At 40.8% G+C, this 72089-nt stretch overlaps 2 protein-coding genes across 4 annotated transcripts; one reads left to right on the plus strand and one right to left on the minus strand.

Moving 5' to 3' along the window:
• Positions 1-3250: 3250 nt before the first annotated feature.
• dnajc14 (DnaJ (Hsp40) homolog, subfamily C, member 14) lies at positions 3251-31531 on the plus strand. 3 transcript variants are annotated; one of them, XM_051925211.1, is made up of 7 exons: positions 3251-3403; positions 8710-10377; positions 17962-18068; positions 18303-18422; positions 26251-26411; positions 26532-26634; positions 31107-31531. In XM_051925211.1, the coding sequence occupies exons 2-7, from the start codon at positions 8755-8757 to the stop codon at positions 31240-31242; spliced, it is 2250 nt and encodes a 749-aa protein (XP_051781171.1). In that variant the 5' UTR covers positions 3251-3403; positions 8710-8754; the 3' UTR covers positions 31243-31531. The 3 variants fall into 3 exon arrangements, with proteins under 3 accessions (XP_051781171.1, XP_028653876.1, XP_028653877.1); XM_028798043.2 differs by having other exon boundaries at positions 3252-3403; positions 29915-31248; XM_028798044.2 differs by having other exon boundaries at positions 3291-3432; positions 29915-31248.
• Positions 31532-37713: 6182 nt separating this feature from the next.
• ormdl2 (ORMDL sphingolipid biosynthesis regulator 2) lies at positions 37714-46134 on the minus strand. The gene is made up of 4 exons (XM_028798046.2): positions 45975-46134; positions 45324-45501; positions 40491-40642; positions 37714-38968 (listed from the first exon to the last, which is right to left on the minus strand). The coding sequence occupies exons 2-4, from the start codon at positions 45495-45497 to the stop codon at positions 38833-38835; spliced, it is 462 nt and encodes a 153-aa protein (XP_028653879.1). The 5' UTR covers positions 45498-45501; positions 45975-46134; the 3' UTR covers positions 37714-38832.
• Positions 46135-72089: the final 25955 nt, after the last annotated feature.

A 72089-nucleotide genomic window follows, 5' to 3' on the forward strand; every position in this document is an offset into this window, starting at 1 on the left:
AAATAAGACTATTGATTTACTGTATGCAAACGTTAAAGACGCATACAGCGCCACCCCGCTGCCTGCGCTTGGGAAAGCAGATCATAACCTGGTTCTGCTTTAGCCTCACTACAAACCAAGAGTGAGGGTCCTACCTACAACCATACGCTCATTCAGGAAGTGGTCCCCGGAGGCAGAAAAAGCTCTGAGAGAATGCTTTGGAACTACAGACTGGATTATCCTGCAGGGATCACATAATGAGAACATTGAGGAGGTTGTTGACTGCACTACTGAATACATCAACTTCTGTATGGACATTGTAGTTCCAGTAAGAACTGTACGCTGCTATGCTAACAACAAGCCATGGATTACAAGTGACATCAAGGGCCTTTTGAACCAGAAGAAAAGGGCTTTTAAAGGCGGTGATCAGCATGAGCTCAAGCGCGTGCAGAAGGAACTCCGAGTCCAGCTCAGGGTGGCGAAGGAGCAGTACAGAAGAAAGTTGGAGCAGATGTTGCACAATAACAGCATGAAGGAAGTGTGGGATGGAAAGATCATCACTGGCTGCAGCTCGAAGCGGGGTGCCACCATCGAGAGAGACGTGAAGAGAGCAAACCAAATGAACAACTTCTTGAACAGGTTTGACCACCCTAACCCACTCTCACTCTCACCTCGGAGTATGCACCCTCCACACATCCTTCTGCTGATACCAGCATAGGAGAGACATCCCCACCCACAATTACAACAGCGCAGGTGAGCAGAGAGCTAAGGAGACTTCGTGCCAGAAAAGCAGCGGGTCCAGATGGAGTATCGCCACGACTGCTGAAGGTCTGTGCATCGGAGCTGGGGGGTCCTCTACAGCGCATCTTCAACCTGAGCCTGGAACAAGGGAGAGTCCCGAGGCTTTGGAAAACATCTTGCATCACCCCAATCCCAAAGGTATCATGTCCTAGTGAGCTGAATAACTTCCGGCCTGTTGCTCTGACATCACATGTGATGAAGACCACGGAGAGGCTGCTGCTTCACCACCTGAGGCCACAGGTTCAACACGCCCTCAACCCTCTGCAGTTTGCATATCAGGAGAAGGTGGGAGCGAAGGATGCCATCATCTATATGCTACACTGATCCCTCTCCCACTTGGACAGAGGCAGTGGTGCTGTAAGAATTATGTTTCTCGACTTCTCTAGCGCCTTCAACACAATCCAACCTCTGCTCCTTAGGGACAAGCTGACAGAGATGGGAGTAGATTCATACCTGGTGGCATGGATCGTGGACTATCTGAAAGACAGACCTCAGTATGTGCGTCTTGGGAACTGCACGTCTGACATTGTGGTCAGCAACACAGGAGCGCCACAGGGGACTGTACTTTCTCCGGTCCTGTTCAGCCTATATACATCGGACTTCCAATACAACGCGGAGTCCCGCCATGTGCAAAAGTTCGTGGACGACACTGCGATCGTGGGCTGCATCAGGAGTGGGCAGGAGGAGGAGTATAGGGACCTAATCAAGGACTTTGTTAAATGGTGCGACTCAAACCACCTACACCTGAACACCAGCAAAACCAAGGAGCTGGTGGTGGATTTTAGGAGGCCCAGACCCCTCATGGACCCCGTAATTATCAGAGGTGACTGTGTGCAGATGGTGCAGACCTATAAATACCTGGGAGTGCAGCTGGATGATAAATTAGACTGGACTGCCAATACTGATGCTCTGTGTAAGAAAGGACAGAGCTGGTTATACTTCCTTAGAAGGCTGTCGTCCTTCAACGTCTGCAATAAGATGCTGCAGATGTTCTATCAGACGGTTGTGGTGAGCGCCCTCTTCTACGTGGTGGTGTGCTGGGGAGGCAGCATTAAGAAGAAAGACGCCTCACGCCTGGACAAACTGGTGAGGAAGGCAGGCTCTATTGTTGGCATTGAGCTGGACAGTTTGACATCTGTGGCACAGCGACGGGTACTTAGCAGGCTCCTATCAATTATGGAGAATCCACTGCATCCACTAAACAGTGTCATCTCCAGACAGAAGAGCAGCTTCAGCGACAGACTGCTGTCACTGTCCTGCTCCATTGACAAGACTGAGGAGATCGTTCCTCCCCCAAACTATGCGACTCTTCAATTCCACCCGGGGGGGGGGGGGGGGGGGGGTTAAACGTTAACATCATACAAAGTTATTGTCTGTTTTTACCTGTGTTATTATCAATCTTTAATATCGTTTTTTTTTGTATCAGTATGCTGCTGCTGGAGTATGTGAATTTTCCCTTGGGATTAATAAAGTTATTATGCCATATAGTCATGCAAGAAATTAAAATATGACAGAAAGATATGGTAGCAAAGGCACTTCTCAAATTCATAGCACCCCAGTAGCTGATGTGGTCTACATGTGTGTTGTCGGTCTGTTGAACTCCACTGAGACAGCACTCATTACAACGTTGAAATTAATTAAGCTTCAATTACCTTGTTCTACTGAGCTCCTGAATGGGTAACAGCAATTTTAGCCTTTTTATTCTCTCTCAGCATCAAGTCTTTTGCTCTCTCTCGGAAACCCCAGCTGTGGTTTAAAATACACAGACTGGAGACGTCGTGAGTGTTTCAGGAAGCAGCCCAGTGCGCGTAGCCTTTGCAGTGCAGGATTTCGATGTTATTCACGCTACACTATCGTTTAAGAATTACGTCTGGACCCACTAGACTAGTGGTTTATAGTGAACAGTGTAAATTTTATGGGAGTCCAGTCCGGTAATTTAAAAGATGCACTTAATGTGTCCAATTTGTGTACGTTTAAATAGACGACGCCTTCATTTGATACATAATTTCGTTAAGAATTGAGAATCTCATGGCAACGAAAAACGGTAGAGATTAACATGTGATTGTTAATTTTAACGCTCTTTGCAACACGGCCAAGAGAAGCGTGGTATCTCATGTACCTACCTAATCAACACACAGGAGCCTAGTGCCCTTCGGGTGTTGAGGGTGAAACTCTCGCTTGGTGCGCCTGCGGAGCGTTGTTTAACTTTCCTAGTGGAATAAATCAATAGCGCTACATAATTTACGACAACATTGTATTGTATGCGTTTTAAAATCAACGGCTTTTTATAGACTCGGTAATATATACAATTCATCGGATACAACTACCAAACTGGTTAACAGCGTGCAGTATAAAAACGCCACCTACAGTGACAAATCAAAGCGCGTCCATAAACATTTAAACGCGCTCATGACGCCAGCACGTTTATTCTCGCGAGATTGTTGTCGCCCCGGAAGTGGAAGGGAATAAACAACAACAGAGGCGGGGTGGGTTTGTCTTGGAGAGGGCGGAAGGAAGGACAGAACCACAGACGGTGGCAGTTGCATTTTTTGTCTCGGGTGCTCAGCGCATGTGACGTGTCCTCTGGGCCTGACATCGGACCGTGGCGTCTGATAGCCAGGGTGTAAGTTCGCTTACTTCCTACCGCCGATGGTGTGTACTGCGCCGGAGCAGCCTCCCGCCGATTCCTTGATGTAGTACCTTCTTAATATTTCAGTTGTGCCCTCGTGTAAGACCCTCGTGTAAATTTGTATTTTCAGGTGTTACATCTTCTTGTCGTCACCCTTGTGTATTCCAATGTGTAACTCATCTGTCCCTATGCCGTATACTATGATGGTCTTGCCATGTGCTTATGCATTGATGTCCCTTCATGAAGTACGCCCTAAGTCCGTCAAACTGCTTGTGAAATCTCATTTAACTTGCATATCGTGTTCGTATGGCAGAAGCAACGATATAACGACCGTGTTCCTATTTTACATTAGTTCTCCTTTCGTGCAACACACCATGAGGGACTTGCCAGCTTTTGCTTTGTGTACTTGTAAAACACCGGGGAATGACCTCGAGAAAAAAACTTAAAGGTCTGTTGTCCAGTTCGTTCACACAGTTTAATATACAGTTTAAACCTTTACACGTTTTTGTGGGCCGAGAGCACTTTCTCATTAATTCGTCAAGTTCCTTGTTCATAGTCCTTTACTTCAGTGCTTAACGGTGTAATTGGAAACTGATTAAATATATGTCCGGTGTTGTTCTTGTCATGAAGAATAAATCTGTATGGAGATAGTACTTTTTTAGTGCAGTTCTTCACGTTCTATAATAATTCTAACTTAAGGTACTTACTTCGCATAAGGAAGACAGGTGTTTCGAGGTGAGGTGTTTATACTGTGTAATAGTAGCGATGTATTGCATTGTACATGCAAGTAAGAATTTCATTCTAATCTGCATATGTGACAATATTGACCCTATGTGAAATAATTACTCAACAAACATCTGTCTTCTGAAAGTACCTGATTCTCCAGCTGTGCATAATGCAACTTTGTGAAATATTGTTTTTTTTTTTCTTCTTATAAAATACCTCCTATTATACTGTTATTTTTCTAGCACGTCTATTTAAACTCTGGCAGTTATTCTGCCTTACGTCAACTCTTATCAACTTAAGGATTTTTCTATTTCATCCTCCTTTTTTATTTCCAGGTTTTGTCTGTTATCAGGTGTTGTGTTATTATTTTGGTCACTCTCTTCTCGTCCTTTTTATTTTATTTTTATTTATTTATTGTTTTAAACATTTTCTCATTCTCTGTCCACTCAGACAAAAATATTTCTCTGCTACTTATGTTTTTTTACACAAGGCTGCCTGCAAGTCCTTGCCCATTCAGTCAGTTTGGAAATGTGATCCATCACAGTCTAGTCATTTTAATTGAGACCTGGGGCCTCATGTATAAACGGTGCATACACACAGAAATGTTGTGTACGAACGTTTCCATGCTCAAATCGTGATGTATAAAACCTAAACTTGGCGTAAAGCCACGCACATTTCCACGGTACCTCATACCCTGGCGTACGCAATTTCTCCGCTCGGTTGTGCAGACTGGCGGCACTCAGCGTCAAAGTAGTGCTACTGTTCCTGTGTGGTCACCCTTTCTTTCTTAGATCCACATTCCTGACGCGGCTTTATAAATACACTGAAACTAACTGCATATTGTTTATTAGTTTAATGCATCTGATTGTAATTAACCTGCAGCAATATAATGGTCCAGGGAATAGCCATAGTACTCCAAATACCATAACTGCTTTAGCGTTGTTACTCTCACTGCATCTTCTTCTTCTTTCAGCTGCTCCCATTAAGGGTTGCCACAGCAGATCATCTTTTTCCATATTACTCTCACTGCACCACTCGGAGTATTTATATCACTGTATCTGAGTGGTGAATCACAGCAGCAGCTGATCGGAAAGAGAATTATCGGTATACAGCATGAAGCAGACGCTGCCTCAGCCACGGCAAAACGCTTCAGCGACTTTCCTCTACGGACTTCGCAGTTTAGAAAAAGTTTCATCCCAAAAACTTTAAATGCACTCATTGTTATTTATTGTAGCGGGATCTGCCACTCTCCTATACACAGACACAGCAGTCAGACAGGGTTGTGACCAGGTTAGTGGCCAAGTAATACTGTTCCCTGCATTTACAATTTCCTTGCATCTTGCTTTGGCAGAGAGACCAGCAGAGCTGTGAGCCTGCTGTTGCCCCGGCAACATATAAACAGTCTTCCATAGACACAGTGATTGCACTTCGGGACGCTCTTCAGCATGTCGTCTAGTTAGGGGAGGTCCAAGAGAGTTTAGAAACTTCACATTTTCTTGAATGAGTGCCACATTAATAGGAATGTTTCTTGAACGAGCAAAAACAAAACAGTACGAGGAAAGTTCGAAGGAAGATTTTTTTTTTTTTTTTTTTTTTTTTTTTTTTTTTTTTTTTTACTACAATGTTTCTGTTTGGGGATTGTTGTGCACAACAGAGCTGCGACCACAGAACTAACTGCTCTGTGGATGATTCATTCAAGCATTTCAAGGTCACTTCATTGTAATGAAAGTATCTGCTGAATGTACTTCGTAGTAACAAGATTTCTATAGACTCATGTCATATGGGGACACTGTCGGGACCATAAAATACTTTGTTGTAAAGAAAATTTGGTTGTAAAGATATTTGTTGTAACGGAATTTTACCTGTATTTATTACTACTATCCTAAAGCAGGGGCCTCCATTATGGTCCTGGAGGGCCACAGTAGCTGCAAGTTTTTGTTTCAAACAGTTTCATAATTAAGAAGATAGTCGTAGCAGATGCTAAAATTTGTTTTTTAATGATCGTTTTTAGTTTCTTCATTCTTCCAACACAAATCTTTATCACATTGTAGATTATTCATTTTCTGAGAATATTGTGTTCATAAGAATTACTTATGATCACTTTGAAATCACTTCAGCTTTTTTTGTTCAGCGCCTTCTGATCTAACAGTACAAGAACACCCCCACCTACAATGTGCTGTTTGATGTGTCTTGATGTCCAGTTATTCAAGATGTCAAGCTTTTTGGGCTCCATCTCCACCCGATTTATGGCCCTCAACAACTGAAGAACTTTCATTTTTGGACCATATTTTGTGTAGAAAATTACTCCCTTATGATGAAGAGTAGCAAAAATGATCAGAAGGACTTGAAGTTGTGCATGCCACCTCAGTCATCTCAGGAGTTTACCCCCCGATGGGATACGAGGGGTCATAGTTACTTCTTTTCACAAATAGGGATTGGTAATATAGGCATTTGGTGTGACATTACCAGTGAAACGTTTTAGAACATCTCGGGTTTTCTTCAAGTGTAATCGATTGAAGTGCAATTAATGACCTAAAAGGGTGTGAAAGGTAAGCAGTAAATTGCCAGAGGTTAAACTTAATGGGCCTTCTTCAGGGAACAGCTAATAGGTTGCAACCTACATATGTTCTACAACAGTTAAAGTAAATTAAGCCTTGCAAGTTGAAGTAAACTATTTGCACAGGTGTCCCAACTTCTGTTGGTTACTTAAAAATCCTCTCTCTGTCATAAAGCAGAGTTGGAACAGAGTATGTTACAACACACTCTGATTGATGACTTGGAAAATATTCCAGTGATACTGGCGAGAAAACCGCAGTTAAATGAAATGAGACAGAGCATTGTTGCTTTTAGAACTGTTAGCCTTTCATTTAGTGAAATTTTAAATTTATATAGTAATAAATAAATCAACATGTCACGGAGTGTCCTTCATAATCCAAAGGCATATGGAAAGTGGAAGAAACTCTGATAGGAAGAGACCTGGCAGACTCAGTCACAACCCAATCAGAAGATACGTTTCTGAGGGTCACCAGCTTACGTGATAGGCTCCTCACAGCACAAAAGCTTCAAGCACAGCTTAACAGCAGTTGAAAAAAGCAAATCTCAGTTTCTACTGTGATGAGGAGACTTTGTGCTGCAGTTTTGACAGAGTGAGTGGCAGTATGAAAGCCATTCCTTAAAGGACAAAATAAGAAATCAAGGCTTGCCTGGGCCACGAAATACCAGCTGTAGACTACTGCAGCCTGGAAGAAAGTCTTATGGACTGATGAATCAAAATTTGAAATCTTCAGTTCATCACACTGGGTGTTTGTATGCCATTGAGTTGGTGAAAGGAAGGTTCCTCAGTGTATGACACCAACTGTAAAACATGGAGGAGGAAGTGAAATGGTCTGGGGTTCTTTTATTGGAGGCAAAGTTAGTGACTTGCACTGAGTGACTAGCATTATATTTTGCAGCATTGTGCAATACCTTCTAGTCTGTGTCTAGTAGGTCAGGTACAGCAAGACAATGACTCAAAACATACCTCCAGGCTTTGTCAGAACTAGGCATTAAACTGTGTCCATTTCTTTGAAAAGTGAGCTGTTCTAAAACATTTGACCAGTAGTGCATGAATTTCTACCTGATGTAGGTAAATCATTTACGTTTCTCATGAACACCCCAAATTAGTGTGACCTATGCTAATTCAGACTTTTTATCCATATGTTTTGTGGCCCAGAACAGATTTGTACTATTTTGGTCCTTCCTTTCTCTGATTTATTTCAAAACATTTTGTTAATACAGATTCTTCATGAAGCCTATACACTGTGCTATATGGTGTGGTGGGGTAGGCTGGGCATCATGGGATGGGTGTATGTATTTTTTTTGTTTTGGTGTTTTCATGGTTAAGTTTAATTTAGCATAACTTGACAAAAAAAAACTAACAGCAGTTAACAATGCAGAAGGCTTGCAGTTTCTCTAAAGCAGCTGACTGAAAGGATGCAAATAATTTTCTTAGCCTTTACCTATTTAAAAATAATTATTACTTCAACCTCTAATTTTATCATTATGTCTTCATTCTTTGATTTCCTTTTCTAGTTAAAAGGTGACATCCTTCCTCCCCATTTGCACTTGTCTTAAAGTAATATATCCATATCCGTGTTCAGTGTTCATACTACAAGATAAACCAGTAAGTAAAATCTTGTTTTTTCTTGAAGGAAGTGGTATTATTTCTTCAAGAAAGAGTTCTAGGGCCACACTTCTATTATGGCTCCATTTTGTTTGTCTAATAAAGTAATGCAAACTGCATTAGTATTTTAGGATTGCAAATGTTTGTAAAAATGAATTAATAGTTTTGGTTGTTAATACTTGTGATTAAAAAAAAAAAAACAAAAAAACGACCTGTACATGTTTTCCCATTTCAGTGGCAGTCAAGAAAAGGTCTATGTAAAATTATTTTCTAATTACTATAAGCTCTAGGACTTTGGCAGCAACAACTTTTTAAATAATTGGCCACAAAATAGCCTTTCATATTCATGTAAAGGGATAATTGGAGTGAAAGAGTTGGTCAAAATATAAATGTTTATGTATATTTTTTTTAGGTCAACATGTTCAAAACATGAAGTCAGAATGTTCCTGGGTTTGTGATGGATAAGAAGGAATGCAGTGGAAGTATAAAGCACAAAGCACCCACACTGCTGCAGACTGGGACCATAGATGGTATTTGGTGCAGCTCCCATGCTCCCCATGCAAGGGAGCCACAAGACACTGGATGGACCCATCCACTAAGAGGAGAGGAGGAGCAACCCTTAGATGCAGGTCATGAGAAGTGGGATTGTGATGAGAACCCCTGCCCTGGCAAGGATGAAGAACCTGAAGGATTAGATTCTGAACAAGTGCGACACACCAAGACCAGGGAAAGCCCAATTCAAAATGGATTTTCTGTAGCTGGTACCAGTTCGGGAAAGAAATGCCTTGATAATTTCCTGTCTGCTGACTCATATGAGGATGTTTCTGTTTTAAAAACCAAACCTGGGGATACAGAATTGCAGGATCCTACATGGGTATTCAGCAGCTCATTTGATTGCATGACCCAAAAAGAAGAAGGATTTCTTAAAAACTCTGGTCCTATAGAAGGCCGTCAGGGTTGTACTTGCCCAGAAGATGACACTATTAATGCAAGGGGTAGTGGAGACTTTCCTGAACATGAGGAAGGTGAACAAGGTGATCTAGATGATGAACAGGGCTGGAGTGGGAGCATTAGTAGTGGATTTAAGGAAGGAAGTATTAACTGGAGGAAGGGAGGTGTGAGTAAAAAGGCAAGAAGCCAAGCTAGCACCCACAAAGAACCTGATTTGTCACAGAGACAATGTGGTGAGGCCCCCTCTTCCCGAATTCCTACAGCTTTCAATGGTGCTGGAAAACAAAAACATGCCAGGCGCCGGAACACCCATCCACTTCATCAACAGCAGAAAGTTAAAGGTGCTACTTCTTGGTCTCTGTTGGTATGCTGGGACCTGCTACAGGAAGCTGTGGGACCCTGGTGCTTGGCTTGTTTTCGCATGGTGGTGGACCTGATTGTATTTGTGACTCATCGTTGTGGGGAATATGTTGAGGTTGGAGGAACATTAGCCTATTCTTGTTGCTCAGAATTAATGGCTCAGGGCACTGATTTGGGTTCCCTCCAGGGCAGAGTGTGGAACTCAGCCAGGTGGGTGCAGTGTAGAGCACAGAAGAGTTTGGAAAAGCTGCACAAGTCATGTAGATGGCTTGTTAGCATCACATACCGTTTGTTCAAGATGCTGCTAGCCCTAGTTTTTCTTGTCCTAATGCTTTCGATTGGATGTCTGAGGCTTTTCTGGCGCTGGTTAAGTTCTGGTTTCAGAAGACTGATGGAAAAGTGCTTTGGCCCTCTTGATCAGCAGCAAAATAAACATAATTTTATAGCACAGGCTGTGGACATTTTCCAGAATTTGTGGAACATGCTTCGGGAAACAAGGACTTGGGTCATGCTTGTAAAAGCATGGCAAAAGCTATGGGCTTGGGTTCAAATTAGGACTGCAAAACTGTGGGGTCCTTCCACCTTGGGGTGTCCTGAATCTCCTTCCAGTGGTGCAGCAAGCAGGTATGAACCAGGCCAGGAATTGGAGCGGCTACTAGCAATGGCCTCCATGCCTGAGGAGGAAGTGGATCCATTCAAAGTGCTGGGAGTGGAGTCGAATGCTTCAGACAGTGAACTCAAAAAAGCTTACCGGCAACTTGCTGTGTTGGTAAGTATTCAGGGGAGGATTCCACTATTAAGTTGTCTTATTTTGGTGTTTCCTGTTATATGTTCTGAGGAAGCCGAGAGAAGACTTAGTTAATGATGTATAAAATCTCACATTAAAAACTGGAGTTTAGTAGCTTGTCAGCATTTCATCCATACTTGTGTTTGTGGTTTAGGTTATAATGCAGTAGTCAAATGCACTTGTTTTACTAGTTGGGCAGGGACAGTTAACGGTCCTGATAGCAGTTCCTATGATGAACACAAAGACCCACAACCCACACTTATTTGCTTAATCAATTGCTTTATTTCTGATCTTTTAAATTATGTAAATCACGCACTTCTTTGCAAATGCTGTGAAAGTTTATATACCAGATGGTCAAATTTGACACTGAAGGATCTCATGACTGCTGTAAACACACAGAGGTGCATTCCCATTATAGGTTTCCAAAGTCATTATTGTCATGTGTTCTGAGTATAGTGAAACTCTTACTTGCATGCTCTAATCAACATGCAATGAGTCTCCACTCTACAGTGTCATAATAGTTTATATGACAACCATACTTCTGTCTTCCCTGCTGTAAAGTGTGTTTCATCTTCCAGCTAGGAAGCCAGAAATATGAAAAGATCTATACAATTTATAAATGAGGCGAAAAGTCTACATTAAATAACCCATTTTCAAAAAAATGTTGGGATGCTGTGTAAGACGTAATTAAAAAGAGAATGCAATAATATGCACATCATTTAACGCCATATTTTAGTTGAAAACAGAACAAAGACGACATTTGAAATGTTGACAGTAAGAAATGTTGTTGTTCTATGAAAATATATGCTCATTTTGAATTTCATGCCAGCGAACATGTTTCAAAAGACTTGGGACATGGCACGTTTGCCACTGTGTTGCATTTTAACAATACTCTGTAAACATTTGGGAGACCAATTTATGTAGTTTTGAAAGTGAAGTGGTGTCCCCCATTTTTGCCTGATAAAGGATTTCATTCTCTCAATAGTTCAGGGTTTCTGCATTTGATATGTTGTCTTTGTACTATTTTTAATTAAAAGTATAATATATATATATATAATGATTTGAAAATCATTGTATTCTGTTTTATGTACATTTTATACTGCATAACATTCATTTACCCTGTTGTGGTTATGCTGATAGACTATTTTTTAACAAATAACCTGAACATACTTGCTTCAATAAAGCAAATGATACAATTTATTCGTGACAGAAGCAATTATCAATATATGTGTATACAGATGAATGACAATAACAAGACCATAAAACATAACTGTATGCTAGTTTAAACTTTATTTGCTCCCATAGAAAAGGCATATAACTTATGAATTCTGATCTTTCAATTCATATGGTCAAAATGGCAGGTTGATAGTGGCTACACCATGGCTTTCATTTACTCATAGCTAGTCTATATTAGTTTATCACCCCCACACTGCCTGCCTGTGTGTGTGAGAGAGAGAGAGAGAGAGATGCTGCTCTGCACTTTACCACTAGATTTAAAAAGACAAACTATTGGTATCACTGTAACTGAAAAGTAATAACCTTTGTAAAGAATACGTTCTTAGCTATTACATTGCAGATACACTGATACCAATAAAAAATACATCAGCTGGCTTTATCCTAACTACTAAGTTTCAATTAATAGTTCTCAAAATCAACATAGGTGTACTTATGGTTTGTTGTGGCGATTCTTTTTCCTTTACAGTCAGTTTTCTCCAGCACTGTGAATGAAGTTTAAGCATGCTTTTCTTTCTTTTGCTCTTGAGCTCTTTTCATTCTTTGTCTCACTTTCTGGTTGTGGGTGGTGCTGCAGTTTTCTCTTGGAATTTTTACATACAGTGTCCTCTTCTGCTCGTGTTAAGTTTATGTCAGCTGGGCAAGTGGTGATCAGTCAACTCCTTTCTTTAGTAAGATGAACGCATAACTGTTGCATACTGTTCCTGCCTTACTCATGCTACTTGCTAAACCTTAAAAAGGTTTAGACTTGTGGCATCCTAGTTTAATTATAATACAGACAAGTCTTCCACTCTTCCAGTCCACCACCAGGTGGCCTTTCAGAGTGAAAGGGATCGCTCCAGCCTTTGTTACAGCCACACCATTGGTAGAGGGGTCCCAGCTAAAGCAGAAGTTACAGCCGGAACAAAAGGATTGAGCATGTGAAGAGAGTATAGATCTGTTGCCTGTAATGGTTTTTAAAGGAAAGAGTAGACATTTTGCCATTTGTTTCTTGGGTGCATATAACCCCAACCTTATGATTGACATTTTCTGCAAAGTTTTTTTCCATTAAGGTTGCAAGTTATGTCTCTTTTAGCCTGGAGCCAATGATTTTGTGATCCATCATTTTATCAGATGAGGCCCAGAGGCTGCTTCCTAAAGAGGCACTATGAAGAGAAGTGGCACTTGAGCTAGAGTTAAGTGTTTTAGGTAGTACACTTTTTTTAGCAAAGTCTAATGTACCTAAGCATGCCTGAAATAACTACGTTGATTGATATCATGGATTTCTAGTCAAAAAAGTATAGCAGAAATCAAAGATGGGCATAGATAAGATCTTGTTGAAAATAGATGAAGATGTTCTTTGGTACTAAGTTCAAAGTTTATTGTCATGTGCACAGTAAGGAAACACATTTCCCTAGACAATGAAATTCTTTCTTTGCTGTCCACACCAAATGCCAATGGTTAACAAACCAACGTATAAAGATAAACATAGATAATAAGTAACAGAGGTAGCATAAAGTATAAAAAAAACAGAATAGAAGTATAAAGTGTAATGTGCAGGTTAGCGTGTGATGGACAAGTCAAATACAGTTGCGTGAGGTAGACAGAATGAGGTGAACCATGGTTATAAACTCCAGTCCGTTATTTAGGAGTCTAATGGCCTTGGGAAAGAAAGAGTTCTTTAGCCTGAAAGCCCTGCATTTCATACTCCACACTTCTACCCCCAGGCAGGAAGTATAGAACAGTTCGTGTTGGGGGTGGGTGGGGTCCCTGAGGATCGAGGCAGTTCTCCTTCGGACTCTGCAGTTGTAGATGCTCTGCAGAGAGGGCAGTGGGGTCCCGGTGATCTTCTCTGCAGGCGTAAAAGACACACATAAACATGATAGTGTGTAAAGAAGGTCACCACAGAGAGACCGTAACCTTTTATTTATTTTTGATTCTCGCATTCACTTCCCTATGTGACTGTTTCTCATAATGCCAAGCTGCTGCATTTCTTTGTCTGCTAATTTGTTCCTTCACTATCTTATCAGAAGTACTGTAAAGTGTGTTTAATCTCTGTCTGTGCACAGTCGGCTCTTCTTAAGAATCCTGCAAGAGGCATTTTTCACTTGTACACTTGTTTCTTTTAGATATTGCACTTAACTTCAATGTTTAGGAATCAATTTAGGTGTGACAGCTGACACCTTCAGAGAACCATTGCTTGCTAATATATCTTAAGTATGCTGCTGTGCTACTTTTTAGCCACACTCTTGAGAATGCAACTGTTTGCAAGCCTTTGCATCACACTCTTCTGGAGAGCTCTAGTTATGTCTACAATTGATGCTTCTTATATGGGTCGTTTGACACACGTGAACTTTATGCCAGTTACATGTGCATAACATTCTGTCATCCTGAGCATCATGGATACCAAGGAAACAGTGACACCCCTCTTCTGTGATAAATGATTAAATAGAAGCTAAAGTCAGTTACTCACCTACTTAATTTCCATCCACTACTGTTAGTGATAGGTTTCATATTAATTTTCCCAAAGGGGAATTCAGATGCTGCAACTCTAACATATAACACACATTGAGAGTGCAAAGGAGTACAAAAAGTGCAAACTATAAAAGGAGAACAGATTTAATATATCAGACAAGATTTTCGTACATACCAAACAACATGTGCTAGCTTCCTTGTGGAAAATCCCAGGCATTCTAAGACAAGCTAAGAGATGTCATTCCTCCAGCATGTACCTGGTGGATGTATCCTGTACCCATACTAATGGTGCCATCTGTAATGACTCCTCTTATGAATATATATAGTAACATTAATCATATATAAATGATACATTTATTTATGCAGCACATTTTGTACAATTTTGCAGGTATTTAAAATAAATAAATAAATAAAAACTGTAAGCAAATTAAGAATTTTATTAACAAAACATAAAAAAAATTAAACAAAAAAGATACTAAAAGTAAACAACACAAAGCAATAGAAAAACATACATTTTAAAAAATCGATTAAAAGCAGAGTAAACAAGCAAGTTTTAAACTGTCATTTAAAAATATTAGCAGAGCCAACTTCTTTAATATTTTTAGCAATGCTGTTCCACAGTTTTGCTACATAGTGGCAAAGAACTGCTACTAGAGACACCTTGTGCTTAATTTCAGGAATATGACCTCAGAGACCAATCTAAATCGGCCAATTTTTCACTGAAACAGACTCTCTCGGTAAATTGGGCGATCACTAAAAATGATGTTTTCAGACCCCACTTTTCTAGGCTTTACAGTAATTTTGTTACAGTGCTGCTTTACACAAGGTATTACAATAATTGAGCCAGTGGGTGCCTTTTTTATATAAGAGAGTGTGAGCCGATGACAGAATGTCTAGCTGATACACTGAAGAAAAAAAAACACCTGGATAAATATAGTAAATGTATACTTTAACAGTAAAAAATCTGTACTGCAATTAATGATTAAAACCTGTAAATGCAGGCATATCTACATTTAAGTAGTATTTAATTGCCAATAACAATTAATTTTATATATAAATTTATATAATATAAAATAAATTAATTATATATACATATACACACTAGGGGACTTACCCCCTACTCGCTTCGCTCACGAACCACTTCGCATCTCTGCCGTTTGTGTTGTGAAGTGGGGGAGCTGAACGCACCCAAAAGGGAAGCGGTCGCTCCTCTGAAACCCCATCTTAAATGGTGATACAATGGGAAACAAATAGAATAGCTGCTGGATTGCTGCTGCTGCATCTCGTGTGGTGCTTCAAACATTTAAAAGCCTGTACAGCAGCTGTCTTTGTCATCTACTCTTTGTCTTTTATTTCCGGCCCTGGGCATGGTTAAATCTCTTGGCACAAAGTCTCGTCTCGCTGGATGCGAGTTCTTGATATTTAGTTTATAATTTAAAAACAGAATAAGAATCTGAAAATCTAACAACATCACATTAAAGTTCGATAAATTCTGAAAAGAGTGATACCAAACATATTTATGTAGGTTTTAAAATAAGCCAATTTTAAAGCGTGACAAAAAATGTGACATAAAATCATTGCACTTTTAAGCTTAGGATTTTATTATTATATAGAGCAGATGTATATTTTTTTGCCCAATAGGTTATTTATTTATTTAACAGTAAAGCAAGACTAGCCATTCTAATAAATATTTATACTGGCAATAAAAACGTACAAACACATGATAAATACGATAAATGTTTGCAGAATTATTTCTGTCTCTGCTGTATTAGTTGCCACAACATTCAGTTGGAAGTGCTCACGTCTATTTACAAAGCTACAGTTATGTGTAAAAGTATATCCCATGGAAATTGTTGACTTTTTCAACATATCTGAGTTGACAAGTAGTAGATCTTCATGCAAACCGCACATACAGATGAAGATGATATGCTACATTGAAAACACAATGAAAATTTGCCTCTTCTGTCATTTAGTCAGCAAAAATATAAATAAATGGTCTGCTGGGGAAGAAGTAAGTATCCTCTTGGCCTCAGAAGCTACTATTGCATTTGGCATAACTACTTATTAGTCTCTGACATTAACTCACTGAAATATTTCACCACTCCTCTGTGCAAAATTCCTTAATTTGCCTGATTCTTGTGGGTTTTCTTGCTTGTACCAAATGTTTCATATCCCCACCCCACAACATTTCAGTGGGATTCAAATCAGGCCATTGACTAGTCCAGTCCATAATCATCCATTTATTCTATTTGGTAGCATGCTTTCTAGTCCAACTTAAACTTTTGGACAGATGACCTCACTTTCTCCTCAAGCACACCTTGATCAGATGCAGAATTAATTGTTGACTTGATGACTGCAAGCTGCCAAGTCTCTCAGGCAGCAAAGCAACCTCTAACCATAGCTTTACTACTACCCTACTCCACAGCTAGTATGAGGTTCTTCCCCTGAAATGCTGTTTTCTGTTTGCACCAAACATGTGTACTGTTACTGTACCCATCTATCTTTGATTCATTTGCCCAGAACACATTGTTCCAGGGGTGGCACAGTAAGGCAGTGATAGCACTGCAGCCTCACAGTAAAGAGACCTGGGTTCACGTCCCAGATCTTCTCTGTGTGGAGTTTGCATGTTTTCTCCCTGTATCGGCTTGTGTTTCCTCCGGGTACTCTGATTTCCTTCCTCAGTCCAAAGACATGCAAGTTAGGTGAATTGGCGATACTAAATTGGCCCTAGTATGTATTTGGGGGCTGTGTGTGTGTTCATTGGTCTGTCACCCTGTACAGGATTTATTTCTGCCTTGCGCCCTGTGCTAGCTGGATTTGGCTATAGCACCCCTACAATGGTGGTTTGGAAAATGACTGACATTGTTCCAGAAGGACTGGTCTTTCCCTGTATGTTCAGTGGCAAGCTATAGTTTTGCTCTAATGTTGTTTTTGGATAGCAAAGACATTTTCCTAGCACACCTTACTTGCAGGTCAGATTTATGCAGTCATTTTTTTTATTGTAGATGCATGCACTTTGACACCAATTTTGAGGTTCATGGAGAATTCTTTTAGTATGCAACAGTTCATTCTTAGACCTGAATTTGCTGGACCCACCGAGTCAGCAGTGGAATGGTTGATTTCAAATGATTTGGTGACCTTTTGAAATCTCTTGCCAGACTCCTAGGCATCCATAGCTTCTTTCTGAGGGCTTTTAGAGAACTCTTTTCATCTTGGCATAATGACACCACACACATCAATAGAGAAGAAGAATATCTTTATTGTCATTGCAACAAATACAACAAAATTACGTGCAGTCCCTGCAGTGTCAGAATATAAATAAATATAATTAAGAAAGGATAAGAAGAAATAAGGTAGAACACAAACATTCAACATAACACCTTAATTGCACATGAACACTGTTGCACAAGATGTCATCTATTGCACTGCTGCATTGGACCTGATTAGGTGGCAATTCAGTGCCCTAATAGCAAAACGGTAAAAAATAAGACTGGGTCCACCTGCATACTCTCGAAGTAGGTTCTAATCCTTGGCATCAAACTTAGAACACCAAATCCTGATTTTATGGATTTGAAGTGGTGATAAATTTAAGGGTTTATGTACATTTCCAAATCTGCATTTTTTTAAATTCAGCGTATCAGAATGAATGCACCATGTCAGTTGTATGCATCATTTGTTTATATATATTTCTTTTATCTGTAGGTAATGTTGGCATAAAAGTCTGTGTGCCTGTTCATATATGTTGAAAAAGTAAATTTCCACTTTTTCACATGAATGTATGTGTAATGCCTAACTAAGATCCAAAGAATAAAGGTATTAACTAAGACATTCTTTAAGGTGCTCAGTACTCATCATCTGATTTGCCATTTTTTCCCTCAGGTCCACCCTGACAAGAACAAGCATCCCCGTGCAGAAGAGGCCTTCAAAGTTCTGAGAGCAGCCTGGGATATTGTGAGCAATCCAGAAAGCAGGAGAGAGTATGAGATGTGAGTGTAATGAGTGGGGTCAGAAAACCTCATCAAAATATGACTATAGCTTGGGGTCAAATAGGAATGAGACTTGCCTTTCAGTTTATGAATTTGAAGATCCCATTCCAGTGAGCTGTTAGCAGCTCTCTTCCAAAACGTGAATTCCTTTCTATTTTCATTAGCATACAGCAATGCAGGAATTGCTACATTTTTGTATAATCAAGTTCTAATAAGGGTGTGTTCCTCTGCCAGGAAACGAATGGCTGAAAGTGAGATCACCAAGTCTATGAACGAGTTTCTTGCAAAGCTTCAAGATGATCTGAGAGAGGCCATGAACACTATGATGTGCAGCAAGTGTGAAGGCAAGCACAAGTAAGAACTGGGCTCAGTGGTGATCAGTCTTGCGTCTAATAGATATCCCCCACTTATGTTTTGGTTCCTCTTCCCCAGATATATACTGTGTGTTTGATAGTACTCACTATGTCAAGTTCAGGCAGCTCTATTGGCTTTAAAAATTAACAAAAATTACTTTAGCAGAACAATGCAAGTTATCATTCATTCAGTAGTGTTTACCTATGATTATGAATTATGAAATTCTGCAAATTGGATAAAAAATTTTATCTTGACTCCTTGATTATTTGTGGCAGGGTAATTCTTTTCCATTTCTACTTTTTCCTGCTCACTATGATTCCAAAGCCTTTTCTCCATGGCTATTCAGTGCTTTCCATATCATTTAGATAGATAGATAGATAGATAGATACTTTATTAATCCCAAGGGGAAATTCACATACTCCAGCAGCAGCACACTGATACAAAAAAAAAAATAATATTAAATTAAAGATTGATAACAATGCAGGTAAAAAAAGACAATAACTTTGTATAATATTAACATTTACCCCCCCGGGTGGAATTGAAGAGTCGCATAGTGTGGGGGAGGAACGATCTTCTCAGTCTGTCAGTGGAGCAGGACAGTGACAGCAGTCTGTCGCTGAAGCTGCACCTCTGTGTGGAGATGACACTGTTTAGTGGATGCAGTGGATTCTCCATAATTGATAGGAGCCTGCTGAGCGCCCTTCGCTCTGCCACAGATGTCAAGCTGTCCAGCTCCATGCCAACAATAGAGCCTGCCTTCCTCACCAGTTTGTCCAGTTATGAGGCATCCTTCTTCTTAATGCTGCCTTCCCAGCACACCACCGTGTAGAAGAGGGCGCTCTCCACAACCGTCTGATAGAACATCTGCAGCATCTTATTGCAGATGTTGAAGGATGCCAGCCTTCTAAGGAAGCTGTCCTTCCTTACACAGAGCATCAGTATTGGCAGTCCAGTCTAATTTATCATCCAGCTGCACTCCCAGGTATTTATAGGTCTGCACCATCTGCACACAGTCACCTCTGATAATCACGGCGTCCATGAGGGGCATGGGCCTCCTAAAATCCACCACCAGCTCCTTGGTTTTGCTGGTGTTCAGGTGTAGGTGGTTTGAGTTGCACTATTTAACAAAGTCCTTGATTAGGTCCCTATACTCCTCCTCCTGCCCACTCCTGATGCAGCCCACGATCGCAGTGTCGTCAGCGAACTTTTGCACGTGGCAGGACTCCGAGTTGTATTGGAAGTCCGATGTATATAGGCTGAACAGGACCGGAGAAAGTACAGTCCCCTGTGGCGCTCCTGTGTTGCTGACCACAATGTCAGACGTGCAGTTCCCAAGACGCACATACTGAGGTCTGTCTTTAAGATAGTCCACAATCCATGTCACCAGGTATGAATCTACTCCCATCTGTCAGCTTGTCCCTAAGTAGCAAAGGTTGGATTGTGTTGAAGGCACTAGAGAAGTCTAGAAACATAATTCTTACAGCACCACTGCCTCTGTCCAAGTGGGAGAGGGATCGGTGTAGCATGTAGATGATGGCATCCTCTGCTCCCACCTTCTCCTGATATGGAAACTTCAGAGGGTCTGAGGGCGTGTTGAACCTGTGGCCTCAGGTGGTGAAGCAGCAGCCTCTCCATGGTCTTCATCACATGTGATGTCAGAGCAACAGGCCGGAAGTCATTCAGCTCACTAGGACGTGATACCTTTGGGAGTGGGGTGATGCAAGATGTTTTCCAAAGCCTCAGGACTCTCCCCTGTTCCAGGCTCAGGTTGAAGATGCGCTGTAGAGGACCCCCCAGCTCCGATGCACAGACCTTCAGCAGTCGTGGCGATACTCCATCTGGACCCGCTGCTTTGCTGGCACGAAGTCTCCTCAGCTCTCTGCTCACCTGCGCTGTTGTAATTGTGGGTGGGGATGTCTCTTCTATGCTGGTATCAGCAGAAGGATGTGTGTAGGGTGCAGTACTCCGAGGTGAGAGTGAGAGTGGGTTAGGGTGGTCAAACCTGTTAAAGAAGTTGTTCATTTGGTTTGCTCTCTTCACGTCTCTCTCGATGGTGGCACCCTGTTTCGAGCTACAGCCAGTGATGATCTTCATCCCATCCCACACTTCCTTCATGCTGTTTATTCTGCAACTTCTGCTCCAGCTTTCTCCTGTACTGCTCCTTCGCCGCCCTGAGCTGGACTCTAAGTTCCTTCTGCATGCGCTTGAGCTCATGCTGATCACCGCCTTTAAAAGCCCTTTTCTTCTGGTTCAAAAGGCCCTTGATATCACTTGTAATCCATGGCTTGTTGTTAGCATAGCAGCGTACAGTTCTTACTGGAACTACAATGTCCATACAGAAGTTGATGTAGTCAGTAGTGCAGTCAACAACCTCCTCCAGATATCCCAGTCTATAGTTCCAAAGCATTCTCTCAGAGCCTTCTCTGCCTCAGGGGACCACTTCCTGAATGAGCGTGTGGTTGTAGGTAGGACCCTCACTCTTGGTTTGTAGTGAGGCTGAAGCAGAACCAGGTTATGATCTGCTTTCCCAAGCGCAGGCAGCGGGGTGGCGCTGTATGTGTCTTTAATGTTTGCATACAGTAAATCAAGTCTTATTTCCCCGGGTGTTACAGTCCACATACTGGGAGAAGGCAGGTAATGTTTTGTCCAGTGTCACATGGTTAAAGTCTCCAGCGATTAGCACAAGCGCCTCAGGGTGCTGCGTTTGTAACTTAGCAACAGCAGAATGGATGATGTCACTCGCTGTCTCCACGTCCACCCGAGGAGGGATGTAAGCGATAACAACAATGACGTGTCCAAACTCTCTGGGCAAGTAATAGGAACGCAAACTTGCGGCCAACAGTTCGATGTCCCTGCAGCAAGTGGAGACTTTGACGTTCACATGTCCAGAGTTACACCACCGTGTATTAACATAGAGAGCGAGTCCTCCTCCTTTGTGCTTCCCACAGGTACTTGCATCTCTGTCCGCTCTAACTGTGCTAAACCCAGGTAGCTCCACGTTAGCATCTGGGATGGTGGAAGTTAGCCACATTTCGCAAAAGCACAACAAACTGCATTCTCTGTAGGTTCTGACATTTTTCACCAGCGCAGCCAGTTCGTCGATCTTATTTGATAGTGAGTTCACATTTCCCAGAATCACAGAAGGCACCAAAGGCTTAAAACGCCACTTTCTCGCAAGCCGCTTCATTTTTAGCTTAGTTCCGGCTCCGCTGCCACGATACCGCCTTCTTACCTTGTCGGGTAAATAGGGAACCACACCGGCACTGGCATTTGTTCTCAGCGCTCGAAGTTGAGTACTTATTTAGTTGAAAAAATCTAGCATTGGCCACTAAAGCCTGGTATTATTCCAGATTTGATATGGTGTGGCAGCAGCATGAGGCGGCAGGCGGGAAACCACAATGAAACCGTTTGGATTTGCCAGTTTTCCATGCAGTTCTTTGGGAGTGTGGCCGAAAGTCCACATAGATAAAAAGAGAAAACATGCCTCCCCATTATTCAGAATTTGTGTTTGCCAACTCCCATTTGTATTCATATTAAAAGCCCAGTATCATTTATTCCACACATCCATTTTTTGGATCCATTTCTTCCAATGCAGGGTTGTACAGTAGGGGATTTCAAATATATTTGACACAAGGCACAAACCAATGTGTAGTCTTTTGAAGCTGGTAGACATATTTAGATTTACAAACTGAAACCAAACATGTGCCAAAAACTAATGAAGGTATTTTTTTTTATTGATTTTTTGTTTTTTAAATCAAGTAATATTCCATACACAACTCAAGTTTTACAAAAAAAAAAAAAAAAAAGGTTTGAAACAAATCAACCCCCACCCTTGAGAAAGAGAGCTAGGCCAGCAATGTAAAACTTTATGCTAGTAAAGATAAGTGAATAGATAAATTAATAGATGAATACAGGTAAATGGAGTAAAAGAGGGGAGAGAACCTGATTCCTCAATTTAAATGCTTATTCTAAAATGTTATTGATTATATGCTGCCAGGTTTTGAGAAAGTTTTGAACAAATCCTCTTAAGTGCAAATTTGATTTTTTCCAGTTTCAAATAGTATATAACATCAATTACCCACTGACTTAGAAGAGGTGAGTTAGGATTAAGTCTATGTGCCAGTAGTGTAGTAAAGGCAATTTTAATTAAAACTGAGAACTAGCCATACACCATACATCTATCCAATAATTAAATGTAGCGTTTGACATTTTCCAGAATTTACCAGAAAGAAATTGTGTTTTTTGTTCTTACTCTTTATTTATTCTGCATTCTTGTCACGTCATACCCAAGAAGAATCGAGGCTGTAATGTCTGCCAAAGCGGCTTCAATTAAATACTGAGGAAAGGGTCTGAATCCATCCATCCATCCATAGTTGTGTCAATTTGATGTTTCTGTTTCTTGCTTTTTGCTTCGTTGTTCTGATCTATTGAGTGCTGCTTGATGAGAGAACGAAATTATTTTAGCATAAGGTAGGAACAGAGTAACATGTGTAAAAAGTGAAGGGGTTGGAAAACGTTCTGAATCCACTGTATGTATTGTGGGAAGCAGCCCAGACAAAGACAGACGGACATCATTTAAAAGTCCAACACACATTTATTTAATTATTAATCTGCACAAACCCAGTGCTGCAGCACCAATCACCCCCAAAGTCCAGGCCTCTTTCCATACTGCCTTTCCTCTCTTCAGGCCGCCTCTTTCCTTTCCCAGACCTCGTCCTCTTCCACCTGACTCCAGCCCTGAATGAAGGGAGGCGGCCCCTTTTATTATCCCCTGGATGTGCTCCAGGTGTGCTCCGGCAATCTTCCACTGACATGTCCCAGTGTGGCGGAAGTGCCGGCTGTATCCCCGGAAGCACTCCGGGTGTCCCCTCTCCTCTTCCCCCCCAGCACTTCCTGGTGTGGCAGAAGTGCTGAGGTCCAGGGCTCTACAGGGTTGAGCTTCAAAGCTCGTGGTCTGGAGGTGGCGTGAGCCCTACTCCGGTCCTCCTGGGCATCCCGGCTGGGTACCACCCCCAGCCACGTGCCACAGTATCTAACTTCAGAATGTAAGAGGTTATTGTACATTGGTAATGTGCAAAACTCAGCTTTTACAAATACTCAACACCTGTAACGACATTTTATATTGAATTATCCAAGGTATTTTTTTATTTAGTTGGCATTATGTGTTAAATAATGTTATTATTACATTTATGGGTGCTGATAATAGACGTGTCTCAGTCCTAGCATTGAGATAACATCACACACTTAGCACATTATATAAATGTAATGAATTATTATTATGGAAATTATGTGCTGTTAGAAGTTAATTTTCATATATAGTTGTGTTGTCACTACCTTTAGTAAGAAACACGCTATTGGATGCACATAATAAAGTATTACATAACCACATGATAATTTCCATGCAGCTCTCATATTCCTTGGCTGAATCAGCATGTTTATATTTCTCTTGATTAGAAAACAGTATTGGATCTCAAGTTCTGTATGGATTGCTTCCGTGTAGATGTTAACCACATATGTTAGAGATGTAGCTCCTGACTAACTTATGTATGAGTGTGGCTCCAGTTTATCACAGAGCACATCCTTACATGTGCATGACTGTACTCCGTGATGGACTAGCAACCATCTAGCATTGGTTCCTGCCTTGCTGCTAAGATAGACTGAGGTTTCTACACCACAGACATTTGATTTAGCAGGCTCAGTAATGGATGACTGGACCGTTAGATACACATTTTTGTATGATAGTAAAAATTCTTTGGCTATGTAATGTATTGTATGCATTTTAAGATGGCACATTGGTTAGAGACGTTTCCTCACATTTCCATGTTCTTATGCTTCTTCCTATAACCCAAAAACCTGTAAGTGAACTGGCAGACTCCAAACTGGCATGGTGTGAGTGCGCCCTGCAACGACCTGGCCCAGCTTCGCATTTGTCAATTCTGCCACTTTGACACCTGATCCCCATTGCCCTGAAGTTGATAAGTGGGTTAGAAAAAAGATGGACCGATGATTAGTCAGGTTGTTCAAATTGCAGTAGTATATCTCTCTAGTATAAAAAAAAAAAAAAAAAATCTTCGGCGGGAGACGAGACATGATCTTCTCAGAAGACACTTTGACGTAACGTAAGACAAGGCAGTGAGACAAAAGGACAGCTGCTGTACGGGCTTTTAAATGACTGATGCGCAGCTCGCCAGCAGCAGCAAGCCAGCAGATGATCCAACCGCATCTCTTTAGCGTGTGTTCAGCCCCCCTTCACAACGCGAGCTGCGTTATATGTCCCGCAAGAAAGAGATTTAACCAAGCCCAGGACCGGAAATAAAGGACAAGGTGTGTTTATGTGTGTCCTGCGGTGGGTTGGCACCCTGCCCGGGATTGGTTCCTGCCTTGTGCCCTGTGTTGGCTGGGATTGGCTCCAGCAGACCCCCCGTGACCCTGTGTTCGGATTCAGCGGGTTGGAAAATGGATGGATGGAGTAGATGACAAAGTAGAACGTTGTAAAGAATTCAAAAATGTTGGTGCGGTACACATGCACAGCAGGTTAGAGATAATGAAAGTACGAAAATCCAAAAGTCTCAAAAAAAAAAAAAAAAGGATAGGAAAGATCGCATTAGCGCAAACAAACAGGAATTATTACTCGGTGAAATAATGGAACAGCGAAAAGAGATTGAATATATCGTTCAATTTAAACTTTAAATTCCGAGACTTGTAGATCGTCTAATTCGTATTGCCAGTGAGAATTAAAAGATTCCAAAAATGGTGTTGTGGTATGAAGTCCTGTAAGACGTAGACTTTCAACATGAGATTCTTTCAGGTCACGCCCTACTTACAACTATTTTCAAACAAGACCAGTCATCTAACCTCAGTCGTGTGAATGCTTTTGTCAGACACACTTCCTACGCTCTCAGCTCTTATAAATTTTATAAGGACAATAATTTTATACATTCTAGATGACGCATCAACAACAAAGTGAAGAAGAAAGATCATGGACAAACACTAAAGAAAGTCGTTTGATTTATTAGAGAGAAAGAAACGATATTCACTCACAGGCAGTTATACGTTGCGTTGTCACGATACAAGTCCAAACACAGAATCAAAACTCAATGTGATCTTGAAGAAAAGTTAATGCCAAATACTGTTTTTACAAAAGTTTTAAAGTAAAAGTGAAAATAATGCATATGTAACAATTCCCATGAAAATAACAATCTCTTTAAATTGTATATCTGGTAAACCAAACCCAGGGGTGGGCGAGCAGGGAGCGGAGCCCCCTAGTTTCTAAAATAATTAAAATGTAAAATACGAACACCTATGCATAAAATATTTTTATCTGTAAATAACCCTACTTTGCCAGCTATTTAAAAAAAAAAAAAAGAACTTTAAAATTTGGGACGGTGGAAAGGTTTAATTGAAGAATGTACATTCATTCTAGTGGCCTTGATAATTACTTTTAACTAAAACTCTTTCGGTGCACCCTCAGTTCATCCACTTGCTTTATTGGTTTCACCCAGTAAGCCCAAGTTTTATCTCCTTTTCTCTGCTTCTGTTTTACTCCCCTTTACGTGTCCAAATAGCTTAAACCGCAATATTGGAGTCATTAGAAGATTGTTTTATTATCACTGCAACACTGGTTTACTTTTGTAACACTGGGGAAATGCAGGTGAAAAATGGAAATAAAAAATATACACTTAAATTCTGGTTTTAGAGCTCCAAAAGCTGCATAACATAGTGGTATTCTATTTTGTGGTTAGGCAAAAGAAAATGGTTAGAAGAGATCTTTATGTTATGCAAGCTGCTTTAACTGTGAGAGCTGCTCGCTTTTGTATTTTCTCTGCAGGAGGTTTGAAATGGACAGGGAGCCAGCAGCTGCAAGATATTGTGGGGACTGCAAACAAATGCATGCTGCCGAGGAGGGTGACTTCTGGGCAGAGTCGAGTATGTTGGGTCTACGCATAACATATTTTGCCTTGATGGATGGAAAGGTCTATGACATAACAGGTACTGATCTAGTTATCTCTTGGGCAGCTTTCAAAATTATCTGTTAAACTAGAGTATGTCAGGAAACACTGGCGTCATTATTGTTGGCAAGATACAATGTGCTGTGTTTAAATTTATTAGAATGGGCTGGCTGCCAGCGGATTGGAATCTCCCCAGACACTCATCGCGTCCCCTATCACATCTCCTTTGGATCCCGAAGTGGTACCAATTCGGGGAGACACAGGTTAGTGTCCGTGTAATGGTCGTGTATGTGTGTGTGGGTATATTCTTGTTGGAATTAATTTAGCCAACACTGAGAGAAGCTTTTATAGCACTATTCTGTATGCACTAGAGCTTCTACCTAATATATTATGCATCTGCCTGGATGCTTTACATCTTGTGTGTGTGCATCATGTATTACTGTGTTGTACTAATACTCATCATAAATCTTTGTCCATATATGTGTACATGTGATGGATGCCCAGGTTGCCAACAGCTGGCATCTTCACCTCTTGTATCTGGGTCATCACTAGTCATAGACTGAGATGGACGTGGGCGAGTGAAAACACAAAACAACAAAAAGTGGTGCAAACTGTGATTTAGTGTTTTTATTCCACAATTCAGAATGCCAACAATGCAGTCTTCAATAACTAAATTAAGTCAATAAATATTCCATGATAAAATTAGTGCATTTGTGGAGATAGATAACAGCAATAAATAAAGTCTTCCCATACATTAAAATCTAAGAAAAAAACTACATAGCCCAGCTTGTGTTTCTCCCTCTGTCTCGCCACCTCAGCCTAGGGTCTTGGTATGGTTCCACACTCCAGCTCTCGTCCTGACCACCATACATTGGCGTCCATTGGGATGCTTGTAGTCAGACATCCATTGTCCTTTTACCTACCCCTGGAGTACTCAATCATTCCCTGCTCCTCCTTGGTGCTCAGCAGGATCGACCTGCCTCTGGGGTGTTGTTTCTCACTCCTTCACGGGACCACTGAGCACTGACTTTCCAATCACACTGGCTCACACTCCCAGTACTCTTTTTTTTTTTTTTTCTTGAACCTTGGTTTCTCCTCATCCCTCTAACCTACTCTGGCTCCTTTTTTACCTGCAGGTTCCTTAATTACACCCTGCCAATTTTCAATAAGGAAACTGGCTGAACCGATCATGCCCTTGTGTGCCTTCATGATCTATCTCTCCATCAGCCACCCTGGGACCGCACAGCTTTGCTGCTGCATGCATATACACACCTGGAGCCTGAGCGCACTGGTTTTATAATACACAGCACCATAGTACATGAATAAGTGTGACTATAGCGGGAGCAAACATGTTGTGCTTAGGATTAGTTTTTGCCTATATCTATTTTATTACCAGTTTTAGGTCTATGTCAATGTGTTGAAACAACGTTTAAAGGTTATTTCTAGGCGCTGAAAGAAAGAAAGAAAGTTAAAGACGCAATGTTTTTGCATTATAGCCTTCATCAGGTGAGCAACTGAAAAGGAAAGAGCAGGTAATGTGTAGCAGTAGAATAAGGAAACAAAGTTAGGGAATATGAAATGAGAAAATTTAGGTGCGTGAAGAGTTATGTGAATGAGAGTAGTTGTGAAAAGGCTGCCATTAGAGAAGATAAAGAGAGAGATTAAAAAGTTAGTTGATCATTAAGACTTGGAGAAACATGTGATGTCAGGCTGAATGAGCTCAGCTTCTTCATTTTTTCTTTGTAAACTGTTTTTGAAGCGCAGTGAAAGATCACAAACACAGAGATCAGTGTGAAGTGTTCTGCAATTGGCTTTGGAAGGTCTCTGATCTTAACGGCTCAAATGTGTCCCTTGAAGCAGTCTGCTAGCCATCTCCATGTTTCACTTGTGGATACTTCCTACAAGAAATGCAATGAATGAGATTGTGGACTGGCAAGAGGCCCGTTTTGTTTAAAACTGAATTTCCCAGAGGGACCAGATATAAGGGTTTTGTTGGTGACGTATTTGCAAGTGACACAGTGGCTCAAAGTGCCTAGCGAGGAATGCGGCTGTCCTCTGTCTACAGGTTAGGTAGTCAATGGAAAGAGATGAAGGGAGGGTGAGGGAACAAAGGCTCCAAAATGGGGAACTTGTGTTTGATGGCCTGAGAGAGTGTGTTATGGTGGAATGGGGGACCAGCCTCTATGACGTGATGTTATGAGGTCTACAGTCTACAACTGGCTTGATTGAGGGCCCGGCCCCCAATATGAGAAGGGTATCCTCTATCTATGAAAAAAGTCCTCATTCTGAGTGCCTCCTGACAGAAGTCAGCCCCCTCACTGAAGAAACAGTGGAGTCTATGGGACTGTGATTGCGGTAGAGTTTTTAGTATGCCAGAGAAAGGAGGAGCTGTAATGGTAACTAATATAAGGTTATGGAAGGGAGGGGAGGGGGTGCGTGTGGTATAGCAGTCCCGCAGCTCACCAATAGGTGGCTAATTTGAAAGAAATAATTGAGCCCCAAGAAGGTGCAGGCGCTAGTTGGGTGCGGGTGTGTGCGAGTGCGTTTTGCTCCGTGGTTAATGGAGGTGCTGGCTGGCCGTGCCACATACACGTGCAGAGGTGGGCAGATGAGTCGGGCGCCTCAATGATGCCACGGAGGGAGTGGTTTCTCTCACCAGCACCCAATTAATCAGCCAGGATAAAAGGAGCCTGCATGTGATGGGGTGGAGGAGAACAAAAAGGAATTCAATAGAAGGAGAGAATTAGGGAGAAAGACGATAAGAGAGAACTGGTGTGTAAGCAGGCAACAGAGAGGAAAAGAGAGATGGCAAACAGTCGGGAGGAGAGCCCCTTGAGGGGTGAGCATGTGACTGACACTCGGGGCTGCTGAAGTGGATCACTGTGGTAGAGCAGTTGAGGGAGATGGTGTAATGCGGTGCTGGATGGTGCAACTCGCTGTGGGAGTCGGTGAGGCTCGGAGTGGGAGCCATGGACAGTAGGGATCTGGACCCATGGAAGAAGGATGACCTTGTCTGTTGAATTGACGTCTCTCTGGGCTGTGAGACCCGAGAAGGTTAAGCCGGGGAGACCTCCATTTTAAAGGGAAGCACTGGGGACTTGATTTTAAAGAAAAGATCCCTGTGTTAAAATTGTAACCTTGCTTTTATGGATATTTGTTTGACCGAGATTTGGCCTCCACAGATGACACAGTGTTATGAATTATCTTTGTGTGGGTTTCTGAACACTGCTCTTTTGAATTCTGTTTGGATATGGATTGTTTTAAATAAAGGTACTTTTGCACCTACCCCTTGTCTGGCTGCATGTGTCCCCATTTGCCCATCTCATCTTATTGTCAGTAATGTTACTGGCTATTTCAGGAGGCTCCCAGAAGTGACCGGTAGTGTGGAGCCAACTCGCACTGTCACAGTGGAAGGAGAGGGAAATTGTGGATGATCTGCCTCCAACTGTCAACAGCACAGCGCACGCAAGATCATTGCTCAGAGAGGCTGGCCTCATACATTCTAAAGTTTGTATCTTTGACATGTCATTCTTTCCCTTACAGGACTCCCTCTGAAGGCTCTCCAGGTTCAGCTGCCGACCTGCAGGATATTTTAAACCGCATTTTCCAAGGCTCACCCAACCAGATGCCTAATGGTGGCTTTTTCTGTCCGCCACCTCCACCAGGGAGCAATACCAGTACCAGCAGTCCAGGATCCCAGAATGCACCTGGCTTCCCTTTCACCAACCCACCCAGTGGGCCAAGCCGAGCAGACAACGGAGTGAGGACTGACAGCAGCAAAGCACGTCGCAAGAAGAAGGCTCGTCGGCCTTTCCCACGCTGAGGAGGACTGCTTTTGGGGGCCGGGGGTAGGGGGGCAGCCTTGGACCTGCTGCATGCTATGTACTGTATGGCTCAATAAGTGGACCATTTGCAACACCAGGAAACAAACATGTGAACTGAAGCAAAGCATGTTGATGTCAGGAGTTGCTTGTACCTAAGTGAAAAGGTTTTGTTCTTGAGAACTGAAGAAAATGTAAGCTTTAGTCACTTTGGACCTTTGCCTAGCAGCACCTTGAATGATCCATTTCCGATCCAAACTCTAAACCGATAGATCTAGTAAGGGGAAATAATTGTTAGGGCTTTCCTCTTACTAATTTGTCATGCCAAAGGCCAATGCGGTTGCCCTGTAAGTATAAAAAGAGAGAATCCTCTGGGCATCTTTCTCTGACATATAATGGCCATGTGAACTTGAGCCTGAAGGTTGATATGTTTGACAATCAATAAAAAGCCAGGCAGAAGCCATTTTTTTTTTAGCCAGGTTATAATAAGCCAAGTGATACTTGCATCCAAAAATAAATAAAATCATATATATATATATATATATAAAATGGACTCCAGGAGTGTTAAGTAAACTTGCTTCTGGGAGTGATTTGCCAGCCCATAATGTGCATGAACAGAAGCAAGAACAATTGTTGCGCAGCAGTGCTATTCCTCCAAATAACAATGCTGTGGCATTGATACCATTATGCCATTGTTGTTTTGAATGGTAACAAATCTTGATTAATGGAAAGATTAGTTCTGACAATATTCTTTTGTGTTTTTAGCTATCGAGCAAGCTGCATTGGCAGTACATCCCAAATTTTTTTTTTTGCTTTCTTCTTTTATGCTTTTCCCTGCAGCCTCCCTCCCATTTTCATTCACTTGTCCTTCATTCTCTTTTTCCTTCTACTGTTTTTCTTTGTCCCTGATGTAGGCACAGGAGATTTAGTAAAATTGCCCCTTGGAGATCTGATTACACTTTGTTGTTCTGTGTTGTAATAAATTTTCTTCATTGGCTTGGGAAATACGCCATGATGGACCCTGCTTTTCAATGGAAACCACCAGAGTGATATGCAAGAAAAGTCATCCAGCTTCGCCAGCACACATTTCTAGGAGGTGTGCTTTACAAATAAGCATGTATTTCAACAGACTTCCCTCTTTACAGAACACTTGAACTTATTTTTCTTGTGAGTAAATATCCGGTGGGCTTGAAGGGATGACTCATGTTTTACATAAGGATGTGGCTTTTTTGGCAGGGTGGTTAGCGGTGGGGGGGTTCCAGAATTTTATATCAGGGCTATTTCATTTGGGCTACAAACAATGATTTTGTTTTTCTCAGAATAAAAATATTCTGCAGATGCATTTCTGACTTGTATCAAATATTTCAGCTGGGCTGAATAATGTAAATGCTGGTATGCCACATGTTAGTGGAGACATTAAAACTTCCAAGGGGTTCCCCTTTGGAAGTGGGGGCTGCCATAGGATAGTTTATGGATGTCGAAATTACGGTGGGTTTAGAAAGTATTTGTGCCCTTTTTCTTTTCGCATTTTGTTCTGTTGTAGCCTTGTACTAATATCATTTAAATTCATTTTTTCCCTTATCAAGCAACACTCAATACCTCAGAGTGACAAAGTGAAAATGGAACTTCAGGCATTTGTTGTGAATTTATTAAAAATAAAAATATACAGTCATATGAAAAAGTTTGGGAACCCCTGTCAGCCTGCATAATAACTTACTCTACTTTCAACAAAAAAGATAGCAGTGGTATGTCTTTCGTTTCCTAGGAACATCTGAGTACTGGGGTGTTTTCCCGAACAAAAATTTTTAGTGAAGCAGTATTTAGTTGTATGAAATTAAATCAAATGTGAAAAACTGGCTGTGCAAAAATGTGGGTCCCCTTGTAATTTTGCTGATTTGAATGCATGTAACTGCTCAGTACGGATTACTTGCAACACCAAATTGGTTGGATTACCTTGTTAAGCCTTGAACTTCATAGACAGTTGTGTCCAATCATGAGATATAAAGGTATTTAAGGTGGTCAAGTGCAAGTTGTGCTTCCCTTTGACTCTCCTCTGAAGAGTGACAGCATGGGATCCTCAAAGCAACTCTCAAAAGATCTGAAAACAAAGCTTGTTCAGTATCCTGGTTTAGGGGAAGGCTACAAAAACTATCTCAGGTTTAAACTCAGTTTCAACTGTAAGGAATGGAATCAGGAAATGGAAGGCCACAGGAACAGTTGCTGTTAAACCTAGCAGGTCTGGTAGGCCAAGAAAAATACAGGTGCGGCATATGCACAGGATTGTGAGAATGGTTACAGACAACCCACAGATCACCTCCAAAGACCTGCAAGAACATCTTGCTGCAGATGATGTATCTGTACATCGTTCTACAATTCAGCACAATTTGCACAAAGAACATCTGTATGGTAGGGTAATGAGAAAGAAGCCCTTTCTGCACTCACACCACAAACAGAGTCGCTTGTTGTATGCAAATGCTTATTTAGACAAGCCAGAATCATTTTGGGACAAAGTGCTTTGGACTGATGAGACACAAATTGAGTTATTAGGTCATAACAAAAAGTGCTTTGCATGGCAGAAGAATACCGTATTCCAAGAAAAACACCTGCTACCTACTGTCAAATTTGGTGGAGGTTCCATCATGCTGTGGGGCTAGTTCAGGGACTGGGGCCCTTGTTAAAGTCGAGGGTCGGATGAATTCAACCCAATATCAACAAATTCTTCAGGATAATGTTCAAGCATCAGTCACAAAGTTGAAGTTACACAGGGGTTGGATATTCCAACAAGACAGTGACCCAAAACACAGTTTGAAATCTACAAAGGCATCCATGCAGAGGGGAGAAGTACAATGTTCTGGAATGGCTGTCACAGTCCCCTGACTTGAATATCATCGAAAATCTATAGGATGATTTGAAGCAGGCTGTCCATGCTCGGCAGCCATCAAATTTAACTGAACTGGAGAGATTTTGTATGGAAGAATGGTCAAAAATACCTCCATCCAGAATCCAGACACTCATCAAAGGCTATAGGAGGCGTCTAGAGGCTGTTATATTTGCAAAAGGAGGCTCAATTAAGTATTGATGTAATATCTCTGTTGGGGTACCCACATTTATGCACCTGTCTAATTTTGTTATGATGCATATTTTCTGTTAATCCAATAAACTTAACGTCACTGCTGAAATACTACTGTTTCCATAAGGTATGTCATATATTAAAAGGAAGTTGCTACTTTGAAAGCTCAGCCAATGATAAACAAAAATCCAAAGAATTAAGAGGGGTTCCCAAACTTTTTCATATGACTGTATATCACTTTGACACAAGTATGCAGACCCTTTGCTATGACACTTGAAATCTGGCTCAGGTGCATCTCAGCTTTACTGATCATCATTGAGATGTTCCTGCACCTTGTGTGGGGTCCAAATATGCTAAATTTGAATTGTTTGTGGACATATTTAGGAAAGGCACACAATTGTCTATAGAAGGTCCCACTGTTGACAATGTGCATCAAAGCACAAAACAAGTCATGAAGTCGAAGGAATTGCCTGTGGAGCTTAGAGATAGGATTGTGTCAAGGTACAGATCTTTCTACAGCATTGATGGTTCCCAAGAGCACTGCTACCTCCATCCATCCATTATCTGCTGGAGCCAATCCCACCCAACACAGGGTGTAAGGCAGGAAACAAACCCTGGGCAGGGTGCCAGCCCACCGCAGGGAGTGCATACACACACCAAGCACACAGTAGGGACAATTTAGAATCACCAATGCACCTAACCTGCATGTCTTTGGACTGTGGGATAAAACCTGAGTACCTGGAGGAAACCCACGCAGACACAGGGAGAACCCGGGTCTCCTAATTGTGAGGCAGCAGCACTACCCACCGCTACCTACATCATTCTTAAATGGAAGAAGTTTGGAACAGCCTCAAATCTTCATCAAGCTGACTACCTAGCTAAACTGTACAACCTAGGCAGAGGTCCTTGGTAAGTGAGGTGATCAGCCATCATGACCATCAGGTTTTGAACACCAGAGAATCACCATCACTGTAACACTCCACTGATCCTGAGCCTCTCCTTGGTAAAAGACATTTTTACACCCGCTTGGAGTTTACAAAAAAGCAGACTGAGAGATAAGATCCTCTGGTCTGATGAAATCAAGGTTAATGTCATTTCTGGAGGCAACCAAGGACTGCTCATCACCAGTGCAATACCATTCCAATGGAGAGGGCAGCACTGCTTTAGAGTACTCAGAACCCCACACTGGTCCAAAGGTTCATCTTCCAACAGGACAATGACCCCTAAACACAAAGTAAAACCACTAAGAAACAACTCACGGAATGTCCTTGAGTGGTCCTGCCTCTGCCAAGACATGAACCCATTCAAACATCTCTGGACAGACGTAACAATAACTGTCCACTGTTGACGGCGTTCATCAAACTTAAGAGCCTGTGAGGATCTGCAGAGAATCCCCAAATGCGGGTGTGCCAGTCTCATCCTGCCATACCTTAGAAGACTCCAAACTGTAGTGGCTACCAAAGGGGCTTTAACTAAGTTCTGAGTAAAGAGTCTGAATACTTGTATTGGGATATTTCAGGGGGGGGGGGGGGGTTCTAATAAACTTGCAAAACTGTCTACAATGCTGTTGCTCTTAGTGTAGTTTGATAAGATAAAAAAATGAATGTAAATGATTTTAGCCCAAGGCTGCAACATAAAAAATATGTAAAAAGGAGGGGGTCTGCATACTTTCTTATGCACTGAAGGTCTTGCTTTACAGATGGATGAATAACAAGGAAACTGTTGTGATAATAAGAAGAAGAAACTGTGTTCTTCCTGCTGATGCCCCACTTGCCAGAATGTCTTTCAGTTTGTCCGGGAATGTTAGTAGAAAAGGTTACACTGAAAGTCATTTCTGCAAAAGCTAATGCATCCTGCTATTCATGAATATCCCCTTGCAAAACCTGGACAACCAGTTTCAGGACCACACTTTGGCAGCTTGTTTACTTGTGGTTGGAAGGGCTATTCAAACACATAATTGGTTCTGTTGCATCAACAATGTGGAATTGCAGCATTCCACAACTTGGAACTACCACCAAACTGCCATTTAGGTGCTCACAATAGCCAGATTGTTTCATTAAAGTAATTGATGCCTGTTCTCCTGAACATACTACACTCACTGCAACACTTCTCCAGCCTACAGAAGAGCTCAGCCCAGGATATAGCAGAGATGATCATTCCAGTAAATGTATACATATCAGTTTTTAGACAATTGTCACACTTGGCAAGACAACAGCCACTTCTGGGGATTTCACAATAGCGTGGCTCATTTCAGAACTTTCCCCATGCCCTTCTACCCTGAGAAGAATGGATTTTCCTTCTAGGCACAATGTGTACATTATATATGGTTATGTTTATAACCCAGTATTTTAATAAGAGAATAGTATGTGCTAAATATGTTTCTTGTTCTTTTTTAGAATATCAAAGTAAAAAAAATATATATTTGTGCACTAGTTCTGTACTTTTACTAACACAGCCTAAAAATTAAAGACTGAATTCTGAATTATGCTTCTGAGTTCCCAACCAGTACAATGGAACCTCGGGTCACGACCGTAATTCGTTCCAAATCTCTGGTGGTAACCCAATTTGGTCATGACTCGGAAGTAATTTCCCCCATAGGATTGTATGTAAATACAATTAATCCGTTCCAGACCATACGAACTGTATGTAAATATATATTTTTTTCAAGATTTTTAAGCACAAAAATAGTTAATTATACCATAGAATGCACAGTGTAATAGTAAATGAAATGTAAAAACATTGAATAGCACTGAGAAACCCTTGAACAACAGAGAAAACTAACATTTCAAGAGTTCGCACTATAACGCTACGAACCGCTTGCTAAACACACTTTTTTTTAATGAGTTTTAAGCACAGGGAAAAAAATTAACATTTGAAAAATCCGTAATTTAATAAACAACCAAGAAAAGTAACATTGCAACAATGCACGCTATGAACCGACCACTGTAAATAGAAGTGAAGTGGAGATTAAAATCCAATAGAAAAAAGTCTTCATTAAATACGAGGTTAAAACAATGCTCAAATCAGTCTCTTTAAAAACAAGCCCGGTGCAATCTTTAACTGCCTTCTTGGTCTTATGTTGCCAGCCCTCTCTCTCGCGTGTGTGTGTGTGTATGTGTGTCCATGTGTATCTCTCACTCGCTGCACAGGGAATGCACAGAGAGAGACTGAACACGTGCGGAAATCATCGGCGTGCACAAACCGAAAGGGAAACTGGCTTGTTCCTATACCGAGTGTGTGGCCGTGAACAGATGCAAAAGTTTGGCGAACTTTTTGGTCGTAACCCAATTTGTACATGTTCAGAGACGTTCGTGAATATGAGATATCTGGGATAAGCTTGGGTTGCTGCTGGAAGAAGTGTTGGTGAGTCCAACGAGGGCACTTACACCATGGACTGTGTGTGGATAACACTGTGTGGATCCCAAAATCCATTAAGTACCATAAAAATGGTACTGACTCTCTGTGGTCGTAAAGATCCTAGATGTCTTGGCTAAATTGCCCACCACGGTCTGATCATTCTGGGCCCCAATAAATTAACACCAGGTCATGTCACTTTCAGAAATTCTCAGACGATTCTGCACTTATGGGGTGTATTGATAGACGGGAAGGGACAGAGTATAGGAGTCAGATGGAGAAGTTAGTTTCTTGGTACAAAGAGAATTGTCTGTAACATAACATCAGCAAAACCAAGGAACTGGTTATTGACATTCACCACACCAAAGAGTCTCTATGTCCGATCACTGGATGTAGAGTTGGTGCAGTCATACAAGTATTTGGGGGTCCACCTCAATGATAGGTTGGACTGGTCTCAGCCCACAAAAGAACTATATAGGAAGGGGCAGAGCAGACTCATTCTCCTCAAGAAACTGCATTCATTCACCTCTTCTACATCTCTGTGATGGCCAGTGCGATTTTCTACACTACACTTTACCAGCCCAGGTAACATCATTTCAAGAGAGGCCCACTGAATCAACAAGTTAATTAAAAGGGCAGGCTCAGTTGTAGGATGCACTCTGGACCGACTGGAGGTCTTAGCAAAGGAGAGAATTAAAACAAAACTGAATGTCATAATGAACAATGCTACACATCCTCTCTCTTGACAGCTAGTACTGAGGACTTTCAGCCAACAAATCATTCAGCAGAAATGTGTGAAGAAAACGCTGCTGGGGCCAACAGCATGACATCTGGAGACAACTAATGGTCTGTCTGTAATCGGCCAGGACATTGGCCAGCAGGTGTTACCAAACGAACTGGACCTGAAGACCGCGCAGCAACAATTTCTTACTTTGTCATCTTGTGTCACCCTGCTTTCTGTATATGACAATGTCAAATGCATTGAAACCCTAAAAAATGCTTTTATCATCTCTGGTACTATAAGCATGGGGAAAATTCACTGGCATTGCAAGCTACTGTATGAAACCAAGTGGCCTTCAGAGACATTTGTGACAACATAACATTTTCAAAGTGTTTATTTTATATAAAGCAGAATAAAATCTCACTCATGATACGGTTTCAAACTTGTCCTGTAGGCAGCAGGACCTGCAAGTCCTCTTCTCACCCAAACAGCATAATCTCACAGTAAAATATAAATTTATTACACAAAGAGGGAGGAAGAAACTCCTAAAAGGAAATTATCTTAAAAAAAAAAAACTTTCTTTTTCCATTATGCTATACCCCTGCATAAAAAACTCTACTTTTTAAAGCAAAAATGTATTTCTTATATAAGAAAAGAGCAGGAAAACCTTCCAGCAAGATATATGGTCCAGGCTGCCTGACACATGAAGTTGCTAAAGTTAAATTGACTTGTCAGTTACAACTTTGAGGTTTTTGTTCACTACACCCATGCTTCTAGCATTTTCCATCCACATCCTCTCCACTTTCTCTTCTTAGAAAATCAGTCCGGAATATGCATCCAGCCATGGTGTGCAGAGCTAGGAACCCCTGAAGGAATGCAACCAATAATCCAGGCAAATGTCGGATGGGAAGTACTGTGTGCAGCTGGTCACTAATTCCCATTACAGCTGTATTTCCAAACGTTACATACAAATTTGCCCAAGGAGGACAGCAATGAGAGCAATCATGTGCAACTAATCCCACCCTCACCCGGTTACAAAGCATCATTCTCCTAGACTTCCACACCACAGAAGAATTCAAGAGCTTTCAATAATGTATCCGTTCAACTTTCAAATTCAAACATTTACAACCCCAAAAAAGTGCCCACCACCCTTCCCTTCTGTGCTTCCCCATCACTTCCATATTTTGGTCATTAAAGAAAAAGTGGTGCAAATGTACACAGTCATGTTCCCAGTGTGTCTCTCTCCCTCTGATTTCTCAGGTTTTGTTATTCTTAGGGCAAGATGACCCAATCACAAATTTAATGACCATTCTTGGAGTTCAGGGGATCTGCAAAAACAGTGCATGAATCATCTTTTCTTAATGGAAATGGAACTCAGAAATATGAGTATGTACACAAAACTCACACCGTCTTCTCCGACAGTCACTGAGAGATGGCAGCCTCTATGCCAGTAAGCTGCAGTCTACAAAATGGTTCATCCAAAGTTAGAAGTGCTTCAGTACTTGTTGATCCCGAAGATCCTCACACCATGGAACTGAGGCAGCTTAGGAAGGAGCACACTCAGTAGGGAGCCTGTGTTGATCAGAAAGTGTGTAGCATCGTATTTGGTGTAAAAGCTGGCAAGCAGGTACCTGAATCACAAATAAGGATTGGCAATGAGCACTGGGGCAATGACAATAATTGCATTAGCACTGACACTCGTCCAGAAAAACAGCTCAACTCAAAAAGGTATATAAAGCCCTAGGAGTGAGCAAAAGATTCAGTGGGATGCTATTGGCTCAAGCAGTAACTTTGGAGAGTGGGTCACATGGTCAAACATACACACAACATTCAAGGGTAGGAAGTTGTGCCATTTCTAACTATATTCTGTGAAAGCAGTTCATTGTGAAATTACCTGGTATGAATGTGTGCCGGTGTGTACCACAGTGCTGCCATGATAGGTGCCAGCCCTGTGCTGGGATCAGCACGTTACAAAACATATAAATGGAGACCGACTCACAGTAGTGTACCAATATAAACCTATTTCATAGGCTCTATAAAAGCTGCAAATTAGAAAAACACATGAGAGTATACATTTTTTAAACAATCGTCAATTTTGTCACCACATTTGTGTATTGATAGTAATTATTTTATAAATTGGAAACACAGCTACTCAATACATGTAAGCAAACTCGGTTTATACATGCAGTTAAAGTGCTCACAGGGTATGGCTCTAGGAGTCTTCCACATACACAACACTTTCTCACATTACCAACCCAGGCTAACCAAGTAATGCTGCCGTGTGTTTTGTCAACATGCCTGGAGGAGCCACTGAACTGCTGAAGTACAGCATGACTTAAAATTAGCATTGATCTGACGGTTTAGTTTTTCTACAGAATATTCAATAGTGGTGCCGCTGACTCACAACTCTAGCCTCCTTGGTAGAAAGCTAGACACAGTAGAAGTGGCAAAATCTCCCACATCTGCATGGGTTATTCAGGATTTCTTCCCACATTCTCATTACTTGTATGTTGGAATAATACGCATCTTTAAACTGGTGAATGCAGATGTGCATACAAGTGGGATTGGTTCTCGACTTACCCCATGTACTCCAGGCATAGACGTGGGCCTCCACAACCCTAAATTAGACTGAGTGGGTTTAATAATACATATCCAAGGGTAAAACTGAAACCTTTAATATTGAAATCTAACAAATGCTAATGTTAATGATGTTGATGGCTTGCATCTAAGCTACAGTCTAATTCCAAATAACTGACCACTGGGCAAAAACCAAACAGCAAGGTTCTCTGCTTTGCGTTATTCCTACAACTTTTCCCTATCTCTGAGTTCTAAGCTTGAGGTGCCCTGTGTACGGTATTTTTTTTATGTTCTTGGTATGCGTTGGCAAATCATTAGCCAGCTTGCTTTCACTACTGCATCTGTGTTCAACATGGGAGTTTCCATAACTTACTCCTTAACACTTACCATCAGGCACTCTAACACCAGGGGAGCTCATGTCTTTCCCAGATTAAAAGTGTAAAGGGTAAGGCATGGCTGTCTAAATGTATGTAAAATAGTTAACAACAATATAGTTTTTCAGTTAACATAGCCAAAAAATAAAACATGTCTAAACTTGATATGGCAAACATAAATAAAGAAGAGATAGATGCTTACAAAACTATTGGTGAGATAGTAAGGAACTTGCGCGAGGACGTGAATTGTACCCCATAGTCCATTTGCTCCCAGTGTGTGAGAAGACGAGCTTTTCCCTGGTCTGGCGTTTCAAAAGGGGTGCCTTTGACAGTGTGTAGAAATAAGTACATCACCTGAAAGAAAAGGCAGAGAGCAAATTAGCCAAAAATAGAAAAAATAAATGGTTTTTAAAGAATATGTTTTGTATTTTTCAAAGTTTCTTCTTCATAATCAATAATTTCCCACATAAAATTGTGTTCTAGTGAAGCTTTTAATTTTAAAATTACCTTGTCTGTTCTTGCAGCTTACAGTGTGGCTTATGGGTTCACAATTCCATAGCTGAATTGAAAAGCCCTAAAGTTTACCAAATATGTCCATTTTTCAAGACAAACATGTTATTATGTATTGATCCACATCTTGAAAATACATACATATTACAAAACAGTGTATTCATGTTGTTTTAAAAAAACAAAAATCAAACCATTATTGTGAGATTCAGCCATTTTAAAAGGTCTGTCTATATATTTCACTTTGCCAACAAACCAGTTTGTCTTCCTCCACGTGGATTCCCCTTAGAAAGTCATCGCCAAGCACAGTTATTGACGTTATTGGATGGTGATGCAAAGATGTGATTTGCTGTCTTTGTTCTGCTGACAACTAGGCAATAATAACTGAAAAGGACACACTTAGCATTTCTTTCATTCTTTCATTATACAGAAGCCAAATTCTTTATGTCACAAAGATTGCCTATTGCCGCTAAATTCTGAATACACATTTGTGTCTCAGTAACAGAGAATACTGAGCAGACATGAAGTGTGCAATCCAGTGACAAAACCTGAACAAATAAGACATCCATTCATCCATCTTGCTAACCCACTTATCCAGGACGGGGTCAAGGGGGAGCTGGAGTCTATCCCTACAAGCATCAGAAACAAGGCAGGAACAATCACTGGATGGGGTGCGAGTTCATCACAGGGCAACATCTAGGAAGAACATGAAAACTCCATGTACACGCCAAACCCAGTCTCCTTCACTGTAGAAAATTTAATTACTGTCCTCAATACCATCCAACCATTACTCTATTTGAACAGAATATCACATTTTCAATGGTGTGCCCACTTAATCCACAGCAATGAGCCGTCTATGGCAAAGGCAGCCTTGCACCTTAGCCCAAAGGGAAAACAGCTATGTGGGTGCTCAAAGAAACACTGGCTCAATAGGCTGAATGATAATATGCACTTAGTCAGTGCCACCCCATGATGCCCAGGATCGGAACAAATGGAAAGCGACATCCCAAAATGCTGACCCCACATCAATGTGAGACAAACGCTAGGAAGTACAATAATCTATTCATATGTATTTTTCCACTGTGGGGTCAATAATAATAAAAATCCATCCATCTTCCTAACCTGCTTATCCCGGGCAGGGCCACAAGGCAGCTGTGGCCTTTTCCAGCAAGCGTCGGGTGCAAAGCAGGAACCTCAGCTGGACAGAGTGGCAGTCTATCGCAAGGCACACAAACACAGAGGCACTTGACCCACTTTAGCAGTGCCAGTTCTCTATTATATTTTGACCCACTTTAGCAGTGCCAGTTCTGTACTATATTTCAGCGTGCATCTGTCTTTTGTTACAAGCCATAACATAACTGCTGCAGAAACAGAAGTGCAAATGCAAAAGCTGGATTATAAGCAGAATATGGCGTGGTGCTGGGGGCTTTTGGAAAGTCATAACTCCACATACGCTGGAGGCTGTGAGCAAACAAGCAAACAGGAAATGTATTATCTCAAGATAATCACTTCTAAGAATCTGTGATAAATAGCTATTTCTAGTTTCCTTTAATTATCACAAGGATGCCTCAAATATGGAAGGCATGTTTTCTTAAATGAAAACCTTTGCTGCTTCAAAATGGATGTATTTGATAAGTTTTAAGGCTTTTTATTCACCTACGGACCTATTTACACTTAAGCTCCATTTGTAACCTGCAAGAATAGAAATGGTATTTCTGAAATTTATAAATAAAAAAAGCTGCACTTCAGAATGCAAATGTACATAGCAAATTAATATTTACCATGATTGTGAAGACATAACTGACTTGAAAAATACTGAACTTATACCTTAACATTTTTGTGCACTACACCATACAAGATAATATTTTAAACTATATCTCCAAAGTCTGAAATATTTCTCAGGGTGTGACAAGAAACACACAATTACTGAATATTGCATCTGTCTGTCATGAACACAAAAAATGACTACCAGTTGCTGAAAATTGTCTCATCTATATGGAATAATTGCAATTCCTATTCCACAACCTTTTTAAAATGTAAAGACACAGATCCATTAAGTGTAACACAGATGTAGCTTTGGTCACCTAAGGATAATTTCATTTAAATTTAACACAGCTAAATTCCAGTGGTCAACTACAGTGTATCCAAAGCAGTAAAATTATCATGGTATCACAAGAAATACAATACCAGCAGGAGGTCATGAACAATTGAGTCCTGCTGTGGTCTGGTGTTTGGCCCCAACTGTATGTCGCATCACACATTAACTGGGTGACAGCTGTGAGTCATGCAATGTCATGATCTAGTCATATGGTGTAAAGGGACACACACAAAAAAACCCATAGTAACATAAAATTGCCAACTGATTTAAGCAGATAAAATAAAAGTTTTCACACAAAGAGCCAAAACTGTATTGTATCTCAACAGCACACTGCTTAGTGAAAAAGGAGATGTGGAAAAAGTCTATGCAAAATGCTAAATTAATGAGCTTTCAGAATATCCTCCAAGTCGTAATTTCTTGAAACAAATGTGCAACACATTATGAACTAGTACAAGACTCCTTCCAGTCATAACTTTACGGCATTATAAAATACATTTCAAATGAAACGCATGAGTAACATCATCAGTAAATAGGGCTCCTCTACTTCACCTAGCATTCTGGATTTAAATTGCACTCCTGGTCATTCTCCCGGTGTCTGTGTGAGTTTTCCTCCAGATTACTCAGTTTTCTTAACATATTGGCCAAGATGTAAGGGTTGGGTGCCGAATCCAAACTTGCCTGAGTAAGGATGTGCAATGGACCAATGAAAGGTCAAGGGCAGCTGATCAGACAGACTATACTTTACTTGTACCAAGGGCAAAACTTCAGTTTTTTCCAGAAGCTCAAGAAATATTATTATAACAAACAAAAACAAACCCTCTCAAATACACATAAAGAATCTCAAAAAAGAAGGAAAGGTCTGACTTGTCTAAAGTAACACAGCAGTCCCAGTGAGGGATTATCAAAGTGTGTTGCTGTAGGCATAATGAAACCCCATTAGCACTTCTTGATACACTTCTGCTGACTAAAAGCATGATACGTTATGTTACAGCGTGGTGTAGAGGCCTGTGCTTTCCTGCCCTGCACCTGTATGCTGTCTCAAGACCTTGGCTTCCCCATAATCCTGTACTGGAAGAAATGGATGAACAGACAGATAAAGAACCTACCATGAACTTTACAAACTGTTTTAGAGGTAGAAATACAGCATAAATCAAACTAAATCCATTACCAAATCTGCTTAAGAATTTTTAATCTATAGTCATATAGTATGGTCTAATAAAACAACTAAAAATGTACTTTTAAATATTAAATATGAGCATGTAATACATGCATTACATGAAATGTAGTATTTAAAAATGTGTGATTTGAAAAATACCTTCAAAGACACTTTCTTGGAGATCAGGAAAGGTTTCTGCCTGAAAGAGCTCTATAACTGTTTTGAAACCAATGCAAAGTGATGGTAAACCCTTAAAACCAAAGAAGGAGGATAAACCTGCACAAAGACTTTGGCTCTCTCTAAGTACACAGGCACAGGCTTGAAGCCCGCTGATCTCTCTTCATAAATCCATGCCATTTCTTGGTATGGCATCATCACTGTGATTCAGTGAAACGGTCAACTGACTTTTTATTAGGCTATCTTAAGTGTGCAAGTCATAGTCTGCTCAAATGTACAAGTGTGATTCATCTGGGGTGGGTAGTGTGTGACCACTGCTGCAGTTTTCTTACACAAGGCTGTAGCAGGAGCTACTGTATATGTGGGCTTCACAAGTAATAAACTCTTGATAATAGTTAGCACTTAAGCACAGGCAAATCATTATTAACAGATTGTATGTCTCTGAAGAGAAGTGTCCAAACACCAGGATTTAATATTCTTACACATAGCATTAATTCAGACAAGTCCGATCTTTTTAAGTTTAAGATGATAAACAAATTAGTTACCTCTGGAAGCTGCGCACCAGCTCCTCAGACACACAATGTAAAGCCCATGAGCTTTATTGGGCAGACAGTCTTGAAACACAGTGCTGCCACCCAGTCGATTCACACATTTTAATGAAATGTGTTAATAAAAATATTTACTAACAGGGGTTACCCCCATGCTGAACATGGAGTCCAACTGTAATAAAAAGTATAGTGCCATTACCTGGAGTAACACAAAAAATTAGCTGACTGCAGACCCTAACCAAATAAAAAAATCTTTATTGTACCTTTATGTGGTAGGTAGCCTTTTACATTCTTTAATACTATTTTTTCCAACATATGACTGTCCCATACTGATAGGCTTGAGGTTTACAATTTAATGTCTTAATCAATGGGCCAGCTCCAATTGCGTCTGATTCAGTCAGCATATTATCAGTCAGGCAAAATGTTGGATGATCCTACACAACAAATTCTTGCAAATTCAACCCATCAGTATCATTACCACCACCCATAAATCTGCCTATAGTATTCAGACATACTGCTAACACGCTTTAAAAACATAAATCAGCTTACCAGGTTGTGAATGACATTGGTCAGAGTCCACACCAGTGGCACACTCAAGAAGGGAATGCTGAGAAGAACCAAGTGTAGGAGACTTACAAATATAAGATATGCCAGCCAGATCCCACGGCTGTTCATGACCCTCGTGTTGGGGTTCACTTCACTGTGGGCCACCCCGACGTTCATTGTGCTGGAAAAGACAAGAAAATTTACCTTGAGATTTCGATAAGATCTCATATTCCACTCAGCATTCAGTACTTACACGTTATCCGTTTTGAAAAACACAACGATTGTAAATACTTTAAAACGTCAATTTTTACTACGTTCCAAAACAATGTCACATACATACCGAATAAATAGCTCTGCTTACATTCTTCAAATCTCGCAAATCTTGCCAAACTACAAGGTGCTGCTTTCGGGGACCCTAACAGCGGCACACACTGGAATGGAACCCAACCAAAGACGGGTGATGTTTTCAACAGTAATACAAACCTCAGGCACCTCTCAACCTGCAGCACAACGCCACTTATGATTAATTAGTTGAGTCTCGCCCTCCCCAAGATGCTTTTCCGCCAAGGTCCTCCCGATTCTCCGCCGGAAAAGTCCTAATCTTCCTGCCTGCAATTCTTCCCAGTTTCTTTTCCAGCCGTACACTTTACTCACCCAAGTATCCGCGGTCACGCCCTCTAACCGGGCCGACTCCAACACTTTGTGCACGTCTTTTTTTCTTTCCAGTCGCTACAGTCTCAGACTGAACCGAACCAAGGCAGGCTGCGCTACACAACGACTTCCTGTCTCCATCGCAAAGGGTCCGTGTCAAAATAAAAGCTACCGGTTTTACTTCCTTTTGAGAACACTGAACTTCCTATCATCGCAAATAGATCATATATCAAAATAATAGTCCTCAGACTTCTACGTGTAACGTAATTCAGCAATTTGAATCCTATCAATTAATCCCAACGGGACTGATGTCACATAACAAAAAATGCAATCGATCAATCAACAGATAGATAAATACATATATATTGCACATAAATAGCAAAATAAATACAAGGTACTTTAAAGAGTATAAACATTTAGTTTTAGATGTCGGAAGGAAGTACTGAATCGTCTAAGCAATCCCCCAAAGGCGCTTCTTGGCACACCATGGAGCAATGATCCTGTACCTAAATATGTTCCAAGAGAGCGCCTCCTGGAGTGGATGGAGGGGATTTTTCATGATGGCATCCAATTTTACTCCATTTATTTTTCCACAACAGCTTCCAATGTGTCCAGGGTTAGTTAATTCCCCTGGAGACCACAGTGTAGGACTATATACTGGCTACAGAGGCAGCCTTAGGGGTGTGCGGGGCCTAGGACTGACCAACCCCACGCGGAGCCGATTATGTCAAACGCTGTTACCGGTATGTGTGGACTGTATAAACTTCTGTGCGAATTTAATAAAAATAATGTTAACAAACACTAGATTTTGTCATTACAGCATTCAGGTAAATTTTTGCAAGGTAACATGCGGACTTTATCAAAATATAACTGGAGAATATAACTTACCAAATCTGTTCGAATGGGACATGCAGAACTCAAAAGCGGGGCCCCCTTAGCCACGGAGCCTGGGGCAGTTGCCCCACTTGCCTCCCTCAAACGCCGCTCTTGACTGACTACTGTGGATTGAGAGAACATTTTCAGCAACTTGCTGCATACATCAAAATACCTGATTATCCTTAAGCAGTACCATCTGCTCTGGCCCTTCTTGTACAGAAGCGCTGCACCACTTCCACATCCTCCCCTTGAATGGTGACTGGTCTCAGAGGTTCATTGGCACACCAGAAGACCAACTCCTTTGTCTTGCTGATGTTGAGCTGCAGGTGGTCCTCCCTGCACCACAAGACAAGTCCTCCACAAGCCTTCTGTACTCTGAGTCTTCTCCATTATTAATGCAGCCAATGATGGAGGAGCCATCTGAGAATGTCTGTAGATGGCAAGTACTGGTATTGTACTGGAAGTCCAAACAGCAAGGGAGACAGGACAGTTCCCTGAGATGCCCCAGTATTACACATCACCATTTGTGTCACACAAATCCTCAGCCTCACAAATTGCTGTCTGTTGGTCAGGTAGTCCATGATGCAGGAGATTGTGGGAGCAGCAAGATGAATAGCCTTAAGATTTTTCTCCAGTCAATGAGGAGAATGGTGTTAAAGGCACTGAAAAAATCAAAGAACATTATCCTCACGGTGGAGCCGGCTTTGTTCAAGTGTGAGTAGGTTCTATGGAGCATGTAGATCAGAGCATCCTCCGCATGTACAGTATGTGCACTTGATAGGCAAATTGCAGAGAATCAAGATGTTCTGAAACCAGCTGTTGGAACTGTTTCAGAACCAGCCTCTCAAAAGGTCTCCATGATGTATGAAGTAACAGTACCTAGACTGAAGTCTTTGGGATCACTAGAATTCCCTTTCTTTGACACTGGGAACACACAGGATATTTCCACAGCTGCAAAGCCTTCTCCAAACTCAGGCATAGGTAGAACAGGTGCTGAAGGACTCCACAGAACTATCTGGCACATGTTTTAAGGACCCTGGAGTTGATTTCTCACATATAAAGGAAAAAGAGACAAAAATACAATTTAAAAAATGAAAGTGTAAATGGTGTTTATGTGTTGAGATCCTTGAATGAAACTGGTGTGGACTATAATGTTGTCTTCTTTGTCTCATTTACTTGGGGGATCTGACTATGACCTTTGTTATGCATTCAAGTGACCTGTTGCCAAGTGTGAAGCAGCAGGATGAGGATCTGCAATTCCAAGTCTGAGGTCATGGTTCTCTCCTGAAAAAAGTGGGTTGCTTTCTCCAGCTGACGGGGAAACTATTACCCTTAGTGGAGGTGTAGTATGTCAGGCCCTTATTCACGAGTAATGTGTGAAAGAATAATGTAGAGGTAACAGTAGTTAAGTATTTTGGTTTGCAGTGCACACTGAAATATATAAGTACTTGTTTTTCTAATGTCGTGAAGAGACTGCTGAAATGGTCAAGAAAATAAGCAGAATGTTCCAGGGGATGGTTCAAGAAACTGGCTGATGTAATGTTCTTTTATGCACCAGGTAAGACTTGCTAGTTGGAACATATACAGTTTTCATAACAGAATAAGAGCTGAATTCAAGAGATACTGAAGAACAAGGATATCATTTTATTTTAGGCTGGTTGTGCTCAATGCTAAAACACCTCATGTCTTATAACCAGACTATGATATGTACACATTAATTCAGCACTGCTATGCAAATTCAATTGTCTATAAATATAACCCTTTACCTGTACTTTTTGACCATTCTGACCATGCTGTATCAGACTGCTGTGATGAGTGCTCCCTCTTCAGCATTCTCTGTAAGAGTCAATAAAGGACGCAATGGAGCGGCTTCCTCCTGCCTGATTACTGACTTAAAAAGATTTTTTGTCAAACTTGTCCTGCTAGAGGATACATTTCTTTTTTTAATTTAGATGTCAATTTCTGCCACAGATGGAAGAAGGCAATGTGAGATTATTTAATATTTCAAACCAAATACAAATCATATACTGTACTAAATACAAAAGATTATCAGCTTGTGTTTTGTAAAATACCAAAATGCAACAATAGATCAGTTTAACACTATGTTAAACAAGTAAATAAAATATATCTTACTGCACAATTCTTTACATAATTCACCTCCTAGCTTTTGCTCTTGTGAAGTCTTTAATGACATCAAGAAAACTCATTTGATGTGCAAGACTGTTGAGTCTTTCTTATATAAGACATAAGAAACTTGGCAAACAAGAGAAGACCATTCAGTCCATCAGATTTTTTTGTTTAGCTAATAGCTAAGCTGTTCCTATATCTCATCCAGATTCTTCTTAAAAGTTGTCAAGGTTTCTGCGTCAACTACATGTCTCTGTAGTTTGTTGTTCCAGAGTCCAACTCTTTGTGTAACAAAGTGCTTCCTGGCTTTAGCTCTAAATGCACATCCCCTTAATTTCCACTGCTGTCCTTGAGTGATTTACCCTTAAACTGAAAACATTCTGGTGGATGTACTTTATCAATGCCTTTGAGAATTTTGAAAACCTGGATCAGGTTCCCACAGAGTCTTCTGTACTCGAGACTAAACCGGTTTAAATTTTTGAGTCTGCTGGAGTACAACATCTATCTATCTATCTATCTATCTATCTATCTATCTATCTATCTATCTATCTATCTATCTATCTATCTATCTATCTATCTATCTATCTATCTATCTATCTATCTATCTATCTATCAAAGTGGAGCCTATGATATTATTTATCTTGACTTTCAGAAAGCATTTGATAAGGTGCCACATGAGAGGTTGGGCATCAAATTGAAAGAAGTGGGAGTTCAGGGTGATGTTTTTAGATGGGTGCAGAATTGTCTCATACACAGGAAGCAGAGGGTGATGGTGTGAGGAACCTCATCAGAACTGGCTGATGTTAAGAGTGGTGTTCCACAGGGGTCAATGCTAGGGCTACTGCTATTTTTAATGTATATAAATGATTTAGATAAGAATATAAGTAACAAACTGGTTAAGTTTGCAGATGATACCAAGATAGGTGGATTAGCAGATAATTTGGAATCCATTATATCATTACAGAAGGACTTGGATAGCAAACAGGCTTGGGCAGATTTGTGGCAGATGAAATTTAATGTCAGTAAATGTAAAGTATTACACATAGGAAGTAAAAATGTTAGGTTTGAATACACAATGGACGGTCAGAAAATTGAGAGTACACCTTATGAGAAGGATTTAGGAGTCATAGTGGACTCTAAGCTATCGACTTCCACACAGTATTCAGAAGCCATTAAGAAGGCTAACAGAATGTTAGCTTATATAGCACGATGTGTGGAGTACAAGTCCAAGGAGGTTCTGCTCAACCTTTATTATGCACTGGTGACACCTCATCTTGAATACTGTGTGCAGTTTTGGTCTCCAGGCTACAAAAAGGACATAGCAGAGCTATAAAAGGTCCAGAGAAGAGCGACTAGGCTGATTCCAGGACTACAGGGGTTGAATTATGAGGAGAGATTAAAAGAGCTGAGCCTTTACAGTTTAAGCAAAAGAAGATTAAGAGGTGACATGAGTGAAGTGTTTAAATTATGTAGGGAATTAGTACAGTGGATCGAGACTGTTATTTTAAAATGAGTTTATCAAGAACATGGGGACGCAGTTGGAAACTTGTTAAGGGTAAATTTTGCACAAACATTAGGAAGTTTTTCTTTACACAAAGAACAAGATAGACACTTGGAATAAGCTACCAAGTATTGTGGTAGACAATAAGACGTTAGAGACTTTCAAAACTCAACTTGATGTTTTTTTGGAAGAAATAAGTGGATAGGACTAGCGAGCATTGTTGCGCTGAATGGCCTGTTCTCATCTAGAGTGTTCTAATGTTCTAATGTCATTAAGTTCTGGGATGTGTCTGGTTGCTCTTCTATGCAGAGGTTCACATGCTGCTATGTCTTTCTTGTAGCACAGAATACTCCAGATGCAGTGTTGCTAGTGCATTGCATAGTCTGTGTATAACATTTCCTGATTTATATTCAACAATTTTTATGATATAACCTAACATTTTAGTTGCCTTTTTAATTGCTTCTGCAAATTGTTTACACATTGAAAACGTTGTGTCAGCATAAACCCATAATTCTTTTTCAGGGGTTGGTTTCTTTAGGACACTGTCTCCCATTTTGTATTTACAACTGATGTTTCCTTATCTAATTGCTTTAAATCTCATAAATGCCAGAAGTGACTCTACTCCATTGGGCCCTTGAGCAAGGCCCTTAACCTGCAACAGCTTTGTCCTGGGTAAGACGTTAATCTGCGTCCAGCCCCATGAACAGGTCCTCCAACTTACAGAGAAGACTTGTGGGTCAGTGGCAGGATTGGCACTCCAGCCACTGTAAAAAAAAAAAACTTGCATTGTTCCAGTGTGGTGCACAGCTGCATTTGGGTCCAAGTCCAGGTGGTTCTTTGTGTGGTGGGTGTGGCAATGTGCAGTAAAATCAGCGCATGCTCCCAACCTCTCTCTCTTTCCTTATCCCATGTGTAGCACTTTGGAGTTTTCTACATTAACCTGCATTTTCCAAGTGTTCATCCAGTTCTGAAGCTTGCCCAAGTCTTCTTGAACTGTTTTTGTTGTCTCCTCAGTGCCTGCCATTCTTCTAATTTTCATATCATGTGCATGTTTCAAAATCTTACCTCCTGCACCAGAATCAATGTTATTTAACAAATTTTAAGTAATTATGAAAAGTGTAAATTATTGAATAGAAGAGATTGATTCTCATAAAAGCATTGCTTCACTCTTAAAAATAAAGATGCCAGAGTGGTTCTTTAGAGCGATGCCTTTGAGGAACCATTTTTGGTTTCCTAAAGACACATCCACATGAAGGCTTCAGAAAGAACCTTTATTTATATAGATCTATATCAGGCTCCATACAGTAAAGAACCATGAATAGTAACAGATTTGTGAAATACCAATGGGTCATAATTTGTAAAGGACTCTTGCTGCATACAATGATACAGCTTAAGTCTAGATTTTCTTAGGTAGCCTATACATACATTAAAGATTTCAAGTTTTTTTCTGCAAATTATGAGGTTTTTCAAAGAAAAAAGAATTAACTTCATATGCAAAGAACACTTCCCAGAATGAAAAAAAATGCTTTGTCAAGCAGTAATTCTAAGAGGAACCACACAACCCAGTAAAGAACCATATAATGCCATTAAAGAACCAGTATTTTTAAAAGTGCTTCTGAGCTAAATAATATTTTTTAGATAGATAGATAGATAGATAGATAGATAGATAGATAGATAGATAGATAGATAGATAGATAGATAGATAGATAGATAGATAGATAGATAGATAGATAGATAGATAGATAGATAGATAGATAGATAGATCTAATAAAGGGGATAGATAGATAAATACTAAAATTTTAAAATCAAGTAACACCATTAATTACATATTTTTATTAGTTATCTGATTATTTCTCTTATTGAGATATTATGTTTTAGTCAGTAGCCTCTGTATGTTAGCACATGCCTATTAACACACACAACGTCTACAATGTTACCAAAAATAGCTGTTTGTATTCAAATTGCGTATACCTGACGATCCACTTACAAGTATATAAACTGGCATCTGCTTTAACATTTATTTAAATAAAATGTTAGTAAATACGGTGTCTCCTTGTTTATTTACTTGTCAATAAAAATAATTGAGTAACTTGCAAGTCTATAACACGCCGATAACGTTACATTCTCATTCCAGTTCCGTTTCAGCAACACTGGGCGGAAAGCCTGAGTCGGTGCCGGGCACAGTGGCCAGTTTGTAACCTACCATTAACCCAAACCGCACATTTTCGGGGTGGTGAACGGTAAGAAGTGCCCGAAGAAAACCCACACAAATTATTATAATTTTCTTTTCCAAAAGAAATAATTTCTGTCTCTGCACATATTTACAGAATACTGAAAATCCCAAATCATCAGTAATGGTGTGGAAAAATACATATACATATCTCTATCCATGCGGATCCTCAGATGATATTTTAATTAGCTGTTTCCATTCTTATAATCAGTTAATAACGCTGCTGTCAAAAAACACATCAGCTACACACCACAGGGTGTTGCGAATGTTTAGCGGCACTTGGCTCTAAGACTGGTGGGCGTGTCTTTGGATTTAAATTAGATGTTGGTGGGAGGGCCCCGTTAGTTGTTCCGTTTTAGCCAAATCTTGATGATTTGGTCAGGTGGATCGTAACTGTTACTATTAACATACGTACCGAATACATTTAGCTGCAATGCACATTTTTAGAATGTGACTGTTAGGCTTTTATTTTTACAGTGGGAAGCATGCGATGTAGAAGTCCTCACATTTCTCGTACCTAGGATCCAACCCATCCTTACGTCAACGTAAGTGAGAATAGTTCCAGTTCTGGGAAGGCCTGCCTACTACAGGGCGCATGCTGCAGGAAGGAGAACATGATGTCCAAGGTCGGGGCTTGGGGGATTTCAGATTACATTTGTGTTATGTAAGACACAGACTACACCAAAAGCTTCGGTAATTTTCCCAAAAATAGCCTATGAATGTCGGAGCTGGTGACGAATCTGACGAGAAGGACGGCCCAGTTCTGCTGTCCTGTCAGTACACGCGTACCCACACAACTGATAGTCTGCGGAATATTTGCGGATGTAAAATGAAGCACTTCCTCTTCTAAACAAAGGATAACTTGCCGACTTCCGAAGAGTAAACGCACACTTCCTAGCTTACAGTTAGCTAATTTATGAATGAACACGAGGATTTTTTGGTGGAATGGTGCTACTATAGGGTCAGCGCATTAAAATGCCAAGCGCGTTTTTAAATTACCGCTTGTAGTAAAATACCCATAGTACAGGAGAGGTGGATTTTTATGCCAAGTAATTAAGCAGCAAGCTGTTCCTAGAGTTTACCTGAGTACTCCAATCTGGATTTCCCGTGGGACACACAAGTTAGATTAATTTACAATCTAAAATAGAATTTAACTCCGTCAATTTTGATGTTACAATGATATAAAGTAAAAGAGTAAATGCTGACACAATAATCACTCAAGTAGTAGACTGAGGAAATGGTTGTCACTACAACTGACAAACTAATTTTTGTTAAAATTCCACGCCATATTTAACCAAAGAGCAGTGTATTCTCATGGATATGTGCAGGACACATCACAATCTGTTGCATTCCAGATATTTACTCTGTGATAACTGCTGATGGCCAGCCACAAATTCATGAAATTTAGAATACAAAGACGCTTATTGCAACTGCTCCTTAACAGTTTGTGTGACTGGAGAAACTCCTATGCTTTTGTGCACAGAAACAGCACCTAAGCTGCTGCAAGTGATGTGCTTCCTGGTGATGTCATCTGACGTCTCACTCAGTCCCCTCCCTGCACAACACCAACAGGCCAATACATTCCCCCTGCTGACCTGTAAATCCTGCCAACTACACCTTATTGTTGATCTGGCTAAATTTTACACCTGATGCCCTTCCTGATGTAATCCTCCCCATTTATCTGGGTTTGGGACTGGCACAAAGACACACACTGGTTTGTGGATCCCCTGTGGCTGCCGACTACACCAAGTGTTTTAAATTAGATAAGATTAGATCAATTTTATTAATCCCATGGAGACATTGAGTTTTGTCATGGAGTGGATGGGACACACCATGACATGTTCCAGTATGGACATTTGCAATATGGTAACGTCTAGTGGCCAGTTGCAAGCACGTGATGCCTAGGTTTCAGTGGCACTTAGAAGGACCTTCTTAACACTTTAAAAAAGAGAGAATCCTTCATTCATAGAGGAACAGCCTCTACACTGCTGCACATTAGCTAGGATCTAAGTCACCCTCATCCTATGCAGCACTAATGAACCACTAAAAACAACATTAAGCTTAGGCACCCTAAGAAAAATGCATCAAGCCAAAAGTGCATTAAAGGCTTTTAACACATCAGTGGATGCAGTAGACATAATATAATGCCATATTAAGAGAAAACAATCAACTGCTATAAACTATGTTGATCTTAACTCAGCGGCAGATTGGAGCATCACAAAGGCAAACAACACAAGTATGTACAGTATGCGCAATATAATCACATTCAAACATCCTACCATAACGTCCTGCCACAGCTGTATTTTGTCAACCTTAATGTGCCATTTTTTCACTTTAATATCAGATTGGGAGGCAGAGATCCTTCCAGTCGTCTCTGTAATTAGTAACGAGAAAAAGCATTTTGCACAAAATTTGCAAAACACGAGGTGTTTCTTTCTAATCACTTTCACACACGCGCAATTAAGGGATAGTCAACTGGCTCAATTGCACATGACAGCACAAAAAATGGGGATCAGGAACATGGTATTAATATTCTTCTCTCCTTTGCATCTACAGGAAAATGCCAGAATAAAAAGCCTGTACCTCATTTAACTCTCCGATCTCCACCAGCACCCGCACGATGAAGACAATTTCCTTCTGACTCCATGGAATTACCTCATTTCTGGTTCCGTCCTAATGACTTCAGTTCCATGCACTGTTTCTGATGTCATCTCCGGTCTTCCCTAATCATCATCACATCTGTTCTTTCAATTTCCTCCTGTCATTGATTTTTTTCCTATAAAACCTCCGCGACACTATGTTTTATTGTCAAGTGTAAGGCACTCCCATCAACTAATATATTGGAATATATCACACAGTTCTGTGATAAATTCGGGAAAATTAGACCATTACTAAAAGAACACATGGACAAGGATCAGTTAGTGCAAGCCCATAATTATAAAAGAAACTCCACCCTCTGGGAATTCCTCCCGGGGAATCAAGTAATGGTGCTCATACCCATTTTGTACTTGAAATTGGTTGCCCACTGGCAAGGCCCATATGAGATTAAGGAGAGAAAAGGCCTCATTGACTATCTGGTCAGACAACCAAATCGTTGTCTGAGGGGGCATATCTACCACATTAACTTCTTGAAACCACAGAGGGAGAGGGAGGCAGATCTCCTCCCTGACCAACCCCACTCCTTTTCTCAGACAAAAACAGCCCTAAATTGACTGCCCAACAGAGACAGGAGCTGGAATCAGCCATTCTGTCTGTCCCCAAAGTGGTTAGTGAGCTACCTGGCCAGATTCACTGGTTAAGCATGACATTGTTACAAAACCAGGGGTCGTTGTCAGGAAACGCCACTACCGCCTCCCGAAGGCAAAACAGAATGAACTAGATTTGGTGATCAAACGAATACTGGACCTTGGCGTAATTGAAAAAAGCCACAGCCCCCTAGTCCAGTCCAATCGTCTTGGTCCTTAAACCTGACGGGAGTTGAAGATTTTGTAACAATTTCTGACTTCTCAATCAGATTTCTAAGTTTGATGCATAGCCTATGCCCCGAGTAGACGAACTCCTTGAGAGGCTACGAAATGCACAATACATAAATACTCTTGACATGACGAAGGGATACTGGAAAATTCCCTTAAAGGAATCTGCAAAAGAAAAAAACATCTTTAGCACCCCTAGTGGACACTGGCACTAGATGGTTCTCCCATTTGGATTGCATGGAGCACCAGCAACCGTCCAGCATTTGGTAGACAGAGTGTTAAAGCACCACAGTTCATTTAGTGCCGCCTACTTAGACCTCTTATATCATTGAAAGATGCTGAGAAATTAGTTCACGTGTTTGTTTTCAGTCGACTAGATTACTGTAACGCAATCCTCTCAGGAATACCCAAAAAAGACATAAATCGTTTGCAACTAGTGCAGAATGCAGCTGCTAGAATCCTAACCAGGAAAAGAATATTCGAGCACATTTCTCCAGTTTTGATGTCACTACACTGGTTACCTGTGTCATTCAGGATTGACTTTAAAATTCTGCTTATGGTTTATAAAGCCTTAAATGATCTCGCCCCATCTTATATATCAGAATGTCTGACATCTTATATTCCAAATCGTAACCTCAGATCCTCAAATGAGTGACTCCTTAGAATTCCAAGAGCAAAACTTAAAAGAAGTGGTGAGGCGGCTTTCTGCTTGTGCCACCACCATCTACTCAAAGCACCGTGATGTTCCATCAGTGATGGATTAAAAGCCAGAAGTCTGCATGACCATCATCATCAAGTCCTTCCGTGAGAACCCTAATAACAAAGAGGACTATTTCATTTATGTTAGGTAGAATGCCCAGAGGGGACTGGGCGGTCTCGTGGCCTGGAACCCCTGCAGATTTTATTTTTTTCTCCAGCCGTCTGGAGTTTTTTTTTGTTTTTTCTGTCCCCCCTGGCCATCGGACCTTACTCTTTTTCTATATTAACTATCCATCCATCCATCCAGTTTCCAACCCGCTGAATCCAGACACGGGGTCACGGGGGTCTGCTGGAGCCAATCCCAGCCAACACAGGGCACAAGCCAGGAACCAATCCCGGGCAGGGTGTATGTTAACTATCCATCCATCCATCCATTTTCCAACCCGCTGAATCCGAACACAGGGTGACGGGGGTCTGCTGGAGCCAATCCCAGCCAACACAGGGCACAAGGCAGGAAACAATCCCGGGCAGGGTGCCAACCCACTGCAGGACACACACAAACACACCCACACACCAAGCACACACTAGGGCCAATTTAGAATCGCCAATCCACCTAACCAGCATGTCTTTGGACTGTGGGAGGAAACCGGAGCGCCCGGAGGAAACCCACGCAGACACGGGGAGAACATGCAAACTCCACGCAGGGAGGACCCGGGAAGCGAACCCGGGTCCCCAGGTCTCCCAACTGCGAGGCAGCAGTGCTACCCACTGCGCCACCGTGCCGCGTATGTTAACTAATGTTGTCTTATTTTAATTTCTTATTTTGTCTTTTATTTTTCTTTTCTTCATTATGTAAAGCACTTTGAGCTACTTTTTTGTATGAAAATTCATCCATCCATCCATTTTCCAACCCGCTGAATCCAAACACAGGGTCACGGGGGTCTGCTGGAGCCAATCCCAGCCAACACAGGGCACAAGGCAGGAACCAATCCCAGGCAGGGTGCCAACCCACCGCAGGACTTGTATGAAAATGTGCTATATAAATAAATGTTGTTGTTGTTGTTGTTGTTACTTAGATGACATCATCATCTATTCCAACACATGGGAAGAACACATGTTGCAGGTCTACACAGTTTTGGTGATGCTAGCTTGTGCCGGTCTACGTATCAATCCAAAGAAATGCTTCTTCGGGTTGAACAAAGCCAGATGCTTGAGCTACCTAGTGGGCAGGGGAATCATTAGACCACAGTGTTCCAAAGTTGATGTCATTCTGAACTGGCCCTTACTGATCACCAAGCAGCAGATACAAGCCTTCCTGGGTTTAGTGAGCTATTACCACTGGTTTGTACCTCTTTTCTTGGAGAGAGCTACGCCCTTGACCAGTTGTACAAAGAAGAGGGCTCCTTTTCATGTGGTATGGGATAAAGAGGCTGAGCTCGCATTTTGTGACCTAAAAGAGACCCTTACGTCAGTACCTATATTAAAGACTCCTGATTTTAATGCTCCTTTTATTCTCCAGACTGATGCTTCGGACACAGGTCTTGGTGTCGTGCTGAGCCAAAGTATCAATGGTGCTGAACACCCCATGATGTACCTGAGCCAGAAACTGCTAGACCGGGAGATCAGGTATGCAGCGGTGAAACAGGAGGCCCTGGTGATAAAATGGGCCGTGACCCAGCTGAGGTACTATCTATTGGGATCGGAGTTCACCTTAGTTATGGATCATGCAGCTGTCCAGTGGATGGCCATACACAGGGAATCGAACCCTTGTGTCACTAGGTGGTTTTTGAACCTGCAGCCTTATCGGTTCAAGGTCATTTATTATCATGGTACTCTCCAAGCCAACGCCGATGTCCTTTCCCGTGTTTTCACCCTCTTGGTTCAGGATGCCCGACCTGATGGGTCTAGGCATTCATGTCATGCACTCACAATTTGGGGACAGTCAACGCGCTTGATCTTGCATGACAGCATGAGAAATGGAGATCGGGAACACAGTGTTAATACTCTTCACTCTTTTGTATCTACAGGAAAATTCCAGAATAAAAAGCCCGTACTTCATTTAACGCTCCGATCTCCACCAGCACCCACACCATGAAGACAATTTCATTCCAACTCCGTGGAATGACCTCAGTTCCAGTCCTGTCCTAATGACTTCAGTTCCGTCCACTGTTTCTGATGTCATCTCTGGCCCTCCCCAATCATCATCACATCCGTTCTTTCAATTCCCTCCTTTCATTGATTTTTCCTTATAAAAGCTCCGTGACACCATGTTTTGTTGTCAAATGTGTACGATTTTTTTATTTAATTTTGACCTAGTTGCCAATGACTGTATCCTGTGGCCAGTATACGGTGAGGCTCCCCAACTCTTAATCTGTGTCATTTGTTTCATTTATCACATCACGTACAGCAGCATGGCAACATTTATTCTTGTACAGAGCCTGAAATGGGAGAAAAGGCTGAAGAGTAGTTATACCAGCGAGTATTTTGGAGGTAGTGGTGGTTACCACTGACCCTCTGGAAGGGTTCTTGTTTGGATCATCTGATGGAGTCAGAGAAGATGAGCACAGATAGTGTTAACCTCTAACTCAGTATCAGTAGTATAACGCTGAACCTGTTGCAAAAATGTACAAGAAAGCAGTGTGCAAACCAGATGTAAGTGCATGGAGCCACACTGAAAGAACAGTGGAACATCACGTCAGCATTGAAGGGCAACCAAGGAAGAAGTAGGCAGTTTCTGCTGTGGAATAGTCATTGGGAATGATATTCCTTGCTTTTCACTCCCAAAAACTCGAAAAGGCCTATAAAACCTCATTTAAGTGTGATTTGCATTTTGCAATTGCAACATCTCATACACAATTAATTTTAGCTGAAACTTCACAAAAAGAATATGATATGATACCATGCTATTTCGCTCATCACTTTCTATGACTGAAACACCAGCGGTTTGATTTCAATGAGTCTGGGCTGACCTGCCAGGGCTGCTACCATTATGATCCTCACAAGGTAAAGCAGTTTCAGAAAATGAGATGAGATGGTTTGATTTCGGCCATGTTGTAATATCTGTAAAGAATTTTTTTTTTAAATGGGCTGCATTAATGATTTTAGATGTATGACAAGCTCCCACCTACAACACTGAGGTATGACCAGGACTAATTTACCAATATGGGAAGGTATCATAAACATACTTATTAGAAAAGTGCATGTCAATCAAAAATTCTAATTGAATTAACAAGTGCATATATGATTGTTCTTGCATTAAACATGGCAATTAGGTGGATTGGCGATTCTAAATTGGCCCTAGTGTGTGCTTGGTGTGTGGGTGTGTTTGTGTGTGTCCTGCGGTGGGTTGGCACCCTGCCTGGGATTGGTTCCTGCCTTGTGCCCAGTGTTGGCTGGGATTGGCTCCAGCAGACCCCCGTGACCCTGTGTTCGGATTCAACGGGTTGGACAATGGATGGATGGATGGATGGAAGGTAATGAAGGCAGAAAACAGGATCTAAGATTATAATATATTGCACACACATTCTTGGGACACACCTTCAGGGCCTGTCAACTTGCAATTCCAACCCCCGAGTGCCTTCTACAGCCTCTTGGTTCATTCCCTCTGTAGATCTGGAGAATCAAGGGCCAATGATGCGTGACCTCACTTCTGTTTTTTGGACACCTAAACCTGCCACTTCCTCTGGTCTGATGAAACCAAAATTGAACTGTTTGGCCACAATTCTAAGAGTCACATCGGGAGGAAACCAGGCAACACTCATCACCTACAAAATACTATTCCAATGGTGAATCATCATGTTGGCAGCATCATGCGGTGGGGTTGTTTTTCAGTGGCAGGGACTGGTAGACTAGTTGGGGTTAAGGGAATGCTGAAACAGAGCAAAGTACAGAGATATTCTTAATGAAAACCTGCTCTGGGGTGCTCTGGACTTCAGACTGTGCAAATGGTTCACCTTCCAACATGACAAAAACCCTAAGCAAAAAGCAGACAACACATGAGTGGCTTAGGGACAACTCCACAAATGTCCTCAAGTGGCCCAGCCAGAATCAAGACTTGAGACAAGTCAATCATCTCTGAAGGGACCTGAAAATAGCTGTCCAGTGATGGTCTCCATCCAACCTGACAGAACTTGAGAAGATATGTAGAGAAGAATGACAGAAAATTTTTAAATCCGGGTGTGTAAAGCTTGTTGCCTTGTACCCATGAAGACACCAGGCTGGAATCACTGCCAAAGGTGGTTCAACAAAGTACTGACTAAAGAGTCTAAATACTCATATCAATGTGATATTTCCATTTTTCATTTTTAATGAATTAACAAAAACTTCTGTAATCCTGTTTTTGCCTTGTCATTCTACAGTAGATGGTGTTGCTTGATGTGGGGAAAAATGAATTGAAACGATTTTAGCACAAGCCTGAAAGCCATGGATCACTAAAGAGGTTAAAGCATTACTATTGCAAAAGCAACATGCACATCAAGAAAATAAGTTAGAAGATAAGTGAATTTTACAGCAAAGGATTAACAGGTTAATTAAACAAAATAAATGATGTATGGGGAAAAAATCAAGAGGTGGTTCAATGATAACAATCCAAAGCAGGTCTGGAAGGGACTAAAAACAATTACAGGACTGGGCCCTAAAAAGAATGTGGATTTTCCAGCTGACAAAGACCACAAGCTTTTAGCAGATGAACTGAATAACTTTTATGACAGATTTGAAACAAGTGATTTCAGCACGGGCGGCACGGTGGCGCAGTGGTAGTGCTGCTGCCTCGCAGTTAGGAGACCCGGGTTCGCTTCCTGGGTCCTCCCTGCGTGGAGTTTGCATGTTCTCCCCGTGTCTGCGTGGGTTTCCTCCAGGCGCTCCGGTTTCCTCCCACAGTCCAAAGACATGCAGGTTAGGTGGATTGGCAATTCTAAATTGGCCCTAGTGTGTGCTTGGTGTGTGGGTGTGTTTGTGTGTGTCCTGCGGTGGGTTGGCACCCTGCCCGGGATTGTTTCCTGCCTTGTGCCCTGTGTTGGCTGGGATTGGCTCCAGCAGACCCCCGTGACCCTGTGTTCGGATTCAGCGGGTTAGGAAATGGATGGATGGATGGATGATTTCAGCACCCAAAATACAGAAATAAAGGAGATGCTTTATAAAAACACCAGGTATTCTGCTGTGATTGGGTTCAGTTTAACTGAAGTGGAAAAAGGCTTGCGGCAGGCCAAAACAAATAGTGCAGTGGGACCAGACGGCATATCAGGTCGGCTCTTAAAGTCTTGCTCTAAGCAGCTCTCTCCAGTTTTTCATTTGTGTTTTAACTGGTCTCTGACCAGTTGTATTGTACCTAATCTGTGGAAACAATCAATCATTACCCCTGTATCTAAGGTTTCTAGGCCAAGCTGTTTAAATGATTATAGACCAGTGGCACTTACATCTATTCCAATGAAATGCTTTGAACACTTGGTGAAAAACATTTTAATGACAGAAACAAAGTCTTTTCAAGACAACAATCAATTTGCTTATTGTGCAAACAGAAGTGTGGAAGATGCTCTGCTTGTTATCTTACATCAAATCTATACCTTTCTTGATCAGCCTGGTTCATATGTCAGAGCACTATTTTTGGATTTTTCTTCAGCGTTCAATACTATACAGCCTCATATACTGATTGGGAAATTAAACAGTATGAATGTAAACCCATTTATCACACTATGGATTCAGAGCTTTCTTTTAAATCGTTCACAGACAGTTAAAGTTCAGGACACTTTTTCAATAGCCATTCATTCAAACACAGGAAGGCCACAGGGGTGTGTCTTATCACCATTACTGTTTACTCTGTACACAAGTGACCTGAGACAGAACAATGACCACTGCTCCATTATTAAGTATGCGGATGACACCATGATCATAGGATACATATCTGGGGAGGATGAAAGCCACTATCTAAATCAAGTGGACTGTATGGTAAACTGGTGCAATAAAAACTCTCTCACTCTGAATGTAAAAAAGACCAAAGAAATGATATTTGATTTTAAGAGACAGAAATCTGTATGTTCACCTATTGTAGTTCTGGGAGAGGAGGTAGAAATAGTGAATGAATATAAATACTTAGGAACTTACCTAGATAACAATCTTAACTGGAATACTAATACAAAAAAATTATTTTCTAAATGCAACCAGCGCTTATTTCTCCTCCATAAACTCAAACTATTTAAAGTAGACAAGGACCTCATGTTGTCCTTCTATCGCAGTATGATCCAGTCTGTGATCACTTTCAGTTTCATTGCCTGGTTTAACAGTCTGACAAACCAAAACTCAAAAAAGCTCCAGCAGATTACGAAGTATGCAGCTAAAGTTATTGGGGCTGATGCTGATGATTTGACTAGTGTGTGTCAGAGGGAAATGCTAAGGAAACTGGAAATCATCTCAACTGATGACAGACATCCATTACATGTAGAACTAAACTTCAGTAAATCAGGAAGGATAGTTGCTTTGAAAACCCACACAAATCGCTCCAGAAACTTCTTTCTTCCTAGTGCTTTTCAATAAGAAAAATCGGAGATAATGTTTATGGTTTTGATATATATCCATATTACTAACCGAGAATGGTAAACCAGATGGCATGGACGCAGGTACACGGCACAGGCGCGTACAGCTCAACTAACGGAAATAGCAAATAAGACAACCACCATATTGTGAGTGGCACTACTGCGGAGTGAAGTTAGGAATAATGTGCTGCTTGGGATTGTACAAACCGCTGAACGCTTTACACCAAATTCAAACACAATACAGCTCAACGATACACACACGAGCCCACCTGGATAAGATCAATGAACGCAGGCACCTACAACGCGCGTCTGAAACTGCGGAAGCAAAGCAGGCACGGGTTCAAAACGAACGAGCTCGACTGACGGATATACAAACACGAGCCCGCCTGGATAAACAACGCGCCCATAGCTAATGATTAACGACACAGCCACACAGAAAAGAGGATTCTGCACTGCACCCCAGAGTCAAACGTAAGACACTACAGGGTCTGCAAAGGTCCACAAAGATAGTACGGAATATATAAGAGCACACCAATCAAAAAAAAATCAATTGTATAAAAGCACATAGTACACACAAATCATGTGCTCTCAGCGCAGAGAAAGCGTATAAGGACAACACGGAGAATAGAGACCCAAAGGCATTGGAGAGAAAAAAAGGCAGATAAGAGATTATGAAAGCAGTGGAATTCGAAAGGCTCAAACAAACGATGGCGCAATACACATGCAGACAAAGGTACAGAATATGAAAGCGGTAAAATTCGAAAGTATTGTAGCGTCCCACCCAGGTTGAGGGCTTTTCGGTTTTAAGTGACTGTTAGGTCCGATTGAGGGAAGACGGAGTACAGCACGGAGGACTGACAGCGGGGTATTGATTTCATGCGGTAATAGGGGAGGCGTTGGAGAGGGTGCTAGAAAGTTGTGTTTGGGGTTAGGAAGTCAGCGATTGTTCAGGTAAAACTTTTGTGACACTTTATCATGTCAGTCACTACAGTATCAAAGAAAAGATAGAAACGATTGCATTACCGCAAACAAAAGGTGATTAATCATCAGAACCAGGTGTAATTGAAAAAATACCAGGACAAATTGAGGTCTGAAAAAAGGAGTAGACAACAAAGTCTTTTCGCATTCACATCATTCAATGGACAAAACGTGGATTTACACAATAATGGACCATATGCTATGAGAATCTGTGGTCCTGCAACAGTTAAAGGAACGACAAGTTAAATTTCAAAGAGTACACAATTCGGTCGGGTGTATATTTATGATCTCAGAGAAGCGATGCAAATTTTAACAGGCAAAAAGAAAGGTGATGTATATATTCCACGAGTAACATTACACACCAAAGGAGATCGTGATATGCCATTCGTAGTAAAATGTTTACAGTTTACCGTGAGAATAGCTTTTGCTATGACAATCCATAAATCACAGGGACAAACAGAAAAACTTGGATTATTTATTACAAAAACAGAAACAATATTCACTCACGGCAGTTATACGTTGCGTTGTCACAATGTGTCTCCAAAAAATATTGTTTTTAAGGAAGCTTTAAAGTACAAGTGAAAATGATGAAATTGAAACAATTCCAAAAAAAACATGTAAAAATCAATCGTGTAAAAGCACATAGTACACACAATGTTTTTAAGTGACTGTTAGGTCCGATGGAGGGAAGGCGGAGTACAGCATGGAGGACTGATAGTGGGGTATTGATTTCATGCGGTAAGGTGTGGGCGTTAGAGAGGGTGCTAGAAAGTTGTGTTTGGGGTTAGGAAGTCAGCGATTGTTCAGGTAAAACGTTTGTGACACTTTATCATGTCAGTCACTACAGTATCAAAGAAAAGATAGAAACGATTGCATTACCGCAAACAAAAGATGATTAAGCTACGGCGGCCCCACAGGTCCACAATAATACTACGGAAGGCGCAGGCGTCACCGTCATATTGTGGGTGACACTACTACGGAAGGTGCAGGCGTTACCGCCATATTGTGAGTGGCACTACTGCGGGTGAAGTTAGGAGTAATGTGCTGCTTGGGATTGTACAAACCGCTGAACGCTTTACACCGCATTCAAACACAATACAGCTCAACGATACAAAGATGAGCCCACCTGGATAAGATCAATGAACGCAGGCGCCTACAATGCGCGTCTGAAACTGCGGAAGCACAGCAGGCACGGGTTCAAAACGAACGAGCTCGACTGACGGATATACAAACACGAGCCCGCCTGGATAAAATCAATGAACGCAGACGCCTACAATGCACGTCTGAAATGCTGCGGGCAAAGCGGGCTCGAATAATGTATTTCAGGATACCCAACGCCGGGGGTTGGCGAGTGAATCGAGCAGGGGGCAGAGCCCCCTTGTATATCCTGTTACTTTTTTTTTTTTTTGGTGTAATTATGTTTTATCTAACTACCTTATCTTAATCTTTCTTATTTCTATTTGTCTGTTTTATTTCATTCTGTCTGTTACCTGTTATTAAATGCAACTGAGAAGGCAAATTTCATGTTTTGCTGTGTAAACATGACTAAATAAAGAAACCTAAACCTAAACCTATCTAGGTATGGCGGCATTCCACATAGCCCATGATTACCACAATGTTCTTTACATCATTGAGACAATGTTATTGCTGAGGTGTAATTTTTTCTGTTGAATTTTAGGGAAACAATGGTTGTGATTTTTTGTTATACTGTAAGCTTTTGTCTTGACACATTTGTTCAAGACTTTTGTTCTATTTGGGGATCTTTGTTCTCTGCTTTACCTGTATATGCAGCAGCTGGAGAATTCAAAAGATACAGATGGGCAAATCACACATGGTCCCCAGTCTTCCAACCAGAAAGTCTAAACTAACACACTAAGTGAACAAAAAGAAATGGATTACAATCAGTTTCAGCAGTTGTTTAGTTAACACTGTGCTCATGTAATGGATCTTCAGCCTTGATCTACACTTTAGCACATATAGGACGTACGGTATCTTAACCAGCTAAGACAAGTCATTCTGTAGTTTGGAGGCCTTACAGCTGAAGGTCTTATTCCTACTAAATTATGAAGGGACTTATTTGAAAATCTGTGTCTTGTGATTGGAGTGTAAAATAAAAAACAAGAATTAATCACTTTTGAAAGAGAAATGGGAATGAAGTAATTCAAAATTTTATGCTAAAGAAGGAGAGTGGGAAAACCAATGGAAGCCTTAATTCCATGTTTTATACAGGCAGTGAAACATAAAATTCTTAAATCATGGGGTCATGGAGCTTATATGTCTACTGACCTCTCAGTCTGCAAGCATAATTTAATATGTATCCATCCAGCCATCCATCGACATTTGCCATGTGTCTTACATCACAGAAACAATTATTGTACTTTATATACGTAATTAAAATAATCACACTTACTGCTACCAATTAAGATTCTTGCTCAAAGTTAACTGTAAGGTGGAAAGAGTGCAATTTCAACACCTTGAGCACTGCAGCTGCCACTACCATCCATTCACTTTCTAGCCTATTTAATCCAAATTCTGGGCTGATGGGGCAAAAGCCTATTTGGCACAAGGTGGGAGCCAACCTAAGGTAGAGTGCTAGTTCATCACACTCATATTTGGTCAACTTAGTGTTGCCAATTAGTCTTTTGTTAGATGAGTCTCCCTAGGCACCAAATTAACTTGTTTTTACTGTATTCTATACACTAACAAACCACCTTAATTGTGCTATATTTCTATGTCAGAGAAAGCAGAAACCAGACTTTAGGTGCAATAATATGAGAGCTAAAGATAGGAAACTGAAATTCTGACTGAGTTCACTAAATGGAAGTTCAGACCCTCCAAGTTTATTAAAATTGGAGTTGAATCTCCAGCTAATAACAGAACTGATGTTTTCTTCAAGTGTAAGGCCACATAAAGTAGTTCTCTCTATTTCAATGTTTTATTTTTTCACCTGATTGAAGTGGAAAATGAATGAAACAATACTAAAAGTGTAATATTGTTTGAATAAATATGTGATCAAACTGAGAGAGTGTGGTGGTGTAGTGGTTGGTGTGCTTCAGAATGCTATAGGTTCAGATCCCATCTGTTGAGAACTTGCACATTCTCCCAATGTCTGTACAGTTTGTTTTAAATCGGTCAATATAGTTTCTCCCAAAGATGTGCATGTTGATTTAATTGGTTGAGTCTGGCTATGTACATGTGTGTGATTGTGCCCTTGGTTGGACTGGTTTCCATCATATATCAAGTGTTTATGGGACAAGGAAATGGACAAGTGGGTGGATGATTTCAAATTTCAAAAATATGTGAACGAGAAATATTGGGTTATTCCATATTATTTGTTTTTTCATAACTTTAATCGATTCTCTTATTATTTTTTATTGTTTCATGATGGCATTTTGACATCTCACAATTGTTGGTGTTTTGTTCTTCCTTTGTTCTGGCTGTAACCATATTTTTGCCCATTTCAGTGTAAAAGATGGCAGTGCTGTGTAGTCACCTTTAAAGTAAATAATAAAATAATTTCTTACAGTCCTGAACCTTTTTGCTGTTTTTGTTATTGATCTCGGGTTCTGGCACATTTCCAATGATTTTCTCATTTTTATTTTCAATTTTAATTTTATTTTGACCCAGTGATATTTTTGATTACTTGGCAATAAACTGTCTATTTTTTGACAAGTTTTTTTTTTTCCTCTGGGCATCTTGTGAACTATTTGCAAATGAAAGAATATAAAGGTTCTGTCTTCATTGTAGATGACCCAGGACAGAGTCTACTGTAGAATGCCAGAATGGGGTGGACAATTTTCCAAGGTCTCCAGAACTCTGACTTTGTTATAAGTGACCATAGACCCTTAGGAGTTTATTTTCTCCAAGGACGCTGCACACTTCATACTTTGCTTTTCTGTCCTCTGCTGCTAACTGGGCAAGTTAAGTTCAAGATCTTAATTTAATGGACAGATATTGTTAGGTTTCATTTATGTTAATCAGTTTGGAACATTTTTGGGTTTTTTACAATATCCCTAAAGATATCTGTACCTGTGCCCTGCGGTGGGCTGGCACCCTGCCCGTGGATTTCTTCCTGCCTTGCGCCCTGTGTTGGCTGGGATTGGCCCCAGCAGACCCCCGTGATCCTGTGTTAGGATATAGCGGGTTGGACAATGACTGACTGACTGACTGATATCTGTACTTTTTGTGTGTGCATTATGTAATTAGTAATCTGTAAAGTTTGTGATTACATTTTACCTGTGAACTTGTTACAGCACTCTTAGCCCCCGCTCAGTTAGGAGCTCTATACAAAAAAAATACACAAATGTTATGATACTCAGAGCATTATGGGAAGTGTGCAGTCATCAGGGCCATAAAAGACTTTAATCCAGTTTGGGATATAGCTGCATGTAATCAGCATCAATACAGTACTATTCTTTTATAATATTCTGTAACATTTAATATATTAGTGTAATTAAAGTACTGTAATACAAGTTTAGAAATTAACAGGCTACAGTGGTGACCAGCCAAGGTTGGCCAACCAGACTACTTAATTTAGACCTCAGCTAAAATGATATATCAAAGTACAGGGCAACCATGAATAGGTGTAACATACTAATATATAACTCACCTATACATACAGGTTCTGACTAAGGAAAACAACAAAAGTTAACAACAAAACAATACAGGAAAACAAGAAGACTTTCTAACTCCAGTAATGGAGGATCACAAGAGCTGTGTTTACTCTTACTGAAGATCAACGGTAACAACTCAGTTCAGAGAGCTCATTGAGCCCACCTGGATTATCTGTTCGCAATTTGGAGATCCAGTGTACATCTCACTTTAATAGGGGATTGCTGTAATCTTCGCCTCTGAGGACTGGTCTAACAACTTCAGTTAGAGCAGTGGTCTCTAACTCCAGTCCTGGAGAGCTACTGTGGCTGTGGGTTTTCATTCTAACCTTTTTCTTAATTAGTGACCAGATTATGCTGCTAATTAACTATGTGCCTTAATTTTAATTGATGCATATCTTAAGACTCAGGCCCCTTAATTATTTCTTTTTTCCTTAATTAGCAACCAAACAATATTAAGACAAAAAATGTACCTACACATAAACACATTATGTGAATTTCCCATTGGGATTAATAAAGTATCTATCTATCTATCTATCTATCTATCTATCTATCTATCTATCTATCTATCTATCTATCTATCTATCTAAACAACAACATTCATCCATCACACAATAACTGAAAATAAAGAAAGGTGAAGGCCTCAGTAATGTTGCTCTGCTCAGGTCCACAAAACATTTTGACAGTGCTGTTAAAAAAGAAAATCAACAGTTTTGGAAATGTCTGCCATGGCAGAATGAGTGCCACAGAATTAAATAATGGGTTTAATTAGCAATGAGAATTGGCTAGAAATTAAGAAACTGAATGAACTGAAGTTGGTTGGAGTTTGAGGCGTATTTGGTCATCTGTTGGCTCAGTTCACATCAAATTTATGTTTAGGTGTCGATTAAGGAAAAAAGAATCAATTCAGTGGTCAGAGTCTCAAGAAAAGTCAATTAAAATAAAGGGAAATAGTTAATTAACAGCAAAAACTGAAAAGAAAAGAGTTAGTATAAAAAACTTTCAGCCACAGTAGCTTTTCAGGACTGGAGTTAGAGACCCCTGAGTTATAGAATAATTTAGGGGTGTTTCGATGTTCATTTTATCATTTAAGCGTGTAGACACTGAGTGCGTTTACAAAAACCAGAGTAAGGTGAGTAACCCAGTTAAGGCAGAAAGCTGGTTTCTTAAAAATCTGTGTTTACACACTCAAGTAATCTCCTGAAGTTCTGAGAAGGGTATTGCAGCAGGCTGGAGAAAGTTCTCACTTGGCAAAACACTCAAACATTCTTAACTTGAGCTAAAAAGAGTTAAATGTCATCATGGCCTCCGTAAATCTGAAAACAGGCCTAAAGCCTGTCATAATGTTCTTGTTTTCTTTCTTTTTTTTTATAAATTTTATTGATTTTATTGTAATCATTCCATACAAATAGATCAATTTTTACAAAAAAATAGGATTGAAAACAAATCAACCCCCACCTCTGAGAAAGAGATCATGGCTAACGGAATAAAACTTAAAGCTAGTAAAAATAAATAAATTGATGAGATTAATAGGAGGATAAAGATAAATGGAGAAGAAAAAGAAATGGGGAGAGAATCGACTTCCTCAGTGCTTTAAGAGCTTATTCTAAAATATCATTGATAAGATCCTGCCAGGTTTTGAAAAATTTCTGCACAGATCTTCTAAGTGAGAATTTGATTTTTTCCAGTTTCAAATAATATAAAACATCAGTTACCCACTGACTTAAAAGAGGAGAGTTAGGATTTTTCCAGTTTAGCAAAATAAGTCTGCATGCCAATAGTGTAGTGAAGGCAATCCCAGTTTGTTTGTCCTTCTCCACTTTAAGCCCATATGGAAGAACGCCAAACACACCTGTTAGTGGATTAGAAGGGATTGTGACACCAAGGCTATCTGAAAGGCACTTATACATTTTTGTCCAAAATTATGTTAATTTGGCGCAGACCCAAAACATGTGACTCAGTGAGGCTGGAACTTGATTGCAGCGTTCGCAGGTTGGATCTTGCCCTGGAAACATTTTGGACAATTTTAAGTGAGACAGATATGCTCGATATATAATTCTGAGCTGAATAATTGTATGCTTTGTGCATATGGAGCTCGAGTGAATTCTCTGCATTGCTACCTTCTACTCCTTTTCTCATATGGTGAGAGAGAGAGATCCTTTTCCCATTGTCCTCTTGGATCTTTGAAAGGAAGGGACTGTAAAATAATTAATGTTCTTGTTTTTTATAAAAATGTTTAGACCTTAATGTGTTCTGAAGTACAGTAAATAACATCCATACCCATTTTACATCCTCAAACTGGGACACTGATGAATCGCTTTATGGACGCTGGCTGCTGCGTCACCCAATCACACTGTTTCAACATATCTATAGCATATACAGTCATGGCCGAAATTATCGGCACCCCTGGAATTTTCCCAGAAAATGCACCATTTCTCCCAGAAAATTATTGCAATTACAAATGTTTTGGTATACACATGTTTATTTCCTTTATGTGCATTGGAACAACACAAAAAAACAGAAAAAAAAGCCAAATCTGACATCATGTCACACAGAAATCCAAAAATGGGCCGGACAAAATTATTGGCACCTTTTCAAAATTGTGGGTAAATCGTTTTATTTCAAGCATATGATGCTCGTTTGAACTCACCTGTGGCAAGAAACAGGTGCTGGCAATATAGTAGTCACACCTGAAGCCAGTTAAAATGGAGAAAAGTTGACTCAACCTTTCTGTTGTGTGTCTGAGTGTGCCACACTAAGCATGGAGAACAGAAAGAAGAGCAGAGAATTGTCTGAGGACTTGAGAATAAAAATTGTGGAAAAATATCAACAATCTCAAGGCTACAAGTTCATCTCCAGAGATCTTCATGTTCCTTTGTCCACTGTGCTCAACATAATCAAGAAGTTCACAACACATAGCACTGTAGCTAATCTCCCTGGACGTGGACGGAAGAGAAAAATTGATAAAAGACTGCAACGAAGGATAGTCCGAATATATACAGCCCTCATTCAACTTCAAAACATATTCAAGCTGTTCTGCAGACTCAGGGTGCAACAGTGTCAGCTTGAACGAAATGAAATGCTATGGCAGGAGAGC

The sequence above is a fragment of the Erpetoichthys calabaricus genome, chromosome 3 (assembly GCF_900747795.2).
Source record: "Erpetoichthys calabaricus chromosome 3, fErpCal1.3, whole genome shotgun sequence".
Classification (NCBI taxonomy): Eukaryota; Metazoa; Chordata; class Cladistia; order Polypteriformes; family Polypteridae; genus Erpetoichthys; species Erpetoichthys calabaricus.

What these genes read in the sequence shown, in the direction of transcription:
- dnajc14 (XM_028798043.2), top strand. Translation starts at nt 8,755, where the DNA reads ATGGATAAGAAGGAATGCAGTGGAAGTATAAAGCACAAAGCACCCACA. An exon ending in AGCAGGAGAGAGTATGAGAT is followed by an intron (nt 18,069 to 18,302) that starts GTGAGTGTAATG and finishes TTCCTCTGCCAG; the next exon opens with GAAACGAATGGCTGAAAGTG. An exon ending in AAAGGTCTATGACATAACAG is followed by an intron (nt 26,412 to 26,531) that starts GTACTGATCTAG and finishes TAAATTTATTAG; the next exon opens with AATGGGCTGGCTGCCAGCGG.
- ormdl2 (XM_028798046.2), bottom strand. Translation starts at nt 45,497, where the DNA reads ATGAACGTCGGGGTGGCCCACAGTGAAGTGAACCCCAACACGAGGGTC. An exon ending in CCAATGTCATTCACAACCTG is followed by an intron (nt 40,643 to 45,323) that starts GTAAGCTGATTT and finishes CTTTTCTTTCAG; the next exon opens with GTGATGTACTTATTTCTACA. An exon ending in ACTATCTCACCAATAGTTTT is followed by an intron (nt 38,969 to 40,490) that starts GTAAGCATCTAT and finishes TTTGTGATTCAG; the next exon opens with GTACCTGCTTGCCAGCTTTT.